General features: G+C 33.3%; 3 protein-coding genes across 5 annotated transcripts; all 3 read right to left on the bottom strand.

Moving 5' to 3' along the window:
* Positions 1–1803: 1803 nt before the first annotated feature.
* On the bottom strand, positions 1804–19783 carry LOC129880226 (probable AMP deaminase). 3 transcript variants are annotated; one of them, XM_055954169.1, is made up of 21 exons: positions 19207–19783; positions 18762–18934; positions 17935–18130; positions 15233–15411; positions 15047–15098; positions 14799–14926; positions 14508–14687; positions 14332–14399; positions 14036–14208; positions 13144–13205; positions 11617–11730; positions 8854–8994; positions 5909–6061; positions 4657–4710; positions 4470–4580; positions 3460–3633; positions 3314–3394; positions 2767–2865; positions 2471–2589; positions 2274–2309; positions 1804–2072 (listed from the first exon to the last, which is right to left on the bottom strand). In XM_055954169.1, the coding sequence occupies exons 1-19, from the start codon at positions 19685–19687 to the stop codon at positions 2521–2523; spliced, it is 2688 nt and encodes an 895-aa protein (XP_055810144.1). In that variant the 5' UTR covers positions 19688–19783; the 3' UTR covers positions 1804–2072; positions 2274–2309; positions 2471–2520. The 3 variants fall into 3 exon arrangements, with proteins under 3 accessions (XP_055810144.1, XP_055810146.1, XP_055810143.1); XM_055954171.1 differs by having other exon boundaries at positions 14066–14208; XM_055954168.1 differs by lacking the exon at positions 2274–2309.
* Positions 19784–20776: 993 nt separating this feature from the next.
* On the bottom strand, positions 20777–21289 carry LOC129879843 (uncharacterized mitochondrial protein AtMg00810-like). The gene has a single exon (XM_055953563.1). The coding sequence runs from the start codon at positions 21287–21289 to the stop codon at positions 20777–20779; it is 513 nt and encodes a 170-aa protein (XP_055809538.1).
* Positions 21290–24137, bottom strand: LOC129879842 (uncharacterized). Its single transcript, XM_055953561.1, has 7 exons — positions 23892–24137; positions 23578–23817; positions 23067–23393; positions 22458–22910; positions 22213–22353; positions 21628–21699; positions 21290–21529 (listed from the first exon to the last, which is right to left on the bottom strand). The coding sequence occupies exons 1-7, from the start codon at positions 24135–24137 to the stop codon at positions 21290–21292; spliced, it is 1719 nt and encodes a 572-aa protein (XP_055809536.1).
* Between the last annotated feature and the right edge of the window lie 36811 nt (positions 24138–60948).

Here is a 60948-nt window from a genome sequence, read left to right as displayed (position 1 = left end):
ACTGGAATGGAATTAAACATATATTCAGATATCTCCGAGGGACCATTGATATGGGATTGTTTTACTCGAACGAATCCCTATCACAATTAATTGGTTACGCAGATGCGGGATATTTGTCTGATCCCCATAAAAGTCAATTGCAGACAAGCTATTTATTTTCTTGTAGTGGTACAACTATATCATGGCGTTCAACAAAGCAAACTATGGTTGCCACTTCTTCAAATCATGCAGAGATAATAGTCATTCATGAAGCAAGTCGGGAATGTGTTTGGTTAAGATCAATAACTCAACACATTCAAGAAACATGTGGTCTTTCTTTAAAAAGAGACGTTCCAACGATATTGTATGAAGATAATGGTGCATGTATAGCTTAATTAAAGGGATGATACATCAAAAGAGACAGAACCAAACATATTTCACCAAAATTCTTCTTTACCCATGATCTTCAAAAGAAAGGTGACATAGATGTTCAACAAATCCGCTCAAGTGATAATTTAGCAGATATGTTTACCAAGGCATTGCCCACTTCAACCTTTGAGAAATTGAGATATAAGATTGGAATGCGTCATCTTTGAGATATTAAATGATGTCTTTATCAGGGGGAATATAATACGCGTTGCACTCTTTTTTCCTTAGTCTAGGTTTTGTCCCACTGGATTTTCCTAACAAGATTTTTAATGAGGCAGCAATCAAGGTGTATTATCAGATGTGTGTACTGTTTTTCCTTTATTAGGTTTTTTTTACTGGGTTTTTCCTAGTAAAGTTTTAACGACACACAAAATCAGAATACCTGTGTATATTATTTCTTGTAAAAAAAAAAATTGCGACACATTACACGTGGACATCCAAGGGGAAGTGTTACGAAACAAGTGGATTGTCCACTTGATTAGCGGGTGTCAATTTGATTTTATTTTATGGATGTGGGGCCCACTAGTAAGTGGGCAACTTACCCACTTGGTAATGTCTTCTTTCTGTGCCTATAAATATAGGCAATGTGTTATGAATGAAAACATAGAGAAATATACATACGTGAGTTTTACTCTGCTCTGTATCTCCTTTATTTCCTCCATTTTATTTAGAGAAATTTAGTTTATTTCACAATAATTATTAATTAATTAGGATAAATTAATTTAAGAAGTGTTAAAGAATAAATAAAAATAAATAAATAAAATTAATGGCGTGGTGCTGATATGGTAGTGATGTGGTGCTTATATGTCGATGATGTGGTAGATGAGAGTGATTTTATGATCTCAGGATGATATTTAATTTATTTTAAAATTGTTAAGAGGGGCATTTAAACACTCATATAGTTAAAGTACTTAAATAAGATATGCTGCCAAGTTTGAAATTTTTTTGATGTATTATCCCTTATTATTATTATTTTATCAACCAGCAGGCCATATGAGCAGTAAATCACAAATTACCCATTCTTTTTTAATCACCCGTTTTTAGCCACTTGGCAATGATTCTTTCAATTTTTAACCAGTTAATCACAGTATAATTTCCTTTTGGAAACATACTTTTATTTTGGAGCTTGGTACAGAGACATTAATTTCTTGGTAGATGTTAATGAAAGGAAAAAAGATAGATATTATACAGATGTATCCTACTGTCATGGTATTGTCCTTTTTTAATTATTTATTGTCTTTCCAAATTTCTCCGACTTAGTTTTCTTTTTTCATAATTTCTTTAATTAGTGATCCCAACTTCTAACAATACTTGCACTGACATTGTAACTCAAATTAACGCGATGTGGATGCTAAATACTACAATGACAGATAACAAAAGCATAATGGTTGAGCATTATTGGGTAAATGTTGCTTCAGCTAGTATAAACCTGGTGTTACTACAAGAGTATTGCAGCATTGAGTCAGTTACATTCTTTTGATTTTGCCTAAATCTCCAAGTGAAGATTTCATAGAATTAGAAATGAAGGCACTAAATTGATGGTAAGCAGACCCGTAAAAGCAAACATGCTTCCACCGAGGCATAAATTAACCAGCAGTATTTAATGGAACCACGTCTTCCCTGTTCTTAAACCTCGCCAATTCAGGAGCCTCATTTCTGGATATCTGTGAAAGCAAATGAAAACAGGGATCAACGCCTCACTCACACACACACTACTCAGAGGCATATCCAGGATTTCAAGAACATGGGGTACCATTATTAAAAGGAGCACTTATTAGTTATATTAATTAAAAATATTAATGTGGACAAAGGGATTCGAACCTCCAAACTACAGGTCGTGCACCACATTATTTGTACATACTTACCAATACACTAAAGTGCTCACTTGTTCATGGGTTCACCTATACAAATTTAAGAACTCAATTAGAAAAATAGCAGTGTTATATATGGGTTAAGGCGGAGAGGATGGGTGCATGTGAACCCACTCCCCTCCATGTGCATACGCCCCTGACACTACTCGTCATTCTATTTCGGAACAGTCTGTGAAGAACAAGGATGATACCTGAATCATGATGTGCCCGAGTGAGATACAGATTGTTGATACCATTTTGATCAATGTTCTACATCTTCAGGAAGGATTGTTTTTCCTCTGTAAACATACTGCATCTCTTCCTTCCATGTCTGTAGTACATCAGGCATCATTTTAGACATTATATTATTGCTATAGTACAGAATATGGAGCTATTAGTTACTCTGATTTTCTATAGGAGCAACTGTTAGAGTTCCAAGAACACAATCATCTTGGAAGTTATCATCTTAGCAGGAGAAAACACAAAAGGGATCAAAAGCAAAACTTACCTCATGTCTGAAGGAAATCCTTGTATTGGGTACATTTGTTTTGTGAATATCGTTTCCTTGAGGGCTTCTCTTATAGTATTTATTGCCTAGCCAATGCATCTGCAACATTTACCATAGGAAGTAATTAGCATTGGGGTTACAAAGTGCTCTCTAGAATACTCCTTGACCATGAATAACCTAAACCTCTTTTCATCATATGTTAGGATGCAGTAAGTTGCATCTCAAGCGCTTCCATTAACCTCTTAAGTCTATGTTACTTTAATTTCAATCATCCTCAACTTCTGGTTCTGGGCTAGGTAAATAATAAACATATTTCTCAGAGATGTGAGATTTGACACAAGTGGAAACAAAATGAAGTTATCAATACCACTGTAGAAGTTCACAAACAAAAAAGTCCCAAGTACCAGAATTATGAGAAACCATGGCTACAAAGTTATAATTACCAGTAAATTTGTGATTTTCCAGCTAAAGAAACATTACCTAGGCCACACACAAGATTTCTAAGAGAGTTGCATATAAATCAGGCCTAAATGCTGTAATCGCTCACCTTGTCTGCATGATTGAATCCTGACTGATAGACTGAATTCCTAGCTATCTCACAAAGGTCACAAGAACTCAGCTTCCATACCTGAAATATATAAGTTGGTTAAGGACATGTTGATATTTTACTGAAGTTAAAATAAATGGACTGACCTTAGCTGCAACACTGTATTCTTCCACGAGGGGCTCTTTTGTCAAGTGGATTTGCAAGGGATCATCGGTAGAGAGTGAGACGTTCATGCCACGGTGGAAGAACATAAGGAATGGGTTCCGATTGTAGTCAAGGAAAAGTGAATTATTGCTCAGGGGAGACATTGCCAGTCCAACCTGAATAGTTTTACAGAGACAGCGACAATAAAGTGAATAGACAGGGAAAAAGAAGAAGAAAAAAAAGGGGGGGGGGGGGGGGGGGCGGCATTATATATAAATAGAAGGACGACTTCAAAAGGCACATTCTGTAGTAAAATATGATTGCATCTCTGCATAGCTCAACATTACAAATATAACATGATAATAAATCAAATCATCAGATGGACCAAATTTATGGGAAGTTAATTGTACATATAAAACACGCTGCGTACTGAATAAATAAAATGTAGTTGAATTGCACACCTACTGCCATCTTTAGTGTATATCAATAAAAAAATTATTAGATTTGTTCAAAAAAGTAGAGAAATAAGATGAAGATAGGTTCCAGTCCAAAGCTAGATGCAGAACTTCTGAGGAATGTGTAACAAGGTGAACATGCAATACAACAAGAACAGTTAGGAGCCATTCTAGAGAAACATTTTCTATTTCAATGTCTATGGATAAACTTGCTTACTCTTATATAATTTGACACATTGATTGACAGCTTGTATACATTACTAGTAGTTAATTGCCCATACGTTTTTCTTATCCTTTTTCCTCGTGAGGTTTCTCAATCCAGTGTGTGAATTCCTCTTTTACACCCTCTAAATTTTATAATTTAATCATATTAGAGCTTCAACAAGCATCCAATAGGTCATTACAGCCCTTCCACTGTATGCAGTTGTAATACAATCTTCCTTAGACCACCCTAAATGATTTAGAAATGTCATATAATTGCAGGAATTCAAAAATAGATCTAAACAAAGCTCACTGCATATATCAGTTAATGAGGTAAAGGTAATAAGGAGAAGTACCTGAGCAAGATAGTAAAGATAATGCAGTACAGGGGTCTTCCGCAAGTTGATTCCATGAGAAATGTTATGACATAAAAGAAATCCGGCAGCTAAATGATCAACATCACCCGCCTGCATGAACTTGAGAACATAAATTTGGGGCACTTGTATGTAGCTAATTAAAAGAACAGCTGAAGCGAACACCAACCTCCCCACAGTGTGGTCTTAATCTGATTGTTGGCAACCCTTTTGATTCGCGAAGCTAAGGACATAAGATATAATAAGTACATAAGATATAATCTTGCTCTGGAAAGAAAGACAACAGTCCACACAATCTTTTAGAAAAGATGTCCTCTACATTACACGGAAAAAAAAAGGGCGACGGTAGACAGGAAGAAGCTCAATGTATGCTAGCAAAAATAAATTCTATAAAGGTTGATAAACATCACATGAGAAAGTTGTAAGCATTTCCTTCAAAAGTGGAGTCATTTATTTTTGAGCTTCTAGATAAGATTGTTAAGGGAATTGTTGCACACAAACGGATTCCGTGGGTGTGGGCAGTAAAATTCTTGTAGAACTCATGTGGGGGACACTTCAATGCATGTAATATTGAAGCATAGAAAGCCTCAAGGCTCTCGGCCACTGGTATTTTCATTAGGTAGCCCATTATGAGCTTGACATAAACTCCTAGTCTTTGTTAAGTTACTGAACAACCAACTTTAATTTCAAAGAACGTGATTGAAATTCTTTACCATGACACTGTCCAGAAAATAAAATTATATAAACACTTCTTGCACTATCAATTTAATGACAACATTATTCTTTTTTTTTTTTTTGATAACCAAGAAATCCCTGAGGGTGACTGGCCACGGTTAAAAACCCGGTGGATAATTGATCGCCTCTCTACTACCCTTCTCCACTTAAATATCAAGCTTTGGTCAGCGGCAGGATTCTAACCCGTGACATCTTGAACATTTATTTTTTTTTAATTGGGAAGGAACGAATAACATAGAATAGTTTGCTCATGGACAAATTTGAAACAGAGAAAAAGAAGAATGAGAAAAGAGATGAAAAGAAAAAGAGGATAATAAAAAAGGACAAAGTATGCAGGTAACATAGAGTGACCATCTGGGTATAGAAATGTTCTGTACATGCATTCACTAAATGTAACCAAGTTGGATTCGAATTTCTCACTTATTTCTTGAGTTTTCAACAAGAAGAGGTTTTGGTATTGACAAAATTTATTCAATAGATTGAATCTGCATATGCTCTATCGTCATCACTAGGACAGTCACTTTCTTCAGTTCCGACTTTTGATTATATGGTACTTCAATTAAACCACGCACTGCTATAGATAAATTTTTTTGGAACAAAATTAGGCAGCAAAAGAGGACAAAATTTGATGAGGTCATTGCAGATGTAAGTACTGCTAATATTTGGGATCGTGAAGCACCACTGACCTTGTTGAGTGTATACAAGTTTGCATAACAGTAATAAGCATAATAAGAAAATGCTGGATTGAACTGATTTGTCCATTCATCGGGCTTCGGCATGTGCTTGGTAGGACGTCTCTCTGGTTTACTTTCATCATCTACCATGTCAAAACCTACTACCTATCACCAAAATAATAGAACTTTAGGTTACTTCAATTGGCTAAAAATTTCTAATGCTATGCATGCACAGAATGTATTGAATAAATTGGTTCATGTATGATGGCATTCTAGCAGTGAATAACAAGAAACATAGAAAAGGATGGCCTTCATTAGACAGAATAATCTACACAAAAGAAGATATAGACATTTAAAATTCAAGTAGATTCAACTTGCTTCCTAAAATTAGAAAACTACTGAAACTCAAAGAAATGGTACCTATAATAATAATTATTGTCGAAAAGAGGACTGATTAATAATTTAAGATGACTAGGGATAATGCTTTCAGAATAGCCAGGCCTCAAAGTTTCAGGGGCCCCACTCAGAGTTGGCAAATACTGGCACTTAATAGCTACTACCTCCGTCCCATATTAGATGGGCATCTTACTAAAAATGTTTGTCCCATATTACTTGATCACTTACTAAATCAAGATACAATTAATTATTTTTTTTCTATTTTACCCCTACAATTAATATGGCCTTTTGAATGTAAACAATTTCCAATACTAGCTATTTCTATACTCTATGTATATTGCATTGATATAAACAAAGAGCAAAATGGTAAAGTCTTCCAATGTATTAATGATTTCTTAATCACCGTGTAAAGTTAGAAGTGCCCATCTAATATGGGACGGAGGTAGTAGCCAGCATTTAGCCTCACATCTGATAGGTTCATAAGTAAACTAAAAACCCAAATAACAACATGATATTGGTCTATCTCCGATAAAACTTGACGAATTTGTCCATCAGTAGAACTTTCGGTTATCTGAGAATATCAATCTATTTATCATAACACATAGCGAATACCCTGTGTCTATAGAGGCATAGAGGCAAATATTGATAGGCATTGTACAACCATAAGCACATAGCAGGCTGCACCTCGCTGACATTGGATAATTGCCCTCAGAAAAGTGAAAGTAGACTCCAAAGGGATCTAAGCTTATTCCAAACGAATTGCAACTTTAGTTACAGCGGAATGATGAATGAAAAACAGTATCAGGAGAAGAAATCCAATAAGATGCATCAATGGGGATGATGTTATCTTCTTTCATATCCCTTGAAGGAAGACTCAGCAACAAGAACTGCCAGGACGTAATGAAATGTATGACAAACACTATCGCTGAGGGAACTGTGCGACCTGAGATATCAGCCAATTATCAACATCTAATATTACTTGTCATACATTCTGTGCTCCAAAGAATTTCTAAACTCAAAGGATGAACCTTTTGCCTAAAGCAGCTAAGGAGGAAAAGGATCAATATAATATCTAGCTCTTCTACTCACACCTTGCGTATGATTTGTATCAGAATTAGGGGAGAACTTCTTGGTTACAAAGTGTCAATCTAAGTGAGGTTGGATGGATGTTTTAAAGTATCTCATTTAATTATATTGTCAATGAAAGAGGTAAAAGAAATTACAAAATAATGGCATTGAAGTGAGCTTTGACGCAAAAACGTTCCGTCCAATTGAAAACAGTGTAGGGAAATGGTAATAGATCCTTTATTTCACACATTTAGTTTGGACACTATATAAAACCTTTGCCCAATTGCGAGGCATGAGAGACTATCCAAACATTAAAATCAAAATACACAAAAAGATTTATTCAATGTTTCTGTTAGCATTAGTTGGCAGTGGGAGTGTTCACAGTTCTATTTTTATTTTTAAAAAGAAAACCAATTAAGTCGTTTAGTCAATCGTTAAACCAAATCAATTAAATCAACTTTTTAGCGCTTCGGTTTTTTAAAATACATTGCAGCCTCATCAAATTTCTCAGTCATACAGAGCCCACGAATCATGGCATTGTAAGTAAACACATTGGGCAACTGCCCATTGACGATCATGTCAGTAAATAGTTCCTGAGCTTTATCAAGTTCCCCAGCCACAACATATCACTAAATCACAAGAACTAATAGTAAACCGGAATACATCCAGAATGCTCAAAACAAAATATGGTCTTAAAGTACGTCACAGACTCCAGACAGCAATTACAAGCTTATTTTACTTAAGGGTGGATGTCCTAGAAGACAACACAGGCAATTAGATGTAGAAGTTTCTGAAAAGTTTGTTAGACAGGAACAACATGTAATCTTTGTTAGACAGGAACAACATGTAATCTAAGTTTGAATTACTTGATCGACCAACAATGCATCCTATTTATAGGACTGTTAAACATTGTCGACCTCCGTAAAAGAAAGTGTCAAGTGAAAGTCGGGAGTAGTTTTTAGACCATCTCTAAAGGACTCAATAGTAATTATACTAATTGATGCATCATGGATGATGACATGGCTATCTTAAACTAAGCATTTTACCAATGCATTTTCACTGTTAAACAAGCAATTGCCATACATTTGGGCACATGAGATGCATGTAGTTATCCCAAGACATAGAAATCACAGAGAACCACATAATTCATATAGGACAACCAAAAATACATATATGTACTTCCATAGCTGCACTCGTTAAAAATTCTCTTTCCCAAGATTCATATTGTAAGGTTGCATTAAACCCTTATGGGTTTCTTGCAGGTTCATATCAGATGTTATCTTGGACAAACTTCATGGAAAACAATTTGTAGCAGATAAGAACCAAAAAATTATAGATAAAAGTAAAAAATGAGGGGCAAAGGAAATGCTGTTTATTGGCCACACAAAATTTGAATTGACAGAATATAAAAGAGAAATCAGAAAATCTCAAAATATAGCTTTGGTGTTTAGGGTAAACAACATAACTATAAAAGATCAGAAAGGAAACGTAACCTGCATTAAGAACAGATGCAAATGAGGATGAGACTTTGGATCAACTGTGACCTCAAATAGTGGAATGAACACATTATCTAGAATATTCTGGAAGGACGTGACAGTTCCCATACTCCTGTACACATTGTATAACCGAGGGAGCTGCAAAGTGTAAAAGTGAGAAATGCATCATATATCCATAAGTAAATATACTGACATAATCACTGAAAGGATCTAAATTAACTAGGAGAACTGACTTTGTGATTAACTATTACATTCAAGTAAAACTTAGAAATTGCTGCACTAAGACGTAAACTTGAAGTACAGGGGCCATGTCCGGTGCATAAAAACACAGAGTGGAGTATTTTGGACAGGCTACTTCAAGGATTGGATTTGAAAACATTAGTAGTTGACAAGTACATAGGAGTCAGCTGGACAAATGCGTGGAATCAACATACTCTTCACCCGCAGTCTCCAAATATAAGAGAGTTTCAAAAGGAATTGAAATAAACACGAGGGAACAGTTCCAGATGAAATTATCTATCAACACCATCTTCCTTGGTTATGGAATAAGTTCACGTGCAACTTGATACTCGGAGAGGATCGAAAATTCTACCTGTCACTTCTCCATAGACAACTGATCACATATTCTCAGTCACAACTGCAAATAAATTTACAGACCATATAAACCCTGTAGCCAAAGGCGGATCTAGGATTTAAATTTTATGGGTTCAAATTTGTAATTTTACCACCTTTGTCATATTTATTGGGTTCAGAATCTATTATTTGTACATATTTAACAATTTTTTCAACATATATATACATAGAAATCAAAAGACCCAAGGAAAGATAACAGAGCAGCAGCCCCATCATTTCTCCTCCAAACATCTGCTTACTTTCCTCCTTATCTCTTCCTCTTTCCCTCACCCACATTCCCGTGTGAGGGAAGGGAAAGTTTGTCTCATTCAGCATTTCACGTCTATTTTGGTGCTCACTTTATCAAGCAAATTCCTAAATATTCCAACATCATATCTGAACCATTCAAACCGACACCAAATACTAAGCAAACCATGCTCTCAATTAGACTGTCACCATTACCATGCTACCAGCATCAACCATTGGGTCCTCCACTTAAGCACTTCAAAAATAGCTTATACTTTAAGAAAATATCAATTCCTTAAAACTTCTAGAACATGCCCCACCCACCTAACACATTTCTATATTTGAAACTGAGAATAGAAATGTGTAACAAATAGGAGTGTCTTCAAAGCAAGGGATGGGTCTGGCAGTGATATGGAGAACAATGTGTCGGCAAGGCAAAATAGGAAAGAAAAAGTGATGGGAGGTCCTATACATGTTTATGCAAGTATTTGTAGCTAAGGGTTGTCTAATTTTTTAGAAATGTGTAAACCTCATGTAATTTTTATATTTGTGTCAGTGTAGTCAAAGGCACGCTTTAAGCGCGCTTAAGCCCCGAAGCGAGGCTCAAAACGTGTTGAGCGCTTCGCCTCGTTTTATGTGCACTTCAGTGTCATCATCAAGGTTCTAAGGCAAACTTTTTCTAGCCAATGAGCCTCTTCTGAAGAAGTGACACTAAACAATTGATATTTCACTTTATCATAGTCGTTTTTTCAACTTCTTTGGTCATATATTTGTCATTCATGTTTATAATTATTAGTCTTGGACTAAACATATATATTGGTAATATTTTTGTCCCTTTGCGCCTTTTTTCATTAAAGCCCACACTTGATTTGCGCTTTGCGCTTAAAGCCCCAACAGACCTTAGAGCTTTTTTGTGCTTTTGGCCTTTGATAACACTGATTTGTGTAGGTGATAAAGGTGGTAAGGGCAGTAGCCCAAAAGAAAAGCAAACCAAGTTAACAGAGTAGCAATAGGGTGCTATCACGCTTACAATATATTCTCCAGCCATCAATCTCTTTTTCATGTGGTAGCAGTAGGCCAGAAACGGAAGAGAATCACCAAATACTCCTGTGATAACGATAAACATGCACCACAATAACAGAGAACACAAGCCTATTCCGACCACAATACTCAGCCAGCTACACTTGGTAATGGAAGTGGAGAAGAATGGCCAATAGTGGAAAGTGATGTATCCTAAAAGAAGAAGCTTCTGAAATTAAATTGTCATGGTAATGAGGGGCAAGTCAAGAAAGTTTGAATTTACGGTTAAAGACATCATATTCGATAAAGTAGATAGTGACCTAACTTCAAAGGTGTCGAACTCATAATTTATGGTCAATAATATTGTTCTAACAACAACAACAACAACGAGCAGTAATATTTATCTGTGTGTTTTCGTAATAATAATAATAATAATAATAATATATAGATAGCAAAGAAAAGAAAGTATAATAAAGGAAGAGGAAGGGAGAGAGAGAAATCATATGACAGAACAAGAAAGTAGAGTAGTAATATTTATCTGTGTGTTCTCGTATTGCAGATGCGATGCCTTTTTATAGGCAAAAGTTGTTGAAAAAACGATCGATCTACAGTAACAAAACGCGTGAGCTGCAGTGAAAATACTATTTATCTACAGTAACAATGGGTCCTATGAACATCCACTTGTTTACAACAGAACTAATATTTTCACTATAAAATAAGTATTCAATATTCACCCATTACTTCAATATTTTCTTCCACTACTGCTAGTAGAATAAAAAGTCAACATCTTAAGCTCCACATCCAATCAAATACTAGAATATAAAATGAAAAGAAGGGCTTACGTAATTTACATGAATATTACATGATCAGCATAATACCCACCTGAATCAACCATACTGCATTTTGGCTATAAAGTTCATTGTTCACAAACCAGCTAGCGAGTGTATCCCATTCACTTTGCTTCCTTCCATAGATGGAGATTCTGTATTCAGCCAACTGAAAAGAAAGGATTATGTCATACATTATTACGGCAAATTATCCCCATACTGAACTATGAAAGAAGTAATCCGCAAATAAGGTGTATATTAACAATCAGACCCTAGAATAAAAAACCTGGAGACAAATGCTAATGTGATAACTACATGTTATATCTTAAAGTATTATTAAGTACCCATAGGTCCTATTAATAGCAATTTTCACTCTTGAGGTCTATAAACTGCCTAAGCCAATCAAACGGCATTCTCACAAGTTGCAAGAACTACAGTCACATGCAGCAAGCAATTATAAGATATAAACAAGTATCTAAGCGTGTTCCTAGTGGTCAATGAAACTGGGATGGACCATGAGAGGCCGCAACTCATACCCCAGTAGATGAGGAAAAAAAAGTAGTACTTACGTGGTTTTTCTATTCATATTTCTAAACCTTGGTGGATAGAGTTATTTGGTACTTGTGCGAGGTAGAAGGTACCCTGAACACCCCATTATCAAAAGATCTTAAATACAAACAAAACCTAAAGATTTTTATAATCACAAAAAGCAAACAATAATTTCCAATCAGCATGAAGCTCCAGGAAAATTCCCGGATAAACAAGAACTTGCACATCAACAGATTGACAATTATGAATCTGGTGCTTCTGAGTACAGCAACAAAATTAGACTTTGATAACAGAACCAATTTCTCATGAACCGCTTGTTATGGCAAAGAGATAAAGATTGGAGCAAATAGTTAGTCAGCAGAAGTCATATATTTGCAAACAACAGTTGAATCATAGGCATTCCAGAAAAGAAGCCATTTGTGTCAAATTCTCCCTGTCCCTAGTTAATTATCCTAATTTAACTTTGACAGCCAACTTGTTTTCAAGTTTGGTCATCCAATCCGTTCAACAAGTTGTTGTTAGATGTGGGAATCACACTTCAAAGAGGCATAATTGCGACAGTTTGGGCTCTTGCAAATGGCATGCTCTTAGTCAAGTTCAAATCAAGATAATCAGAGCAATGATATTGACAATTGGCAGTATCCTTTCAAAATCAATGACAGTAAGCTCTTCCATATACAAGGTCAAGCAAAGAAAAGACTTTTAGTAGTCTCACAGCATTCAATGTATCATTATTCTATTTATCAAGAAGTAAGTAGAGTTATCATTGTTCAGTAATTTCAGGAAAACTGGGGCAACAACTGAATGAGTAAAATGGTATTATGTTCAGTTTGGCTTTGAACTAAAGGTTTTGGCTATTTGTTTCAGTTCCTAATTGATATAATATGTACCGAACTGACTGAAGGTAAAGTCAAAAATTGCTTTTAAGAAAATACACATATTTTTCATATATGAATAGACATATTTCATGTTAGGAAAAATGAGTTGCACATGCTCAAGTCGTCACATTACTGATTAAGGTATGTTGTTGCACCTGGTATTTGCTTGCTTCAAGATCTTGCAAGACTTCCTTAGTGACTTCAGCCAAGAAGCGTCCTGAATAAGACAATATTTTGAAAACGCAGAAATATATTTTATAGTAACCAAAACCACATCTAAGAAGCATATGCAACAGCAACAGATTTATAAGTGACAAACTGTCAGCAACGGTATACAGCACTAACATGGAGCAAACCAAGTACACTTGACATTGGTCAGGATATCCCCACAGATATATAAGAAGGTGAGACTCCACAAGGACATACAAACATGACAAGGTGCCATATACATCATTATCCGCTCAACCCAAGTACCCCCACTTCAAGCAAAGCTAGCAAGAAATGAATTGGTTCTCCTAGTGAGTTTATTATCCCTACTGTTCTGAACCTATTATGTTGGTCCTTACACACTATCCATCAATTTTATATATCATATGTGTTTGTGACATCGGGAGTAGAAAATATGTTCACATACAAAAGGGAAGCAGATACAACATATGCATATTTTCATGCAATTAAGTATATTTTCATATTTAGCTGCTTCTGTTTTCTGTTTTCTGTTTTTTTTTTCCTTTTTGGTGAATATCCGAAAGAATTATTAGAAGGTGACATCAAGCAACTGTCCACAAAAAAGAAAGTGCAGTGTTAACAGTATGGTAACAGTTGCCTTGATGGAGGTTCCAAATAAAATTCCTCACTGCAGAGATTTTTAATTGAACCAAAACTAAAGTTAACCACTGCAGGATATGTTCAATGGAAACCAAATAAAATTCATAACATACGCTTTATGACAGTTGTGTTACAGGAGTTTTAAGATAAAATTGAAGAAAATAAGTTAGAAATTTTGCTATGATGTCAAATGAAAAATCTGTAGGATAGGTAATTCACTATTAAAAGTTGTGTTTTCAAGGAACACACCTTGGATAAGGTTGTCTTGCTTTAGAAATATTTCTCTGAGTCTGCTTTGTCCGCAAGGATTATATTTGAGATTGAATTTGTCAAACCGGTGAAATGTACTCTTATCAGCATGTACGTCCAATAGATCAACATTCATGTCATACCTGCAAATAAAGTGCTTAGAAGAGAGAGAATAAATAGCAGACCTCACACCCTGGGCGCAGATAGCAGAATATTAGAACTTATGCAGAAGAACGAAAGAGAGAAGGGGAAAGGTTGATGCAAACCCTGTCAAGTCCAAACTCTCAAAGACTTCCTTCAGTGTAAGATACTGCCCATCCCGAAATATCACTACCTGTTTTGCGAAGACTCCTGTGATTAAGACCAAAAGAATAGGCATGCCTATATACACACAGAAATCTGCAAGTGAAAGCATATTCCCTGGAAGCAATAATTTTCCTACCTCGTCAGGTTCTTTTCTCAGTTTTGACTTGATGAACCGCAGAAGATGCTTCTGATTCATGCAAGCAGAATGATGCACATGGGTATCAACCTTTCTGATATTGTAGAAATCCCGATGAGGTGCACTTTTTTGAGCCAGAAATTCACGGTCAGCATTTACTAGCAAATGGAGGCGAAATTTCTGTACAATATCAAGTAAATGCTATGAAAAAATTAGAGAATTAACAAGTGGTACAATATCAAGAAAATTGGACAAAGGGGGGAAATTAAAGAGAATTGCCAAACCCGTCACCTCTTCGAGAAATCGCAAACGATGATGACAGTAAGAACGAACATTTCCTACAGCCATTACTTTGAGGACATGGTGCATATCAGTGAAAAATGTTGTTGCGCTAGCAACAGGGAACAGCTCTTCCGTATCTACAATATGCAAGGTAGGACATGAAGATCCCATGAGGACAGCAGACGAAAGTTAATGATGAAACAATGTCAGACTACTACATCCAATCAAATGTGCTTCACTTTTGAAACCAAACTTACCGTTTTCACTAGCATAAACACGTACAACTCCGTCTTCCATCTTAAAATGGTGCTGTGTGCAATCCAAGAAGCATAATTATTAGAAATTGAGCTTGAGACAACATCCATACTTTGAGATACTGAGAATACGGCAATCTAAAAATCAAACTCTTTATGGTCATAAATGAGTTGAGGATCACAACTCACAGAAGTTGCTTCAAATTGGCCAAAGCTAAATGGATCATGTTTCCTATCTGACCCTTTTGATTCATTTTTAGTCTCTTTCATCCATGGAGCAATTTCTTCCCTGTAAACATACTTCTCTCGTAAATCTAAACATTCACGGATAAACTTCAGTACTTCTTCCTCCTCAACATTTAAAGGATCTGCAGGAAAAATGACAGTGATTGAAAGAATTATATTAAGTATGAATAAGATCACGATAACACAGACTCTCTTAACTTTGAGAGATCTCACTAATTGTTGTGGACACGTCCCTCATTAATTTACCACATAATATTGCATGAGAATACATCGTAACTACCCCACCATTCCCTCTGTTTATGTTTCTGTGTTCCAACCATGTAACAAAATGTGTTTGTATGTTGCCTAAATGTTCATGACTTGTTGGTATGAGTCCCGAGGGAGTTCGGGCTTGTTCGGAACAGCTTAGGATTAGACCTGGTGCAACCGCGATCACAGAGAACAAGGCTGCAAACACGGAAAAGAGGAGTCTGAGGAATCACGGATGTAGGATTGACAACTTCGTGTTCGCAATGTAAGACCTTGGCTTAGAGAGCCTCATCCACAATCGTAAAGCAGGAACTGTGATGGCGACAAGAGCCCTGCTCATCTGGATTCAGAATAGCAGCAGGGGTTCCGCGATCACAGAAACCCTGGTATGTTATTAAGAATGACGGGACAGACAACTTTTCTTCACAAATTGGAGTCCTGAGCTACGAGTTTGAGTTATTCTAAAAGAGGGAATCACTAATTAGCCAAAGGTAGCAATTCTAATTCATTTTTAGAGTTCATTACATGATTATGTGTGGATTTTTACATCCAAATCAAGAGGATTAATGGGTGGTGGTATTGAGCTCTAAGGGGTCATTCGTAATGCAGGAATTAGTTATGCAAGGTCAGTTATTCCATCTTCTACCTTGCATAAATCATATATAAATTTCCTCATACATGTATAAATTATGTGTATAAGTTATGCGGAAAAGAAAAACATGAACCAAATATTCTAACACCAATGTTATGTTTTATGTGGGGAAAAAACCAGACACACATTGTATAACTTATGCTAGATTCTATGTGGGGATCAATTATCTTTTGTGATGAAGTAATAAATTTCATTAGAAAAGGGTAAAAGTTTGCCTGTGTACAATAAGTATACCAAAAATAGAAAACCTTACATGAAGACATGGTTTTCTTCTACAAATAACACCCGCTCATACATACATGTAGGAATCCTATGGGTATACCAAAAAGAAATATGGAAAAATAGGTTATTCCTCAAGTGTACAAAGTCTTTCTCTACTCCCACAAAAGCTCTTTTATTCCTCTCTCTCCATATGATCCACATAAGTGCTAGAGGAGCAACATCTCATTCCCTACATCTCTTCCTTCTTCTAAATGCCCAATTTCCTTGACAATGTATAAAGTTATGTTAGTTTTATTACATGAACAACTCCTCTCTAACCAGAAACTAACCGACTCCTAAATTCCTAAACTCGAAAATTAAGGCTTTGAACCACTTACTCCGAATTGAAATATAATCATATATTTGGACTCAATGGATTACTCGCAATCCATAAACATATTGGGTCTAGGTATTTGACAGAGTTAAGTTAAGATTTGACTTCTAAAGGGGTTTTGTCCTTAAAGTATAAGCATATGAGTGATTATTTGAATTATATGTTATGACTATGGGGGGTCACATGCCACAGTTCAGTTATTCATTCACATTGTATATGCCTATATGACCATTGAGCATCTCTAATACATGGTTCCAATTTCTAACATAGTCATTGGGCATGTTTATTACTTGGCTTGAGATCAGTATTTTAGTATGATAGATAAATGGCTCCATTGTGTGCGGGCAGGATCCTCCCTCATGCGTCACTAACCATGGAGGATCCTTTGGGAGTGGCACGCCTTTGATGCATTTTTTATATGTACCCCTGCAGTGCTCATTTCAGTTCATGATGTTAATTGTTATATTAGCGTTTGATGTTACCTGACATGACTAGAATGATTTGTGACTTTCAATGTATAATGTTATTATACTATATGATGCAAATTAGCTATGCATTGTATAATTCACTATTTTGTAAAGTCTTGCCACGGCCCTTTTGGTGGTGGGACATAGGTCTCACCGCTCATCCCTTCTTTTGTTTCAAAGACATAATCAAGTACCAGTGGGCTACGTGGTTGACATAATCAAGACTTGATAGTTGTTCCAGTGGTGAACCAACCATTATCGTTCTATGATACCTAGGATATCTTCAGGTTGTCCTTTCTATTTCAGGTTGTCGGGTTATGACCCACTTGTACTTTTAGATACTCCTAAGCCAGTTGATGGGCTTTGACCTTAGTTGTTTAGATATGTATTTGAGACCAGATTATGGTGTTGGCCATTACACTACTGTTGTTGGATAATATAATAGCGTTGGCTTCTATGTTTATGAATGCGTGTATGATGTTAAAGGACTGTTCGCTCGACAAGGAGTTGCAGCGTGTAGGTGTGGTCATGGATTATTGGGTTGCGACAATGATGTTGTGCATTGAATAATCACGCTTGTTACATTATCAAGGAAAATAATTTATTATGAGAAATTCAAAAGCAACACTTGCTAGAGGACATAGTCAACCAAAACCCATAGAGAACAAGAAGATGAGAATACCGTGTGTTGTAGCTGGCAAAATGTTGTTGAAGAAACTGGGATCATTTTCCACAACATGCATAGATGGTTTGTCTACCTCTCTAACATCATGATCTATGTTAGATCTTGCCTCAGGTGCGGCTGTTTTATGCTGAAGATGAATATGACTTTCAGTCAAGGCAGAGATGGAAAATTCTTCTTCAGTTGGACCGATATCCTACAAAGTAATGGGAGCAAAAGAAGTAACTTAATGAGCAATTTCAGTTTATATATATCTAATTGTACTATTCTCAAAACCATAGTGGCTGGTGGAGGATATCAATCAGATGCAGCTGAACTATCTTAAGTCAATAAGCTGAATAAAACAATCACCAATGTTGGTGAAACTAATGACATACATTTTAACATTTGATCAATCGAGATGAGTGAATCAAAATATCCACGGCAGGAAGATATAATAAGTAAAATGTTCAGAAGCTTTGAGAAATTTGAGAGAATGCTAGGTTGATTGTAAGCAGATAGGAATTTGGTCAGGATGACATATATCATATGCAGTCTTTTCTTTCTCTTCCTCTAGTATTCTTTTAGCAAATATATAAAACAATTCTCATCCAGTGAAGTGTACTCCTATAAATCCAGTAAAGTGTAACTTCACATTCATATACCTAGAACTTCAGGCTTTATTAATCAACATTAAATGTCAGTAATTAAATATGTAAACGTCAAAAAAGCATTGGGCGTAAGGACGAGAATGTTAGATGAGATTATATTTAGATATGCATATATGTACATAAAAATGGTAAAGTCTGGTCAGAATTTACATTTGAGCATCCAGTTCAAAATTTTACATTTTCGTAGGAGAAAACGACATCCTCTGCAGCAACAGCAAACTCGCCTTTGTCCTCATTAGAGTTGCCAGCACTTTCAAATGCAGAATCACCTGAAAGTTTCGGAGTCATTGGCTTCCCAACAGACTCCACTCGCATCGTCGGATTCAAGCTACTCACAACTCTTTCTTCTCCTGAAATATGACAAATTGGAATATAGAATGAATATCTCACAAATCTATCTTCACCTGAAATATGACCTGTCTCAATCCATCTCATTCCAAGCATATCCTCAAAAAATTATGTACTGTGATGATTGTAAAAAGTTCCATCAAAAAATAACTAGTCTTATGCTGACTATCAACCTTATCCTGGCTTAGGAAATGCAATTCAAGGCAAACTCACACAAGCTCAAGTATATAAGAGTAAAAAGTAAATAAATTCAAAAACTCGAAAAAGCACGTACCACTCTTGCTTTTGTTTGGAGGAGACGATGAACTTGAAGGAATCGAATTGAGCTTCTCCACGGAATTCGACAATAGTTTCTTAACAGTCCGATCAAAACTCGAATCCTCATTCATCCACTCATTTGAAACACGAACATTAGGCATTGACGACGAAACTCTGTAACTTCCCAACACATTATTATCATTATCATCATAATCATCATCAATATTATCAATCGAAGTCGATAAGTTACAGCTGTAAACATTCCTAGTGTTAACGTTCTCAATCTCATCTTCATTGAAATCAAAATCTTCGGGTTCGGAATCGGAAGTAGGGAAACTGTGTCGACGTTTCCGACGGAGCTTGATGAGGCGTTCGAGAACTTCGTCGACGCTTCGTTTGTGAAGGTAGAAGGCGGAGATAGCCATTACGGAAGCTCCAAAGAGTGCTGCTACGGCGAGTTGCATTTGAGAAGTTGATGGAGATAACCATGGCTCCATTTTTGTTGTTCAGCAAGGAAATGAGAATTTGTGGGAGTGATAAGCGTTTTGGGGTTTTATAGGGTTTCAGTTCATGAGGTTTAAGTCAAGTTAACCCTGGCTTTATTGTAAGTCCTAATTTTGTGTAAACCCCCGATTGGCCGCAAACAAAATGTTCTTTCTAGAAAAAATTTGAAAAAAGGTCCTTTTCTCGTATCATTCGAATTTTGAGATTTAAATAAAAAAAATTATAATAATTTTTTTTATTTTTTAAATATTTTAAATGGTTATTTATTATAATTTATAGAACTTTTTTACATGAATTTCAAATATATAAATTTTATTTTTAAAAATTTTATGTCATGAATTGGCAATTAAAAATTAAATTATTTGACTCTTGAAATTTAAATATGTCATATCAATTAAAAAAGAAGAAGTAATTTTTTATTTATTTTTGGGTGTTTAATACGTTATATATAAAAATATTATTCTAAAAAAAGTATATACAATCTAGCAAATTGAAGAAAACAGAGTCTAATAGCGATAAACAAAAGACAGAAGAAGAAGAGAAGAAGATGAATTAGCTATGGGAGACATTATGCCATTAGAGAGAAAATTGAATAACTGCAATTGTGAAGATGGATCTAGAATGTTTCCATTCTTCACTATATATACATGAGTTAATTTGTGCCTATTTTGACAGTTGTACACTAGATATTTAACTAATTGACTAACCACTAATTAGTTACAACAAACAAATAATAACCTTCTAACTAACTAGTCAAGTCACAGCTCCTACTTCATCACTCCTCCTCAAGTTGGTAGGTACAAAAATATCTAATACTCCCAGCTTGAAAACAAGATACTCATGTTGTGACCTATATAACCCTTTGTCATTATATATGCTTGTTGTTCATGTGTACTTAAAAATAATGGCTTGATCAGTCCCTTTTAAATCTTTTCTCTAATGCAATGGCAATCTATTTCTATGTGTTTTGTTCTCTCATGATATATTAGATTTGCTGTTATCTGTAGTGCAGCTTTACTGTCACAAAAAAGCCCCACTGGCATTTCCAACTCTTCACCTAATTTTTTATATAGTCCAACAATTCATATTATTTCAGAAACAGTGAAAGCCATGCTCCTGTACTCTAATTCTGCTAAGCTTCTTGAGATGGTTGTTTGCTTCTTTGACTTCCAAGAAATCAAGGATTCACCATGTTTGATCAAGAATCCTGTAATTGATCTTTTAATATTTGGGCATGATGCCCAATCAGCATCACAGTATCCTGTCAACTTATTCTTATTTCTGCTACTCATCAAATTTCCCATAACAAGCTTCCTCTTTATGTATCTTACTATCTTCAATGTTGCTTCCATATGAGATCTTTTTGGCTTCTGTAAAAATTGACTCAAGGTTTGAACTGTAAAAAAAATATCTGGCCCAGTTAGTGTTAGGTATAGTAATCTTCTAATTAACCTCTGATATGGTCTTATGTCCTCCAATATTGGATCATTTGTTGTTCCTGTTGCTTTATCCAGTTCTGTGGTTGTCAACTTAATATCGGTATCCAGTGGTGTCCATGATGGTTTAGCTCCAGTTAGACCCACTTCTTCAATCATTTACAAAGCATACTTTCTTTGGTTCATCAATATTCCCTTTTCTGATCTACTGAACTCAATTCCTAGGAAGTACTTCAGAGTTCCAAGATCTTTGATCTTGAACTTAGCATGCAGTTCTTTCTTGGTTTGTTCAATCAGTACCAAATCATTGCCAACTATCAGCATATCATCAACATATACCAGAATCACCACAATTTTTCCATGCTTTCTCTTGATGAATAATGAATGATCTAGGCCACTCTAGACAAAACCAAAAGTAAGCAAAGCATCAGTAAGCTTCACATTCCACTATCTGCTGTTTGTTTAAGGCCATATAGGAATTTGACTATCCTATACACTAAGCCTTGTGACTCCCCCTGGCTAGAAAATCCCTCAGGCAGGGACATGTACACCTCATCATATAAATCACCCTGTAAAAAGGCATTATACACATCCATTTATTGAATGTGCCAAGCAGAAGCAGTTGTTATGGATAACACACTTCGCACTATGTCAATCTTCACAACAGGAGAAAAAGTATCCAAGTAGTCAAGGCCTTCCCTTTGGTTATAGCCTTTTGCAATCAGTCTTGCCTTATATTTTTCAATTTAACCATCAGCTTTGAATTTCACTTTGTAAACCCATCTACAACCAATAGGATGTTTACCTGGAGGCAGAGGGACTAACTTCCAAGTATGATTGTCTTCAAGGGCCTAAATCTCTTCCTTCATAGCTTGGATCCAATGTGGATCTGAACAAGCTTCATGATAGGATTTTGGTTCAGTAATACAAGAGAAAGCAGTTAAGTACTGCTGATATGAAGGAGATAGATTAGCATGACTCAACACATGAGAAAGGGGATATGGAGCTGTTGTTGCAACACTGTTAAAAACATAATATGTCATCCAAGTAGGCTGCTTTCTTTATCTGAAAGAAGTTCTAACAGTTGGTACTTCAATGGTAGGTACAACAGGATCAGCAGGAACTGCACTAATAGTAGTTCCTTCATCAGGAGGAGAATTAAAGAAGGCTGGATCAGTAGGTGGCCTCATCAGGGAAATGAGCATGCTCAGACATAAAAGGATCTGTAGAGGTAGTTAGAAAGATAGGACCAGTGTGTCTGCGTCCTAAAGGGAAAAATATCTTTTTTGAAAAGCACATCTCTGGATAAGAAAAAAGAGTGAGTAACCAAGCTGTATAGGACATAACCCTTAGTCACTAAAGAATACCCCATATGAACTGTAGACACAGCTCTTGCTTCAAATTTATCACCTGAAGGCAACCTCTTGGCATAGCACAAGCATCCTAAAGTTCTTAGATGATTAATAGAGCCTCTGTAACCATGAAATACCTCAAATGGTGTTTTGCCTTTTAAGGCAACTGAAGGTAATTTATTCATCATGTAAACAATCCCTAAAACACAATGTCTCCAAAACTTCAAAGGAAGAGCTCCTTGAAATCTGATTGCCCTGGCCAACTCCAAAATGTATCTATGCTTTCTCTCAATGACTCCATTTTGTTGAGGAGTGTAAACACAGCTTCTTTGATGCACTATACCATTGTCCAGAAATAATTGTACACATTCAAAATTAACAAACTCAGATCCATTGTCTGTCCTGAATATCTTAATGGTCTTATTGAACTGAGTTTGAATCAGTTGTATAAAGTTTCAAAGCACTACTATAACATCACTTTTAAGTTTGAGCAAATATATCCAAGTCATGCGTGAATGATCATCAACAATAATAAAAAACAATCTATATCCAACAATAGTTTGAACATGAAAAAGATCTCATACATCCAAATGCATCAAATCAAAAATAGTAGAAGACTTGATGTTACTAACAAGAAAAGGCATTCGAGTGTGTTTAGCAAGAGGAAATAGTTCACACTTATCTAAAACTTGTTTGCAATCACTATGATCAATATCTAGTAGCTTTTGCATTGCACCAACAGAGGCATGACCCATTCTTCTGTGCCACAGCATAATGTCTACTGGATTCTTTGTAGCAATCAATCCTCTGACCAGCTGCTGCTTGTCTTGTGTTCCTTTTATTTTGTGCTTCAACAAATAAAGACCTTCCTTTTCTCTATCAATCTCCAATCCCTTCCCACTTGAGAGGTCCTGGAATATGCAAAATTCAGGGAAAAATTGACTGAACAACATAATTCCCTGTTATCTTGGTGATTGACAATAGGTTATATCTAAAGTCAAGTATATATAACACATTACTTATAGTTTGGCCATCCATTATTTCACAACTACCAGTATGAGTTACATTTACTACTTCACCATTAGGTAGATGAACCTGTTTATCACTAATAATAGTATGTTCTTCTTGCAACAACTCTTTATTAGACATCATATGATTTGTAGCTCCACTGTCTACTATCCATTCCTCCTTTTTATCTTTTACACAAGATACCGAAACAATACCTAATTCCTCATTTACAATTACATTGGATGCAAGGATGTTACCTTCCATATTAGGAGGTTCTGCAACTGGCAATTTTCCCATGCTTGTTGAGAAGGTTTCCCCTTGTTGTTCCTTGTCCAAAAATTGCATTAATCGATTACAGTAATAAAGATCTTCTATCAACTTCATCAACTGATTATAATTACCCTAAGAATTATGAGGCAGAGTTGCTCCTCTTTAACCTCATAGTCAGGTGTTCTGCCTTTGGTTCCTTCTGGCAGTTTAGAAACATCTTCCTTCACATTATATGCTTTTCCTCTAGGTTCTTCTCTTCTTATTTGGTATCTATTATTTCTAGGTACTCCATCACGTGTATGAGGAGTGTTGGTATTGCCTGATTTCCTTTTAAATTTGTAATCTGGAGGATAACCATGCAACCTATAGCAATCCATCTTTAAATGACCTTCAACTTGCAATAATCACATTGCACATTCATATTTTTCTTGAATCTATTGAAATTTTCTTCTCGGCTTGTCATGAGAGCTGTTATTTTCCCATTCATAGATGATCCAGTTACATTAACTATAACTCTTTGACTTTCCCGTTCAATCATCATAGAATAGGCTTGGTTAATAGATGGAAGTGGAACTAACATCAAAATTTGACTCCGAGATTGTTCATATGATTCATTCATTCCCATTAAAAATTACAACAACTTTTGTCTCTTCATAAACTCCTCAAAATCGCGTGATTTCTCGCAATTGCATCCAGGAAAAGGAGCTAAGCTATCAAACTCAGCCCTCAGTAAACGTAACTTTATAAAATACTCAGAAATGTTACTTGTACCTTGAGTTGTGGTTGCAATTTCTCTGTGCAGCTGGAAGATCCTGGAGCCATCAACCTTATCAAAATGCTTTTTCAGATCATTTCATACAGAGCTTGCATCAGAAGAATACACAATTTCACTTAGCAACTAGAACTATCGCATTGCATCATTCCCATAGATCTATCAAGTTTGTACCAAAATTAGCCTTCTTACATGTTCCATTGATGAATCCCAGCTTGTTGCGTCCAAGTATGGCGATTCACATCGAACGACTCCAGATTGAGTAATTCTCAGATCTTGTTAATTGAATAGAAATCAATACCACTCCGGAAGTATCTTTCGCATTCAGATGCAATTGATGATTATGACTCAGCTTCTTTGGCAGCTTATTATCTAGAACATCCGTCATTGTTCCTCTCATTGATTTCGATAATTTCGATCTTTAAGCAGCTCGATCTAGACCATATCAATGGCCACAAGCTCTAATAGCATGAAGAAAACAGAGTCTAATAGCGATAAACAAAAGACAGAAAAAAAGAGGAGAAGATGAATTAGCTATGGAAGACATTCTGCCATTAGAGAGAAAATTAAATAACTGCAATTGTGAAGATGGATCTAGAATGTTCCCATTCTTCACTATATATACAGGAGCTAATTTGTGCCTATCTTGACAGCTATACACTAGATATTTAACTAATTGACTAACCACATATTAGTTACAACTAACCATTAGTTACAACAAATAAATAACAACCTTCTAACTAACTAGTCAAGTCAGAGCTCCTACTTCATCACAAATTACTATAAAGATAAGATGGAAAAATGAGTTCGAGTGTGGCGGGGAATGAGACGATTGGTGGATGTGGAATGAGGTTTAGAGGTGGCGTGGATGAGATGATCAAGGAGTGGGGGATGAGGAATGAGGTTCAGGGGTGGTGGGATGAGATGGACAAAGGGTGGAGGATTGGGTAGGTGAAAGTGGATAGTAAACTTAAAAGTTATTTATAAAATTTGTTTTTAAAAATTATTTTAAAAGTTGTTTTTTTCGATTTTAAGGAATTTAATGGTAAGACAAAGCTAAAAGTATAATGTTTCTCTATTTTGGAATCCACTAATATTAAAAGGAATAGATAAAGTAGTAAAGTACCAATTGACCACGTCTTAGCCAAATATCGAAATCAAATGATGCCACTACACTTCACCAAACTTTCCCATTAACAACTAAAGAGTGATTAAAAAAAAAAACTTATCACATTACCAAAAATATATTAATTTATTATCATTGAGTGATTTAATGGAGCTAAAATACGTAATAATTAATGAAAAACCATTTTGACAAATATATATTATATATTTATTAATTTGACAAAAACAATCGGAATATATATGATATATGTGGATTTGTTTTAGTAGTAATTTTTCTTTCACTTACAAGGAACAAATCAAATCTTGTAGAGTTGTTATTGGTAGGATTTGTTTTAAAGGACGCCAAGATTTGTCATAGGATTTTGCAAACTTAGGTGTTGACTACTATATGGAAAGACCAATCAGCTTTGCACAAATACTATGTCAACATTGTTCTCGTTGGACGTGTTCGTAGTTGGTTTTGGATCGATTAGGATAAAACCAAGGGGAAAAACTAGGAAAAATTACACATACTTTTTAATATTTATCCTTAAATGTCTCGTTACTTTTATACTTTTGTTTATTTTAAAATGACATAAATTTATTTTAAAATTTGCATATTGACGTCAGCACTTGCCCTATATGATATTGATAGGGCATCAATATACCAATAGAGTATCACAAATGATTGAGCTCGGTCGTATATGATATCGATATGGTATCAATATACCAATGGAGTATCACAAAGAATATATTTACTAATTTAGAGTTTAATAAATGAGATTGTGATTTTAATAATTTTCTCTTAATTGTTTTATTTTTATTTCTTTAAAAAAAGTTCAATCTTATATGATACCGATAGAGCATCATTATACCAACGGAGTATCACAGATAATTAAGCTCAATCCTATATGATACCGATATGGTATCAATATATCGATGGAGTATCACAAAGATTTTATTTCATAGCAGTGATGCTGATGTCAGCATGACATCATGTGCGAAATTAAAATGGAAAAAATGGGGTAACAAGATAAATAGTTTGGGCCATTAGTCTATTAAGGGTAAATAGTTGAAAAAATTATGCAACTAAGCAAAAATCTCAACTTATTTATAGAAAATAACCACAGTTTTAAAAAATTATTAAATACCAGTATTATTGATTTTATAGCAAATTTTATGTTTTTAATTATCTCCTAAAATTGATCCTACTTTGACTCCCCCTCATTCTCACTCTCTCTTTCTAAGCAATTCCATTTCTCTCTCTTCTCAATATTCCCTTTCTTTTTCTTGCATATCTCTTAGTCACATTCTTTCTCTTCTTCTTTTTTCGCAAAATGAAAAAAGCCATAAAAAGAGTTTCTTAGAATCCCACTAAATCAGGCATCTACATTTATGGGTATGTATTTTTTGAGATTTTTTGGGTATTTTATAGGTTTGATTTGTATCTTTTTGGATGTTTTAACTATTTTAATATCTAGGTATTTGTATATTTCCGTTAATTATGATTTTTGTTTAGTGTTTAATTTGTATTTCGATATTTTTTTGTATTTTTGTAATTCAATTTATATTAAAAAAAAATGGGTTGTATGAGAATTCTATTTTATATGTATCCCTCACAGTTTGTATTCAAGCTTATAAAATATATACAATTTGTATCCGTCACAAAAATGATTACATTATATTCATAACATATTTGCTACCTAATACACAAAATTTGTATTTATAGAAAATTTATTTTCTAGTCATTAGATTTGTATTCATAAGACAATTGTATTCTAGCCATCATAAATACAAACAGATTGGTATTCTACTTCTTATCATGTATATATTTTTCAAACAAATTTGTAGTCTAAATGGTCATACATAGAGATTACCAAATTATTTCTACAATACGAGAAAACATTCGATTCCAAAAATTTTTGTTTCTGAAGTAGAAATTGTATCCTCGGAATTTGTACACACAAACTATCAACTATATATTTTAAAAAGCTAATTTGTATCAACTAATTTGTATTCAGTATTCAAGTATCAACTAATTTGTATTCAATATACAATTATACTCTATATCCAATATCATGTATACAGTTAATGACTATAAGCAATATATATACAAATTACCAACATTGTGTATACTATCCAAAATATATTACAGATCATACCAACTAGCATACAATATACATTAGAGATCACACCAATTTGAAATTCCAAGCTAATTTGTATTCATACAAATTATCAAGTATTTATTCCAATCAATTATCTGATGCAATTAGCCAACCAACACTATCATATTATCAAACGGTATCAAAATACAAATTTCTAAATTTAATCCAACAATTAATTCTTTATAAATTCAATAAGTTTTGAGAAAATACTTGTTCGAATTCGGATGGTGAACAATTGAGTCTTTTTTATTCCAATAGTCATTACAGATGCACCGTCTTTATATTATTCTTGAATGACAAGGATGAACTGCTCCAAATCAATTAGCGATTTTGAATTTTAGCTAAAAACAATGTGATCCGAACGGTTTTTCAAATTCAAGGAGTTTGAATGAAGGTAGATTGAATTTCAGAGTCCTACGTGTAACTGCAATGATATGAGAGTGATTTCAGCAATTTTTACCAAGTTGGATTAGTTTTATTCCATGATTTACTCAAATTAGTTATTTGTATTTGTATTTTTTTGTATTTAACTGACGAAAGAATACACAAATTTAATGGGTAGCAAATTAAAATATAGCTATTTCGCATAAATAGTGAAAGTATAGCTAAGGGGTACTATTTAAGGCTTAATGTTTGCTATTCGTAAAAATTTCCCTAAATTGTTTAGGTTGGTCTAATTTGGGTAAGTAGTTTCACAATTTGGTGGTATCTATATATATACTCTGATAGTATCTATATACTCCGATGGTATATATATAATTTGATGGTATCAAGCAGTAATTGAAGAGTCTTTTCACGAAAGCACTGCATGTTATATATATACTCTAATGGTATCAAGAAGTAACTGAGTAGTGTTCTCTACTTTTATATATATATATATATATATATATATATATATATATATATATATAACATCTCGGGTTTTTAAAGATTGAAATATGATATACTAAGGTTAAGCATTCCAAAATGGTCTCGGTGAATTTTTAGAATTGGTATTTCAAAAGATAAATTTTTCAAGAAATTGCACAAAACAATAGGGTGCACGACAAGTTTGCATCGCCGACTTGCTCCCCCACAATGCAATTTTTTCCCAAGTCAAAATCTCGCCAAAAACCTCTTTCACTCAAATTGGCTATAAATCGCATCCCTCAAATGCGATTTACCTTTTGTTCATAAATCGCAGTCCACAAGTGCGATTTACATGTTCACAAAAAATTAAACTGATTTAGTTTTTAAGTGGAGGCACTTTGGACTCTTTACAAAAACTCTCAAAGACTCCATTGAAGATCCTCAAGGAATTTTCTCAAGTTCACCATTAAAGGTCCCTAATTCTTCAAGTTTCTTTGGTCTTCTTACTCAAGGTATATGAGTATTTCATCTTAGAGTGCTTTCACCCATGGAGCCCAATCAATTTCTCATCTTTTTTTCAAAATTCAAGTATATATTTCTTATAGGTTTATGATCTCTATTTCAATTGCATGAATTATTATTTTCATTTATGATTATGATCCTATTTCAATATATATAAATTGATGATTATTGCATGAAATTGAAGAGTTTTTTTATGAATTTTCCTACATTGATCTTTAGAGTTCATGATATGAATTATGTGTATTTTCAAATATAGTTCCCCTTGATATTATTTTTATGAGTTATATATAGGTTGATATAAAATATATGATCATGCATGTTTTCAATCCAATTTCATAATTTTCACGTCAATTGATCATGTATTCATGTTTATACCCTAATTTCAAGTATAAACTATGACCATGAATTTCAAGTATGTAAGCAAGTTCTATGAATGAGGGTGACTTAAGACCTTAATGATGTTTCTATGAAAAAAATTTGTAATGATGGAAGGCTTACACCCATATTACATGAATTACATGATAATGAGCTACTCTTATGAACAAGTTTTATGAATAATTGTCAAGGTCTATGGATGACTCATGAAAAGTAATGAATGATGACGAATGAGCTACACTTATGATATATTTATATTATGATATGATATGTATTCCGTTGAGAGTTGTACTTAGCACCGAGCGAATTAGTGGCAATTACCCATGTCCCATAACTACGTGCCACCGTAGGTAAAGAGATTAGAGGCGAGTACCCAATCTCAAGAGATTAGAGGCGAGTACCCGGTCTAATGATGATAATGCCTTTATATCCTGGCAAGATATATTGGCCCCTTTTTCGATGGGGCAATACATTGGGATTCTATGTTGTAGCTCGCATGGTCTTAATGTCGGTTACGGTTATCTCCCACATATGTATGGACCTTAAGATGTTTAAATGATTAATCCTCTCATGACTTTTATATGACACTCTTATGGGTTATCGAGCATTAGTATTTTTTATGACTACTTATGATTTACTTATGCGTTTTGTATTGACCATGTCTTATGATGCTTTTAAAGGATTTTTACTATGTTTTAAAGCTTGGTCATTTCTCTACCATGTTTTATGTCATGCATTGCATTGCCTACATACTTAGTACATTCAAACGTACTAACGCATACGTTTTTCCTACATTGTATCATAATGTAGGATCGGACGATCACGCGCATTCTACTCATGCCTTGAGATTTAGTACTACTTCTATTGTTGGTGAGTCCTTGTGTTTCGAGGACAAGACACTTGGCTTTTCATTGTTCCTTATGATTTTTACTTTTCTTGAGGGAGGGCTAGGAATATGTCCTAGTCCCCGCCTATGTAGTCATATAGAGGCATGTTGGATATATGTGTAAGGAGTTTATGTTGTCTTGATTTTCTCTAGTTATGCTATGTCTTTTTGGATTTTTATGAGTTTCCGCTTATTTGTTACCTTATGTATGCTTATGATATGCTAAGAGGCTTGGTTGAGGTTTTTTCGAAAATTCTAATTGTCGTATCACACTTAGGCCCTAGTTTGGGTCGTGACAATATATTCCGATAGTATCAAACAGTAAACGCAAATTAGCAGTTAAAAACATGAAGTATGAAAGTTAGAGGGTAGCTGCTCATAAATAATTTTCCTTTTTGGGTAAAAGTGTTGTTTTCCCAAAAATGTCAAGTGTTTACACATAATTATTAAGGACTATTTCCGTTAAGTGGTTTATATCAAGGACTAAAAAGTCTGATCGATATAGATTAAGGAATTATTGTGATAATTTTTCTCCCCAATACCAGTTCTTATATCCATGCACAAATTCACAACTCTCTTTTTATTTCTCAAAATTTGTGAGGAAATTCTCTGCAGTCTAAGGTCCATTTCTTATCCTTTTTTTGTTTACTTCCATATCATTGGATTAATTTGTTTAACCTGATTGAAAATGAAAATTGGCACCATTCGCATAGGCGGATTCATGATTTGAAGTTTATGGATTGCTACAACTATTATCAAGTTAATTTATCTATCTATACTATATTAAAAGCACGAAGACACTTAAAATATTGATTGAACTTTTTTTTCTTTATTAAAAGACTCTGTTTTATACAAAATTGTCTTTTCACCATTTTTTTTCAATTATTATACCATTATTTAATGATATTAAATATTATCTATAATAAACATAATAAAATCAAATAGAGAAGATTTTCTTATTATGATTAAATTCCTACACAATTCTTTTTCCAACTAAAATAGAACTGAACAAAAAAAAAATCAAAAAACTTTCAAAATAATAGACAATTTTTTTTAAAAAAAAGACAGTTCAAAAGAGGTCCAAGAAAATAGGCAAAAATAGTTTTAAAAAAACGCCAAATATATAGGCAAAACAGGTCCATCAAAACGTTCAAAAAAAATCATATCTAATATTTAGAATTATTGATTGAATTTTTTGTCCTTCATAAATAGACTCTTTAATAGATAAAATTATCATATACTATTTTTTATATCCTTTAAAATTAAAATTCTTACATAATAAAAATAAATAAAATTATAATATTTACGTCTCAACTTTTAAACTTTAGATCAATGATATTAATGAATAAAAAGTAAAAGGCAAAGAACATGCAAATACGAAACTTATAGAATGCTTGAAGATCTTGGAAGGTAACTGTTGGTAAATTTTTTCTTTTCGAAAAGGTGTTTTGCTTCTCTATTCCATTGTTTATTTAGGCAAATTCTGTACTCTATACCAGTCTCTTCTTGATTCTTTTATCATTTATTAATTGTTATAGGTAAAATATTTTTTTTAACATAATTATCTCTTAGGTTGTATCTAACAAGAATAATGATAATTTTGTAGGACACATATGTTAACCAATGTGTTTTGTCGAGGTGGAGTTCTTATCCTAAGCAAGAGTGTCACAATTTTCTCCGTTGAAATTGTGGATATTTTAAAAATTAAGGAGTTCTAAAATATGATAAAAAAATATATTTAAAAAATTAAGGAGTCCTAAAATATATTAAAGAGTCCTAAAATATATGATAAGAGAAAAATATATGATAAAAATTAAGGAGTCCTATAACATATAGTAAGAAGAAAATATATGGAAAGAGTTCTAAGGTTTTAATTTCTCATCAACGTATTTTTTGAAAAAATTCGTAAGCTATTTGTTACTAGACAAGATTCGAAAAAGGTGGCGAAATAATAATTTTTGTTATATTTCAATTGTTTTTAAAAATGTTATTCTTTATTAATATATTTTATGTGACACTATTTTTACGAAAGTCAAACCGGATGAAAGAGTTATATCGAAGGTAAGTAAATCAAATTATATACTATGTATAATATAAATCCTCTTGGTAGATGACTTTCTTCGCAAGTTCAGGTTTTCGTCTTCTACTTTATCATAATCTTTTATGTTATTATTAAGTAATTTGTTACATGTAGTTGTGTCATATTATTATGCTCATACATAATGTAGTTTTTTTTACCTTATTATTTAGAGTGTGTTTTTGTGTACAATACCAATATATTTTTGACTTTTTATTTCAATGACGAAATTTTGTTCACCACAATTAATTTTGCTTCTTAATTGTTAGTGTGATAATTATGAGTTATCATGTTCCTAAGTTCCTTTAAAGTACACTTTTATCCTAAAAAATTTACGTTATTTTTAAAATTTGTACTTAATGATATAACTATCCCCAATAAAAAATTTATATATATATTTATAATTAATTAACGTGATATACATGTGCAAAGCACGTACTTTTGACTAGTACTATATTAAAAGCACGAAGGTCCTTAATAATGTTGTTTGAATTTTTTGTCCTTCATTAAAAGACCATCCTTTAGACAAAATTGTCTTTTTCTATTTTCCTTCAATTATTATTTCAATATCTTTATAATATGTAAAATTACGGAGTCCTAAAATATATGATAAAAGATATAAAGAGAATTAATAATTAAGGAGTCCTACATATATGGTAAGAGGAAAATATTAAAAATAAAAGAATCCTAAAATATTTGATAAGAGTTCGATCCTAAAAACTATTTACTATTTTCTCAAATTATTTAAAAATTAAAAATCAATTAAAGTTGTGTACTAAATTATATAAAGTCGTTCTTTTGTGAAGGTAATAATGTCAAAATTTTCCATGTATCTTTTCCCCCCTAAAAATACGAAGTTCCCTTTTCCCACTGAAGATATATTTTAATTCTTTTCCCCTAAAAATACTTAGAAGTTTCCCTTTTCCACAGATATATTTAACATTTAATTCTTTTTTGAAATAGGACTCTTTCTTAATTTTATAGTTATTGTTGTGGTATAGATAACATATTGTATTACCTTATTAAGTTTTCTAAGATTATTATTTAATTATACAACAACGGAAAAAAATTCATTGGGAGGATAAGTAGGAAAATTTATTAGTACAATTATTCATATGAATTTAATTTATTTAAAATCGATATTATTTTAATACTGATAAATAATTTATATATAAAAAATTCAATATTAATAACTAAATTTTGTATATTAAAAACTCAATTAACCTTTCTGTTATTGTTAATTACAAGTAGTTGTTTTATATTATTATGTCCATACATAATATATATTTTAATTTGTGACAAGTAGTTTTGTATAATATTATGCTCATATATAATGTAGTTAGTTTTTACTTTATCTTATTATTTAGATTGTGCTAATTTTGTGTACCAACATAATTTTTGTTGATATCAATAGTCAAAATTATATTGGTATTGATATATGAAACACACTATAAATAATAAAGTAGAGAAAAAATAAACTACATTATATATGAACATAATAATATACATTTAATGTTGTTCCTTGCTCCTTTTCAAGTACACTTTTTATCTTAAAAATCTCACTTTACATTTTTTTTATCTTTTGTACTTAATAATATAATGTATACACAATAATTTATTCTTTAGATATATATTTATTATTAATTAGCGCAATACACACGTACACTGAACTAGTATACATAATAATTGAATTCACAGTTAAATATTTATAGATATTTAATAATTATTTAAATATATATAGAGAAAGAGAGAGGGGTTGAGCAAAATCTATTGTGTTCCCGTGAATCCACACGCAACATGTTGGATCCGCCCCTGATTATTTGGTGTTATTTGACCAAATTGATTTTGTGTTAAGGTTATGGGGGAATGTGTTTTAGATTGCGTTGTGTTCTATTTAAGTAATGAATGATTCTAGGCTGTTGAATTTGTAACATGGCCTGAAGATTTTATTTTATTTTTTAGGTATAGTGATTTTAGTGTAGTCCAATTTTAATTATGGAATTTAGGTCAATTTTGTTTGTCATTGTCTCCAGATTCGACGAAATCATAGGAGTTTTATTTACTTTGTTGGGATACTTTATCGTCTATCGGATATAGCCTCTCTACAGGTATAAGTAAGCTCTGCGTACACACTATCTTCCACATACCTCACTATGAGAAAGTACACTGATATATTGTTGCTCGGATACTTTATGATAGCTCATAGTATTATTTTTTAAGGACCCCCAATCCATATAAATAGAAGGATCTTAGGATCTTTTTAGTTTAAGTGTCTAATGGGCTATATCATGTTTTGAACTGTTGATCATCATTTATTGATGCTTTATATTTGGGTTTGATTTTTAACCTGAGTATTGGATAATTGAATTGTTTGTTGCTGAATTTTGAAATGGAAAAACAAAGATTGTTAAGTTGTTTAATAAAACGGATGTTTTGAGAACTTTCATTGATGATCATGGGCCGTGGATTGATGTTTTGAGTTCCTCGTCGTTTTTTTCTTTTGGCTTCATAACAACAAAAAGATGGAAAGAATTCTCAAAAAATTGAGCGAATTTGCAATTACTATCACAAAAAAATCAATGAAAAGTATTCAGAAAAGACGTGTGGTCAACGACAAAGGAAGAAACATGGGAATGGGGAAGTACTTGGTACTACGATCATTGAGAAAACAATACCTAATCTCGATTTCAGGATTCAAGTTGGGTTCATGTTGGAGATGACAAAGTGAAAAAGACTCATGGTTTAAAGAGTTCCCGTTGGAGATGACATAGTATTCGAGATACTAACGTGGCTCCCTTACAAGTGTGTCATGCGATTCAAGTGTATTTCTAAAGCTTGAAATACTTTGGTACGACATGATCCCAACTTTGTCAAGTTCCACATTGCTCGTTCTCATGCTCGTGGTTTCTCAGCCACCCACCTCTTGTTTGACCTGGGTATTCTTCACCAAGGAATGTCATCTACTTCTATGGGGCCGTCCATTGGCTTTCCAAGTACACAACACCTAGAAAGATTTTCTCTACAACTCGCGCCTCATCATTATTTAGACAGAAGATCAATGATTTATACCTGCTCAAATCATTGCAATGACCTTGTTTGTATTTTTAAACTTACTCACGTGTTTACTTATATAATGTCACCACATAGGAGATGAAACCTTTGATGTTCTCTCTAAATTGTCGTCAGGGAGTTCCTACATTGTTTCTGGGATTTGATACGGTTACAAAAAAACACAAATGACTGTGTTTTTTTTATGATGAAGGTCTACCAAAGATCGAGATTCTAACTTTAAGAGCCAACTCATGGAAAGAAATAGCTGAAGAAACTTATCCCAGTTCATTTTCTAGGGAGGGCTGTATTTTCTGTGGAAATCAAATGTTAGTGGGATTGGTAGCCACATTTGTTGAAATTAATAGTCAAATTTTGGTGAAAGTTGATAATCAAACTTTGTAGAAATTGACTTTCACATTTGTTCAAATTGTTAGTCAAATATTGATGAAAGTTGGCAACCTAACTTTGTAGAAATTGATTGTCACATTTATGTCAATCAAGAGGTTCAAAAACATTATAAATAGAGTAACAATTGAAAATTTTGAAAACACACCAAATTAGAGAGAGCAATAGAGAGAATAGAGAGTAATCCATAAACTATTTCTTAGTTTGTGAGAAAATATTGTGGGAGTAATATTTTAGTGAGTTGTGTGAAATAAAAGAGTATTGTTCTTATAAAAGAGTAGTTATATTTTGATACTATCAAATTGTCATTACTATTATTGTATCATATTTACCCCTTTATAATATTTGGTGTCGTTGTTACTCTCTTGTTATTGCTATTTAGCGTGAATATTATCCTGAGTGAGATTATTATTTTTCGAACATCGTGGTATCAAAACCATAAAAAATAATAGTCCACTGTCTTTTCAGTACCCCCTTCTTACAAAAGAAAATTATGAAAAATGGTGTCTACGAATGAAAGCCATTCTTGGCTCTCAAGATGGTTGGGACATTGTTGACAAAGGGTATACAAAACCCGCTAATGAGAAAACTTTGTCCCAAAGTGAAAAGAAGATCTTGTTAAATACAAGAAAGAAAGATCAACATGCCCTCACTCTCATCCACCAGTGTTTGGATGATGGCATGTTTGAGAAGGTGGTTGATGCAACCACCTCAAAAGAAGCTTGGGAGATTTTACAAAATTCTCTCCAAGGAGTTGATAAAGTAAAGAAGATAAAACTTCAAACTCTAAGGGCTGATTTTGAAGTTTTAAAAATGAAAGAATCCGAATCCACTTCGGATTTTTGTTCAATATTGATGGCCGTTGTGAATCAACTAAGAAGGTACGGGGAGGAAGTAGATGATGTGCATGTGGTAGGAAAGATCCATCGCCTTTTAACACCTAAATTTGATTATGTGGTGTGTGCTATCGAAGAGTCTAAAAATTTAGACTCTATAATAGAAGAGCGATTGGAAGGTTCTTTGCAAGCCCACGAAGAAAAGATGAAAAGGAGAAAAGTAGAGCCACTAGAGCAACTTCTTAAAACTCAGACATCCTTCAAAGATCTATAAGGTGTAAAAAGTTATATAGGAAATGGACAATGGCGAGGCTATGGCGGTCGCGGTGGTCGTGGTAGCCGTGGAAGAGGAAGAAGCTATATTGACAAATTCAACAATGAAGATAAAAGTCACCAATCATTCAGAGGTCATGGTCGTGGATAACAAGGAGGTAGAGGACGTAGATCTTATCAATGTACCTATGAAATGAGGTATGACAAATCTAAAATTGAGTGCTATAACTATCATAAAATTGGACATTACTCTTGGGAATGTCATAGCAATATTGAAGAGAAAGCTAACCTTGTTGACAACAATAAAGACGAAGATGAGTCAACACTGTTAATGACACTTAAAGAAGATACAAATAATTGCAGTTCATGGTATCTTGACAATGGAGCAAGTAATCACACGTGTGGACACAAATACTAATTTGTGGAGATAAAGAAAATGGTGAAAGGTAATGTGTCTTTTAGAGATACCTCAAAGGTCCAAATTAGAGGGGTAGGTGCAATTTTGATATCTTGTAAAGATGGTGGCCATAAATTGATTAATGAGGTTTAATATGTACCAAAATTGAAAAGTAAGATATGATATTCACATGAAAAATATGCATCTCTGGCTTAGAGATTCAAGTAACAATTTAATTGCTAAAGTGAATATGACAAAGAATAGGTTATTTCCTTTGAATATTAAGACCAATGATGCAAAGTGTTTGAAGCCTAATGTGCAAGATGACTCATGGTGTTGGCACATGCGATTTGGGCACTTGAATTTTGAAGCACTCATATCAATGGGCGATAAGAAAATGGTTGATAGGATTTCATCAATCAACCATTCCAATCAGTTGTGTGAAGCTTGTGTTCTTGGAAAATACGCAAGGAGGAGTTTTCCTAAAGAGTCCATGTCAAGAGCAACCAAGCCACTCCAGCTTGTACACACTGATGTGTGTGGTCCAATTGATCCACCTTCTTTTGGTAAAAGTAAATACTTTTTGCTCTTTATTGATGATTTCAGTAGAAAGACTTGGGTATATTTTTTGAAGAAAAAATTGAAAACTTTTGTTGCTTTTAAAAATTTCAAAGCACTTGTAGAAAAAGAAACAACAACAACAACAACCCAGTGAAATACCACAATGTGGGTTTGGGGAGGGTAAAGTGAATGTAGACCTTACTCCTACCAAGGTAGGACGACTGTTTCCAAGAGACCCTCGGCTCAAAAGAAGCATAAAAAGAGGTCAGTTAAGGCTAAGAAGTTCAAAGCAATATGGGAAAACAAATAATGAATAACACAAATCATGAAAGAAACACAGATAAAGTAGAGTGGAGTATAGTAGAGTAGAGTAATCAAAGTACAGAAAGTAATAGAGAGATAATAAAAGTTGTTAGAGCACAAAAAATTATAGTGCACTAATGCGCCTACTAATACGGAAGAATAACGAGACTATGTACTAGCCTTCTACCCTAATATGGGTCCTCCACACCCTCCTATCTAAGGTCATGTCCTCGTTAAGCCGTAACTACGCCATGTCCTATCTAATCACCTCTCCCAATATTTCTTCGGTCTACCCCTACATCTTCTAAAACCATCCATGGACAACCTCTCACACCTCCGTACTGGGGCATCTGTGTCTCTCCTCTTCACATGCCCAAACCATCTCAGTCGCATTTCCCGCATCTTGTCTTCCATCAAGTCCACTCCTACCTTATCCCGAATAGCCTCATTTCTAATCCTGTCACTCCTAGTATTCCCACACATCCATCTCATCATTCTCATCTCGGCTACTTTTATCTTTTGAATATGGGAGGCCTTAACTGGTCAACACTATGCCCCATATAACATAGTCGGTCTAACCACCATTTTGTAGAACTTGCCCTTAAGTTGTGATGGCACCTTCTTGTCACATAGCACACCGGAAGCGAACATCTATTTCATCCGCCCTGCCCCAATATGATGTGTGACATCCTCGTCAATCTCTCCGCTGCCTTGCATGATAGACCCAAGGTACTTGAAACTACTTTTCTTTTGGATGGCCTAGTCACCAAGCCTAATTTCCGTGCCAACCTCCTGAGGTGTCTCACTGAACTTGCACTCTAAGTACTCTGTCTTGGTCCTACTCAGCTTAACCCCTCTAGACTCCAAGGTATGTCGTCAATCCTCCAGCTTAGAGTTAACTCCGCTATGAGTCTCATCGATCAGGACTATGTCTTCTGCGAAAAACATACACCATGGTACCTCATCTTGAATTTGTCGCGTTAATCCATCCATCACCAAGGCAAATTAAAATGGACTAAGGGTTGATCCTTGATGCAACCCCATCGCAATTGGGAAGTACTCTGAGTCCCCTCCTACTCTCCTTACCCTAGTTTTGACACCTTCATACATGTCCTTGATCACCCTAATGTACATCATAGGTACACCTTTAGCCTCCAAACATCTCCATAGTATCTCTCGTGGAACTTTATCGTAAGCCTTTTCTATAAAATCACTAAGGTTCGATAGAGAAGGCGAATTCACTTCAAAAGAATATAATGACTTTTTTCAATCTCATGGAATTCGTCGCCCTCTAACAGTACCTTACTCGCTCCAGCAAAATAGAGTTGCAGAAAGAAAGAATAGAACAATTCTTAATATGACTAGATGTATGTTGAAAGCTAAAAGTATGCCAAAATAATTTTGAGCCAAGCCTATTTCTTATGCAGTTTATTTGAGTAACAGGTCTCCAACAAGAAATATGCGAGATCAAATGCCTTAAGAGGCATGGAGCAGAAGAAAGCCAAGTGTCAAGCACTAGAGAATCTTTGGAAGCATAGTCTATGCTCATGTTGCATATCAAGGGAGAGCTAAACTTGACTATCAAAGTGTCAAGTATGTGTTTATTGGATATGACGCGAGTTCAAAAGCCTACAAGTTATACAACCCAAACAATAATAAGGTGGTGGTGAGTCGTGATGTTGAATTTGATGAAGAAGCAGCGTGAAATTAGGAGACTCAGGAAGAAAGAACATATAATTTTCTTCTATACTTTGGAGATGAAGAAGAACAGGAGATCATGGCACCTACACAGGATGTTACCCCACCTGCTTCACCAACAAATATTGCATCTCCGTCTGCTCAAGATAATTCAAGTGAAATGCCGCATAAAATGCGGAGCATCCAAGAACTCTATGATAACACAGAAAAAATTACTAATTTTGATTTTTTGTGTTGTGTCTTTGCTGATAGTGAACCAATGAATTTTGATGAAGCTGTTACAGACAAAATATGGAGACAAGCAATGGAGAAGGAAATCCATTCAATCGAGAAGAACAACACTTGGGAATTAACAACTCATGAAGAAGTAGAAAGATACAAGGCAAGAATTGTGGCTAAAGGCTACAAACAAAGACATGACATTGACTATGAGGAAGTCTATGCACCCATTGCCCGCATGGAGATGATTCATCTACTGATTTTTTTGGTAGAGCAAATGGAGTGGAAAATCCATCAACTAGATGTCAAATCGGCATTCTTGAATAGAGTTCTTGAAGAAGAGGTCTATGCTAAGCAACCATTGGGCTTTGTGATAAAAATCATGAAGATAAGGTGTTGAGGTTGAACAAAGCCTTATATGAGTTGAAGAAAGCTCCAAGAGCGTGGGATAGTCGCATTGACAAGTACTTTCAAGACAATGGATTTACTCATTGTCTTCATGAATATGCTCTTTACATTAAAGTTCATACTAATGGAGATATTCTGCTTGTTTGTCTTTATGTTGATGATCTTATTATGACGGGTAATAACCCAGTTTTGGTTTGAAGCTTTCAAGAAAGCTATGTCCCTTGAGTTCGAGATGACGGACATAAGGCTCATGTCATATTACTTGGGCCTAAAACTGAAAAGAATGGAGGAAGGCATCTTTCTATCTCAAGAAAGCTATACAAAGGAGATTTTGAAGAAGTTCAACATGTTTGATTGCAATCCTATGAACACCTCAATGGAAAGTGAAATAAAATTGTCAAAATTTAATGATGGTGAAAAGGTAGACTTTACTTTTTTCAAAAGTCTCATGAGGAGTCTAGGTAATTGGCATGTACGAGACCAGATATACTCTATGCAGTTGGAGTAGTAAGTCGCTTCATGGAAGCTCCTACCTCCACTCACTTGAAGGCCACTAAAAGAATTCTTTGTTACCTAAAAGATATGATCGACCTTGGGCTATTTTATTCTTCTTCTAATGATTTTAACCTTGTGGGATATTGTGATAGTGATTATGCGGGAGATGTTAATTACAGAAAAAACATATCTGATTTTGTGTTTTTCTTGGGTGATTGTGTTATTTCTTGGAGTTCAAAGAAACAATCCATGGTTACTCTCTCGACTTGTGAAGCTGAATATGTGGCAGCAACATCATGTACATGCCATGCTATTTGGTTAAGAAGATTACTGAAGGAACTTAATCTGCCACAAATTGAAGCCACAATGATTTGTGTTGATAACAAATCTGCGCAGGCACTTGCCAAGAATCCAGTGTATCATGATTGGAGCAAGCACATAGACACAAGATATCATTTTATCCGAGAATGCATTTCCAAAAAAGAGGTAGAACTCAATTATGTGAAATCTCATGATCAAGTTGCGGATATTTTTACAAAGCCTCTCAAAATTGAAGATTTTCAGAGATTGAGATCAAGCCTTGGAATAAAGAAGAAAAATTAAAATTAAGGGAGAGATTTGTGGAAATCAAATGTTGGTGGCATTGGTAGCCACATTTGTTGAACTTTTGGTGAAAGTTGGTAGCCAAACTTTGTAGAAATTGACTTTCACATTGTTATGTCGAAAAATGGGCGTGGTTTAAAATTAATTTCATCTTTATAAGAAAAAATCAATTTTAGTAAAAAAAAAGAGTCGCCACTTAATTTTTTAAAGAAATTAAGAAAACTTAATTTAAAAGACCCTAACAGATTTAAGTCTTAAAAATTCAGAGAAAAAGGTACGAGGTTCATATTACTATTTTAAGAAGGTTTTAGCACTTAAAATAGCCACTAACATGCGGTTGTCCAACGATTTGAAAATTATTTGACTAACTTTGAGAAAATGTGTTTTAACAATAATTAACGTTTTAAACAATTTTGAGAAAAATATAAATTTAAAAATATTTAAGATAGTTAATAAGAATGTTTGACTTAGTAAAAATGATGAGAACAAAAATGGTATCTCTTTAGGGGATTTAATTAAGTTAAACTAAACAATTAATATTAGAACTAACACAGGATAAATAAATATCATCGATTAATTAAATAATAGCAAAAGGCAAAATAAACTACCCCAAATAATATACAAACAAAAGTATTTAAAAATAGTGTAGAAATATTTATGTACTCATGTTCTTCGGATCAGCGCCGGCTTATTAATCGGAAGACAAAAATATAGTATTTTGTCATTTTCTGCTCGGGTCAATCTCCATCATTTCCGAAGGGCCTATCTACCCCTACCCCTCCTAAATTTGTTTGTTAATTCAATCCTAAAGCGATCTAAAAGAAACATTAAAAACTAGCGTCTTAGAAGGTGTCTAGCGTACCAACTTAATATCCAAGAGGCATTGGACGTACTATTAGGACATGTGTTAGACTAAAGAAAATATAAGTTTCTTAATTAGACACATCGTCAAACGAAAAACAAATAAGACGTCACTTAGCACATAAAATCTCAAATAAGCCTCTATATTAATTAGCTAGCATGCTTTGAAAACACAGATAAATAATGAGGGTCAAAGCAAGTATTAAGCGTGTGTGTGAACGCCAAGCCAAAAAGTCGTAGAAACAAAGTTTAATTAATTAAACATATAAGAGCAATCTTAATTATAGCCTAGTTGTGATGAGAGAAAGACATTGTTGACCATTTTAATTTATTAATTAAAGATCTTAATGAAATTATAGAAGCAAGATTTATACTTTATTACATGCTGAAAATTTATAAAATATACTGTAGGCATGATTCATAAATAAAATGATATGCTGAAAATTTATTAAGGTATTTATACATACGAATTTAATATAAAATAATATGACAAGATAATTACTAAAATCCTACGGATATGATTTCCACTCATGAACTTAAAAAGTTGGACGTTATTAAATAAATACTATATTCATGATTTCTATGTAACATAATATGCATAAAATTAATTAAAATTGCAGGTATCAAAAATATAATAATGTAATAAATATATATTAGAATCCTATAGACATGATTTTTAAATATAACATTATGGAAAGAGATACTCATAAAGGCTCATAGACATGATATCAACTTAATTTGCATACTAAAAATAAATTGACAAGGATCTATAATATTTAAACATTTGACATAATGAGAAATATTTATAGAATTCTATAGGCACGATTTCTAAATAGAATAATTGGATAAAGACTTGTTAGATTTTGTAGGCATGATTTTCTACATTAAAATAACATCATAAAAGCATTCATTATTATCGAATAACATGCTAAAATATTAATAGGGTCTTTGAATATGATATCAAATATTTGACTTGCTGGGGTTTATATAGTTTCTATAGGCATGATAAAAGTAATATTTTATCGTTAAAATGAGCATAGTAGCTATGCAAGTTTACATGCTGAAAATTAATCAATAGACACCTACGGATATGATATCTAAAAGACAAGTTATAATACAAATTTAATTCTTGAATAAGCATTTTATAACATTATGACAATTTAAAATCACTAAGACAAATACAACTTATTAAATCTACAATACGAAGATGTTCCAAGAAGTCAAAATTAGATACATACAAACATATTGAAATGACTACGGATATTTAAAAAAAACCCAAATTTAAATACTTTGACACGCATGTTAATGGATAATTAATTAGCCTAACATGCTTAAGGTGAGATAGATAAACAACTATTTTATCAACAAATCTAACAAGTAGATACGGATAGTAAAACATGTAGCACATAAACCCTCCCCCTCTTAAATAGTTCCCCAAGTAATTTCATTATGTACTATTTACAAACTATTACATTTTTAGACAAAAGTAAATAAATAAATAAAAATAATATGAATAGACAAAGATGTAAAATGTAGTAGCTTCTCCGACCCAAGCGAATTCTTCTCGTCTCAAACTTTGAAGTTCCAATCCTGCTAAACTATGAAGAAGATACAAAGTAGTATACGAATAACAAAGGACACATTGTAATAATAATTATATCTCAACAAGACAAACAAACAAGGTAAAATATTAAACCAAACATATAAAGAAAGTTGTAACTAACCTGGGTACTTTGGTTAAAGGAACAAGTAAATAGGAATCTGAAAATCCAATGCTAAATACTAGCAGTGGTGTTAAAGTATGCAAGAAACCCCTCTCTTTTTTATCGTCTGAGATTTTTCTATCAAGTAAAAATATTTTCTTTCTTTCTTAGCTTTCTCCTTACTCTCCTCCGTTCCTTTGTGTTTTATCTCTGTCTTTATAGGCATTGTTAGAAGACAATCCCACCCACAAAGACAACTGGCCAAAATCTCTTTAATTTAAAAATTTTCAAAAGATGGATAAAAACAAACAACTTTTCAAGATTCCCCTAAAACTACTCAAAAGATGTTTTCTTCCAAGGTAGTGGAGCATTAACTTTAAAGTGGTGGGACAAAATTATTTAAAGTAATAGATACTAACTTTATTTCAAACTTTAATAAAAAGACAAAATTAACTATGATAAATACAAAAAAAAGATTATAACATATTAGCAAATATTAATTACTATAATTATTTCAATCAATAAATTATGTCACCATTAGTAAAACATTAAATCTTCTTCCGAAATTCAGAAAGCAAATCATCAAGCTATTAAATTGACCTCCAAATTAATGAATATGCATTTAAACAATGGCAAATGATAACAAACCTTATTTCAAAAATCATCAACTATACTTGTCCATAATTAAATACAATAATATAAGTATGTACAGAAAACAACAACACAAATACCTATAATAATCTTCATTTCTAAGAAACAAATAAACATCTAAAAAAAACGATCTACATTTGATGTATAATTATGAATATGAACAAGAACAAAAACAAGAACAAGAATAAGAGCAACATGAGTATGCTTTGTAATCTTAATTGATTAGGAACTAACAAACAACTTTGAATCTTAAGTTTAACAAATCATTTGAAGTAGACATTCAAACCCACTATTTGTTTTGAAAAATAAAAATCTGTAAACGGAGTCTAACATGAGAAAGATCTAAATCTTCCAATAATTAATTGTATTATTGCACACATAAAGACAACAAAACTAACATTTCCAATGGCATGATAAACATATTCAGCATATATTTTAAACGAATCATAAAATGAATATAAACTTTTAGATCTACAATATACATATTTATATATAATGTAAATAAAAATTAAATGAAAATATACCAAGATGTTCATCGTTGCTGCCGCTCGTCGTCACTGCGCGTCGTCGCCGGAGTTGCTGTTGCGTGTTGTTGCTGCTGGTCGCGGCGCTGGAGGCTACTGGTGGCGTCGGAGCTGCCGGCTGCGACGTGGAGGAGCTGCTGCCGTCGCTGCTTCGTGGAGCTGGAGGAGGCTGCCAGTGGTTGCCGTTGGAGAGGCTGCTGCTCGTTGCAGCTCAGAGGAGAAAGAGCTGCGTCGTGGCTGCTGCGTCGTGGCTGCTGCATTGCAGCTGGCGGCGTTCATGGTGAGGTGTGATGGTGGCGCAGTGATGAAGAGGAGAGGGAGAGATCGGCGGTTGGTGGTGTTTTCGCGTGGGAGGGGTTGTGGCGGCTTCTCTTCTCTTCTTCTCCTTGGAGAAGATGGCCAAAAGAGATCCCCCAGAAAAAGTTTAGGTTAGGGTTTTGGGTCTTCTTGTAATTAGAAATAGGAAGTGCGATCTCAGCCGTTCATCAATTTTGATGAACGGTTGAGATTAGATCTTGATATTTTATAAAAAAGGAATGGATGGATATGATTAAAAGGTGGGTTTAAGATTTTAAAAATAGTTATATAGTATAGATTAAAATTAAAATGGATTGAATAAAATGACTATGCTTTAAATTAAATGGAGAAAAATTGAATAGATTGCTAATTGACTAATAATCATAATATATATATTGAATAAGTAAAACATAAATTTATTCAAGTAGCCGTATTTATATATAAAGCAACTATTTGTGTATACGCCACGCAGATATGTGTATATATGTATATATATGACGCACATATGCATACAACATATACTAAAATAGATGTATAATTAATATAGTTAACTAAAATATATAATAAATTTAATTAAATAATAAATTTATGTGCACATGTATACAAGACGTATTAAAATAGATATATAATCTACGCATGTTAATATGAATAAGTAAATTATAAAATAAACTTAGTTAATAAATATTCTTTATGTAAACAAAATACACACATATATACTAAATAGATACGTAAGAATATTTAAACGTATTAAGCTTATTATAAAAATAATAAAAATAATGGTAGTAATATTAATAAATAGTATAATATTATAAATTATGAATATCAAAATATGCGATTTATTTATTAAACTAAATGTAAACTTATTTAATTAATAAAGAAATAATTTTGAAAAAATGCCTATTTGTTTTAGATAGCAATTCGAAAAATAGTTATGGATGGTCAAAATTGGGTGTCAACACACATTTGTTCAAATTGTTAGTCAAATATTGGTGAAAGTTGACCTAACTTTCTAGAAATTGATTGCCACATTTATGTCAATTCAAGAGATTCAAAAACTCTATAAATAGAGTAACAATTGAAAATTTTGAAAACACACCAAAATAGAGTGAGCAATTGAGATAATAGAGAGTAATCCACAAAATATTTCTTAGTTTGTGAGAAAATATTGTGGAGTAATATTTTAGTGAGTTGTGTGAAATAAAAGAGTGTTGTTCTTATAAAAGAGTAGTCATATTTTGATATTACCAAATTTTCATCACTATTATTGTATCATATTTACCCCTTTATAATATTTGGTGTCGTTGTTACTCTCTTGTTATTGCTATTTAACATGAATATTATCCTGAGTGAGATTATCATTTTTTTAATATTTTCCTCAATGGGATATTTTATTGGATTAATCATTCATCCAATAATCATGTTGTGTTCTTCGACTTCAGAGATGAGAAGTTTGGGATTCTTTCACCCCTAAACAACAGGAATGTAATGCCAATTACATTGTGGGAAAAACTGATTAGGTATTGGGTTTCGTCCCACCAAAACACATTGATAGCTCCATGAACAAGAATAATATTATAAAAGATCTAAAAAGACAATCATCAAGGTATCAAGATAAGGAGTTGCAATCCAAGATTGTTGGGTTTCAATGGAAACTCAAGAAGATGCTTATCATAGAAGAAAAGCCCAAAAATGAGTCCAAAAATTATAGTGAAGAATAGACTAAGTGCTACACATATTTTATAATTCAAGTCCAAGTCCAAATGGAAGAAGATTAGGCCCACATGGAGCTGAATTTCTGCCCGAAAAAGGAGCTTAAAATTCTCACCCAAAAAGGAGGAAAAGTCACGTACAAGTTTTGGTCCAAGTTAAAAACTTTTCCTTATTGGAAACTTTTTCTTATTTGGAACTTTTCCTTATTTCCTTAGGGAAGAAATTTTGGTATTATTTTTACATGCTTTCCTAGTTTAAAAGTTTCTTAGTTTAAGAGTTTTCCGGTTTGAAAAGTTTCTTAGTTTAAAGTTTGCTAGTTATTATTTCCATAAAAGTAGGATTTAAATCCCATTTTATTTGGGATAGGTTTTCTCTCTCTATATATATAGAGGTGAATTTTGTTATTTTAAAGAGAGACATGATGATTAATATTATTTGAGAGGTTTCTCTTCTTTACACATTTGTGTGTGGTGACTAAGAATTTATCTTACAACCATATAAGAATGATGCTTTAAGAGGATAGATTAATTCTTAACTTGATATCTTTGTTTGTTATTCGTAAATTAAAGAAGGTGATTAGTCTTATACTAATTGTTATCTCTAATTTCTTCGAACTCGGGATCTAAATCCTTTTGATCTAAGTTATTGAATTAACTTGATTAGTATCATAATTAGTTTTAATCCGCTAATTTTAAATATTAAGATCAATTAGGGTTCATAGCACTTCTCTTGAAATTTGAGAATTTTATTCTCGAATTTCACATATCTTTCAATTTCTGTCTTTAATCTATATAAATTCACTAGCGCATTATTTTCTTATTTATTTAGGCAACCCGATTCTTATCACACATATGTAAGTTGGTCTTTGATATCAGATGGTGAGGTTTCTATTAACTCTTATAATTGCAATCTGAAGAATTTGAAGCAAAATGGAGTAAGAGGACCCAGTTTTTTTAGCAACAATGATCTTTATTGGAGCCCCAGCTTCTTTGGTGTTCCCCAGAAGTTTTTGCTTAAGAGAAGCTAGTTGTTTTGTCGAGAACATTATCCCATTATCATTTATTGGGGTCTAGTTTGAAAATAAAACAATAGAATTCATGGAGATCTTGTTGGTTTTAATTTATTTGAAGTAAACATGAATTGCTAGGTAATATATGTCTACCAAATTTATGGATCATACATTGTTGTCTTTTGACCATGTTTAATGTATTCAACGAAATCAATTGGTATATGAAGTTTTAGATATCCATATAGTGAAATCAGTAATATAATCCTCCTTTCCTCTTGCATATTACTTCACTATAAATATTAGCAAGATTATGTGTTTTGAAGTTTATTTATAGCTTTGGTTCCACCATAGTCATATGCTTTTATAGTTAAATTTCATGACATAATATTAAATGTCAGGTTCTACTGATATTAGCTTTATAGTTTAAAAGTGATCATTTCTCATTAGCACTATACTTTTAATGTTAATTATGTGCATTTTTTTCTTGGCAAATCTCAAAGTACATATTCTAATGATCTTCTATTTAGGAACAAGAGCCAGTTGCAAAAAAAAGTTAGATGAAATATAAAGGCAAACATATATAAATCAGATGTAGTTAATTGTGTTAATGTTGGGCAACCATAACATGCAAGGCAAACATATATAAATCAGATGTAGTTAATTGTGTTAATGTTGGGCAACCATAACATGCAAGTAATGACAAACCGATAGAAGTTGATGCTATATTCAACATATCCATTACACTCACAAACTCTACTGGATAGTTATAATTTTTAAGTTGACTCGGAAAATAGCTTGTTCGGAAGCTTGTAATGTATATGCCCTTGAACGAGATAAGTAAGTTATTAGTTTATAAAAAATATACCAAAAAAATAATAAGATAAAATATAGCCAAATTCGCTATTTAGCCACGATTTATTTCTATTTAGCCACGCATATACCGTGGCTAAATAATGTTATATTATACTTTTTATTAGCCACGATTTACTTTTGTTTTTTGTTAGCTACGATTTGACCGTGGCTAAATAACTAACTTTTTTATTATTTTAATAACTAACAGTTAAGTAATATATATGTTATGTATCAATGTGGTAGATAGTGTATAAACATGTATGGATATTGTATAAATGGTGTATGAATATGTATATATGATGTATAAATAATTATGTAGTGTATATGTAATGTATCGATATTTGTATAAATAGTTATGTAGCGTATATGTAATGTATCGATATTTGTATAAATAGTTATGTAGGGTATATGTAATGTATCTATATTGTATAAATCATGTATAAATATGTATCAATATCATATAAATGGTATATAAACATGTATATATAATGTACAAATAATTATATAGTGTATATGTAATATATCGATATTGTATAAATGTATATAACCGTGTATCAAATTAGATAAATAATTATGTAATGTATCAATATTTAATTGACTATCATCCATTCTCACCTTAATAAATAAAAAGTAATTGAAAATTAATAAAACAATATAAATATTCTTGTTCCACCAAAAAGTGTAACAATTATAAAAGGAAAAAAGAGGCTAGAAAAGTGGTAAACAAATATGGCCCTTTTCCCCGGGTAATTTTGTAAAGTTGTTTTTAAAAAAGTGATAAACAAATGTTATGAACTGTCACTTAAAAAAAATAAAAAAAAATTCAATTGAAAACAATAGTGTTATTTTCCTGAAATTGTTCAGGGGACATCTAGAGCAAATTCTTGCTTGGACTGAGGCAAATACATCTCATTTTGGGCCTATATTTTCTACGTGGGCTTTCTGCTTGTTAAATTTCTCTTGGCCTTCGGCCTCTCTGGCTTACCAGAAATGATAATATCTCCAATCAACCCAAACATCATATTAGCAATTACTAACCTTAATAATTCTCCTTCATTATAGAGTTAAAAGGGTCATTTGGTAGCTGATTAGAGTTAAGTATGTATTAATAATGTAGGGATTAGTTATGAAAAAATCTGTGTAAATATTAGTTATTCCACTTTCTATCTTGCATAAAATAATATATAGATTTCCTCAACTTATACATGTATTAGTTAGTTAGGTTTCTAAATTGCAAATCAAACACCGTATTATGTTTATACATAAATAATTTATCTACTAACTATCTACCAAACATGATATTACTTATACAAAATTTAATACTTGTATAACTCACCTTGAAATCAGCTACCAAACGATCCCCAACTCACCTTCAAACTAGGTAACTGTCCACTTGAATGTTTCACTCAACTTGATTTATCTTCATGCAAGTAAATAATTGTGTCAATCAGCTATCTAAAAGAGATCTAGATAAATAACACAATTTGTAAGAACCAGTAATTATAGTAAAGTGGAAAGTATCCATGCCTTTCTTAATCAGATTCGAATTTTGATTTTCAAATCACGGAAATAAACTTGACAGTCAATCACTATTCTGTGATATTTACTAAAAAAAATCATGAAAAAATAGAAAAAAAATGCCGGTAACTTGAGTTTAGACTCTTCATCATTAATATATGTGTCCATTAAGTACTCATAATTTAATGCTAATTAAAAATTAGATTTGTTTTTAAAAAAATGAAAAATTGATATATACACTCCCCTATACCCCGGGAGGTGGGGAAAAGAACAATAACCTGTGACAAATAATCAAATTTAATTGGTATTTTGCAACCTAAATTATGGTCGATGTTACTATCAAATTGTAGGGGGCCATTTTTATAGGGTTTGTCTCTTTCAAATAAATGACCCTTTCCCTTTAATTTCACAAACAAAAAAACGAACAAGATATTTTTCTATTACGCTATGAGTTTAATTCTATTGTTAGTGAAAAATAGTTTCACACCTATAAAAAGTTATGTTACAAGTCAATTTTGGACAATTAAAAGTGTGTAGCGGAACGAATGAGATTCCTCTATTATTAATCAGAAATTTCAGATTCAAATTATCCTAATGAAAAAACCTTAATAAGGAGCATTTTTCCCTTTAATAAATTTTGCGCAATGTGAATCAAGCTTAATCTGTAAAAGAAAAAAAAGTGAGTAATTGATAAACTCCATTAATGGAGCTTTGTAAAGTAGGAAATGAGCAGAGAAGGATCGGAGAGAAGAGAAGAGAAACTAATGAGAGAAAGTGGCTATTGAGTTAGATCATCTTAAATCATACAATATATGTGAGTAGCATGTGTGTTTATAGATTACATGTGAAAGCTACTATCGAACTAACCATAACTAACTTCTAACAAACTTAGTTAGCTTAACTAACCATGATAGCTTGCCTAACTAACTTCACTAGTTAACACTCCCCCTCAAGCTCATGGTTTAAACAAATCCATGACACTCAAGCCACTTAGGAGTAGTTGATGTTGTGCTTTGCCATGAGTGAACTCAGTTTTCAGAATTTCTTGACAGATCCTTTCTCTTACAAAGTGACAATTTATGTTTATGTATTTAGTCCTTTCATGAAAGATAGAATTTACATCAATTTGTATTGCTAACTTGCTATCACACACCATTCTAACTGGTAACTCAGCCTGAACTCCAAGCTCTTTGAATAGGCCTATTAACAAAGTGATCTCAGCTTCACAGTTTACCATGCTCCTGAATTCAGCTTCTGCTGAGCTCCTGGAGTCCGTCTCTTGTTTCTTCGACTTCCAAGAGATCAGAGCTCCATCAAATTTGATTAAGTATCTAGTGACAGACCTTCTAGTCTCTAGACATGCTCCCTAGTCTGAGTCACAGTAGGTCAGGAGCTGATTTGTATCGTCAAATGGTATAAAAAGTCCAAGACCTGGAGCTTCCTTAATGTACCTTACCACCTGGAGTGTTGCTTCCATGTGTGATTCCTTAGGACAATGCATCTATTGACTCAAAACCTGAACTGAGAATGCAAGATCAGGTCTGGTCATTGTGACTTCCTACTAATCTTTGATAAATGCCAGGATCCTTCAACATGGGATCTTCAGGTTCCCTTTTAGGAGAGATACATTCATCATACTTTAGAAATGTTAGTTTCTGATTCTGTTCAAGTGGTGTACCTGCAGGCTTAGCTCCCCTAGGATAGAATCAGCTATTAACTGTAATAAATATTTCCTTTGAGACAAATGTATACCTTGACTAGATTTATTAATTCCTAGAAAGAATTTAAGTTCTCTTAGATCCTTCATTTTAAATTATTTTTGCAGGTCCTATCTTGTGCAGTCTATAAGTGTTTGATTGCTGCCGGTGATTAAGAGATCATCTATATAAACCAGTACAATAACCATGTCACCTTCAACCTATCTAGTGAACAATGAATAATCATAGTGACTATGAATGAATCCCAGTTGTACCAAGACTTCTATTAATTTCAAATTCCATTGTCTAGGAGCTTGTTTAAGTCCATAGAGTGACTTATGGAGTTTGCAGACCTTACCATGTTCTCCCATTCTTGGAAAACCAGCAGGAATAAACATGTATACCTCTTCCAAAAGATCACCATTAAGGAAGGCATTGTGAAAATCCATTTGGTGAATGCACAAACCTTTAGAAGCAACAAGAGAAACAATAGATCTAACAGTAACCATCTTGGCAATAGGGCTAAATGTCTCACTATATTCCAGGCCTTCTTGTTAGCTGTATCCTTTGGATAGTAGCCTTGCCTTAAATCTTTCTACCTCTCCTGAAGCCCTGTACTTCATTTCATATACCCACTTACAACCAATAGACTTCTTGCCAGGAGGCAAGTCCACCATACTCCAAGTATTATTATCCTACAAGATAGCAATCTCTAGTTCCATAGCCTGAACCCACTGAGGATCAAGTGATGCTTCAGAGTATGCAGTAGTTTCAGATATAACTGAGTAGACAGCTAGAGCATGAACATAAGAGGGGGACAAATGAGCATAGGATAGATGATCGAAAATAGGAAAGGAAGAGGAAGGTGTTGTGATGTGTAGTTACAAAGTCTTGGAGCCAAAAAAGGGGTTTAGTTAGTCTAGAAGTCTTCCTAGGAGGAAGAGGAAGCACATCTGGCTGAGAGATAGCAGGAAGGTCTGAGGAGAGAGAAGGAGATTCTGGAAAAAGGACAGAAGGAGAAACAGTGGTAGGAGATGATTGAGATACTACAGGAGAAGGAGAATGTAGCACAAGAGAAGAATCAGGAACTTGTGTAGAAATGGTAAGAACAGGAAAAATAGGATTAGAAGAGATTTGCAAATCTTTGAATGAAAAAACATCCTACTTGAACACTACATTTTTGTTGACAAACAGAGATTTTGAATGTAAGTCATATAAAAGATAGACCTTTTGTGATAGAGAGTACCCCATCATGACTACAGGAATGGTTCTAGGAGAAAACTTGTCTAGTACCTTTGGACAGGTAGCATAATATAGACATCTAAAGGTTTTTATATGTGTGAGAGAAAGGAGGGCTGAATATAACATTTCAAAAGGAGATTTATAATAAATAACTTTGGAAGGAAGTCTATTAATAAGATAGACAGCAGTGGTGACACATTCAATCTAAAATTTTAAGGGAATACTAGCCTGAAATCTGATAGCTTTAGCCATATCTAAGATAGTTCTAGGCATTAATTGAACTGTATCAAGCACATCAAGTCTAGATGTCATATGATCTGTGAATCCAGTGTCAACTATTCAATCCTTAGGCACATAGTTGGAGACTAAAACAGACAAGATACTACCTACAGTAGCTGCTTTGGCTGAGTGCTCTCCTGCATTTCACTTTCTTTTGCCAATATTTGCATGATCTAATGATACTGATCTTGTGTGAAGAAGGCTGTTAGAGCTGGAGGATTCAGACTGGTAGTAGTATTACCACTTTATAATAAATTAGAAGTTGAGAAGGTTCAAGTTGATTGGCATAGGAGCTGATGGTTCCACCTTTCTTCTTTGATCTCCAGCCAACATGATAACATTTGACTTTGAAGCATTGATCCTTAATGTGTCTTCTGTATCCACATACTTCACACACAACAACAACCTTCTGTGTCTTCTGTGTCTTGTATTGAGAGTCATATTTTCCTCTATTTGGATAACCATCACCTCCTGGTTAATGTCCAAAATTACCATTCCCATGAGCATGAACTTTCTGACTAACCAAAGTTGTACCCTCAACAGCTCTAGGAAGAGAAGCATTTTAACTTGTATGAATCAAGTTTCTCTGACTTTCATGATCCATGATGAGTGAGAATGATTTGTTTAGGTTAGGAGTAGGAGCCTGTAGAAGAATTTTACCTCTAGCAGTTGAATATGATTCATTCAATCCCATTAGAAACTGAAGTAGTCTTTGATACTCACAATGTTCTTTGAATTTCATCCTGGACAAGGCATGATAGAGTCGAACTCATTCCATAGACTCTTAAGTGTAGTATAGTAATCTGTTACTGACAAAGTTCTCTGGTTGAGAGTGTGAATCTCCTTGTGGAGATGAAACACATGTGCACCATTGATCTTGTAGAATCTCTCCTTTAGATCACACCATACTTTGTGAGCATCACCACCATACACTACACTACGAAGCAAACCTAGCCCCACAATATTCATTATCCAGGAAAAAACAACAGCATTGCACTTCTCCCAAATATCAAAATACTCAGGCTCAAACTTAGATTTTGGAAATCTACCATCAACAAAGCCTAGTTTACTCTTTCCTAAAAGTCCAATGTGCATGGATCTACTCCAGATTGCATAGTTTTCTTAGCCAGTGAGTTGCACAGAAATTAAAAAGCTACCTGGAGTGTCATTAGGTTGAAGATATAGCGGATGATTGTGATCTATAATTGGAGCACTGAAATTAGTTGCTCCAATAGTTGTATTTGCTGTGTTTGAGTTTAGCTTGCCAGTTTCCAATGATCCAGCTTCAACTTTTGCTGTAATTTCCATTGGTTCACAGCTTCAAAACTTGATCTTCTACTTGGATGCTTACTCGTGATTTAGCTACTACTTAGCTTCAAATCTTAGCACTCTAGCACACTAAATTACAGTACACAGTGATGCTTTTAGTCTAAGAACCAGCAAGACTCTGATACCATGATAAACTTCATTAATGGAGCTTTGTAAAGTAGGAAATGAGCAGAGAAGGATAAGAGAGAAGAGAAGAGAAACTAATGAGAGAAATTAGTTATTGAGTTAAATCATCTTAGATCATACAATACACGTGAATAGCATGTGTATTTATATATTACATGTGGAAGCTACTCTCTAACTAACCATAACTAACTTCTAACAAACTTAGTTAGCTTAACTAACCATGATAGCTTGCCTAACTAACTTCACTAGTGAACAGTAATATGTTACAATTTGTCAAAGAAATTACTATTTAATTAACTTGATTTCATACCCACAATAAGAACAAGAAATTACATCTTTTATGGTGTAGTTTTAATTAAGAAAAAGAAAGGATACAAAAGCAATCATTGACTCATTGTCATTAATATTGGAACACAACGTAGTAATTATCAGCTCATCATCGGATGGATGGTAGCTCTTCCACGTCTTTAATCACACTTTCGAGTTTGAGTTCAACTAATAAAAACAAATTCTAATAAAAAGTATTTTTATACTAAATTTTATACGATATAAATTTAAATTAATTCAACTAGTAAAGTTTGAAACAACAGTCTATGAGTTTTTTTTGTTAAGTTCTATTATGTTATAAATTAACTAACTTGACAATTTTATAAAGAAAAAAGAACAAGAGAATATATATATATATATATATATATATATATATATATATATATATATAAGTATTAATATAGAGAGAGTAGTAATATAGAGAGAGTAATAGTAATTCTCTTCTTGTATGTGATTTTGTGTGTATTTACATTGAAGTTTAAGGCTATATTTATAGCCATATTTACAAGTGGAGGAAAATATTAGTGGGCAATTTACCCACTTAAAAAGTAAATGGATTATCAACCATTTTAAAGTGGACAACCATTTTACTTGGTTGATAATACTCCTCCTTGGATGTCCACGAGAAATGTGTCTCGTTAAAATTTTATAAAATAAAATAAAATAATATACACTGTTATTTTGAACATCCATAGATGTTGTGCCTCGTTAAAACCTTATTAGAAAAAATCCAGTGGGAAAAAAGCCTAATGAAGGAAAAAGAGTACACACATCTAATAATACGCCTTGAGTGCTGCCTCATCAAAAACCTTATCAGAAAACCCAGTGGGACAAAACCTTGACTAAGGGAAAAAGAGTACAACGCGTATTTTGCTCCCCCTGATAAAAATATCACTTAATATCTCGAAGACGACGCATTCCAATTTTGTATCTTATTTTCTCAAAGGTTGAAGTTGGCAATGCTTTGGTGAACATATCTGCCAAATTGTCACTTGAACGAATTTGTTGGACATCTATTTCACCCTTCTTTTGAAGATCATGAGTGAAAAAGAATTTTGGTGAAATATGTTTTGTTCTGTCTCCTTTGATGTATCCTCCCTTCAGTTGAGCTATACATGCAGCATTGTCTTCATACAATATTGTTGGAGCGTCTTTTGTCAAACAAAGGCCACATGTTTCTTGAATGTGTTGAGTTATTGATCTTAACCAAACACATTCTCGACTTGCTTCATGAATGGCTATTATCTCTGCATGATTTGAGGAAGTGGCAACCATAGTTTGCTTTGTTGAACGCCATGATATAGTTGTACCACCACATGTAAATAAATAGCCTGTTTGCGACCGACCTTTATGGGGATCAGATAAATATCCCGCATCTGCATAACCGATCAATTGTGACGTGGAATCATTTGAGTAAAACAATCCCATATCAATGGTACCTCGAAGGTATCTGAATATATGCTTAATTCCATTCCAGTGTCTTCGTGTTGGGGAAGAACTAAATCTTGCTAACAAGTTTACTGAGAAAGTTATATCTGGTCTTGAATTATTGGCAAGATACATTAATGCACCAATTGCACTAAGGTATGATATTTCAGCACCAATAAGTTCTTCATCATTTTCATAAGGTCAAAATGGATCTGTATTAATATCAAGAGATCTCACAACCATTAGGGTACTCAATGGGTGTGCTTTATCCATATAAAATCTCTTTAAAATATTTTCAGTATATGTTGACTGATGGACAAATATCTCATTTGCAAAATGTTTAATTTGTAGACCAAGATAAAATTTTGTCTTTCCAAGGTCTTTCATTTCAAACTCCTTTTTCAGACATTTTACTGCCTTTGAAAGTTCTTCCGGAGTTCCAATAATATTCAAATCATCAACATATACTGCTATTATGACAAATTCAGATCTAGACCTTCTCATAAAGACACAAGGGCAAATTGGATCATTTTTATATCTTTCTTTTACCAAATATTCGCTAAGACGATTGTACCACATTCGCCCTGATTGTTTCAACTCGTATAAAGATTTCTGAAGCTTTATTGAGCAATTTTCTTGAGAATCCTTGTATGCTTCAGGCACTTTGAACCCTTTGGGAATTTTCATAAAAATGTCGTGGTCCAATGACCTATATAAATAAGCAGTGACCACGTCCATTAAGTGCATTTCAAGCTTTTCATGAACTGCCAAATTCATTAGATACCTGAAAGTAATTGCATCCACCACAGGAGAATATCTTTCCATATAGTCAATGCCAGGTCTTTGAGAAAAACCTTGGGCTATAAGTCGTGCTTTATATCTTACGACTTCACCCTTTTCATTTCGTTTACGCACAAAAACCCATTTGTGCCCTACTGGCTTGACACCTTCAGGTGTTCGAACTATTGATCCAAAAACTTCACGTTTTTCAAGTGAAGTTAACTCTGCTTGAATTGCATTCTTCCATCTTGGCCAATCATTTCTCTGTCTGCATTCATCGACAGATTTTGGTTCAAGATCCTTATCTTGTTGCATTATTTCAATGGCAACATTATAAGCAAAAATATTATCGACCACAATATCATTTCGGTTCCACCGTTTTCCTGTCGAGACATAAATTATTGAGATTTCTTCATTCTCATTATTTTCAGGTACTTGGACCTCCTTGGTGGTATCACCATTTGTTGTGTCTCTGGGCTCTTCTTGAGCACTCGCCTCCAAATTATGATCATCTTGATCATTTATTTCTTTCCTTTTTCGAGGATTTTTATCTTTGGAACCAAATGGTCTTCCACGTTTTAAGCGTGGCCTAGACTCATTTGCCTGAACAAGTTGTCCTACCGGGACATCAACTCGAACTTGAGCATTAGCAGCTGGAATATGTGATTTAGTAACCCGTGGAAGGTTAGTAAATGCATCCGGTAGTTGATTTACAATATTCTATAAATAAATCATCTTTTGAACTTCTTGCTCACATTGATTTGTTCGAGGATCTAAATGAGATAGTGACAATGAATTCCAATCTATCTCACTTTTCAACTGCTTATGTTCTCCCCCTAATGTTGGGTATACTGATTCATCAAAATGACAATCAGCGAATCTTGCCGTAAATAAATCTCCAGTCATAGGTTCCAGATATTTTATAATAGAAGGAGATTCATACTCAACATATATTCCCAACCTTCTTTGGGGACCCATCTTTGTGCGGTGCAGTGGAGCAATTAGAACATATATCGCACACCCAAATATTCTAATATGGGATATATTTGGCTCCCTTCCAAACGCCAATTGTAATGGGGAAAATTCATGATAATTTGTTGGCCTTATGCGCACAAGTGCTGCTGCATGCAAAATAGCATGCCCCCATACTGAAATAGGAAGTTTTGTCCTCATTAGCAATGGTCTAGCTATCAATTGGAGGCGTTTAATCAATGATTCTGCTAGACCATTTTGAGTATGTACATGAGCGATTGGATGCTCAACTTTTATTCCAACCGACATACAATAATCATTAAATGATTGAGATATAAATTCACCAACATTATCAAGACGAATTGTCTTTATTGCATAATCTAGAAATTGTGCTCTTAACCTTATAATTTGAGCTAACAATCTCGCAAAAGCCATGTTGCGAGTTGATAATAAGCACACATGTGACCATCTTGTAGATGCATCTATCAAGACCATATAATATTTAAATGGTCCACATGAAGGGTGAATTGGCCCACATATATCACCCTGTATACGTTTCAAAAATGTAGGGGATTCAATCTTAATCTTAGTTGCTGATGGTTTGATAATCAGTTTTCCTTGGGAACAAGCAACACAAGAGAATTCCTTAGATTGAAGAATTTTCTGATTCTTCAAAGTGTGTCCATGTGAATTCTCAATAATTCTGCGCATCATATTATAATCGGGATGGCCCAACCGGTATGCCAAATGATAAAATAATTAGAATCAGTAAACTTTTTGTTTACAATGGCATGTGATTCAACAGTACCAATATTTGTATGGTACAACCTAGAAGAAAGTGCAGGTAATTTTTCGTGCACAATTTTTTTCTCCATATTTATTGTAGTAATATAAAGGTATTCAATATTTCCTCCATTTGCAGTCTCAATATGATAGTCATTTTGGCGAATAACCTTGAAACTTAACAAGTTTCTTTGAGACTTACTACAATATAATGTATTATCAATTACCAATATCGTTCCTCTAGGTAGTAATAAGGCTGCTTTTCCAGAGCCTTCAATCAATTTTGTACTACCAGATATTGTATTGACATAGGCCTTTTTCATAATCAAATGACAGAAATATTTTTTTTCTTTTAATATCGTATGAGTTGTGGCACTATCCAAAAGACACATATCTCCATTATTCATCTTGAATCCAATTGAACACTGATAAATTTATTTATCTTCATAAAATAAAAATGCATTGTAAGAAATAAAATAAGTAACAATTTTGCTAGAAAAACATAAGTCCCCCCCTTTTTTTTAGTTAAATTATGGTAATTTAGAATTTAAAAAATTATATGATTCAATTATGATGAATGTTACAATAATTTAGTTTATCGAATTATATACTTATTAACCTTAAATAAATATTATACGTAAGTATTAAAAACAAATATAAAATATTATAAAATATTAATATAATATTATTCTTCATGTATAGATAGTTTGTTTATTGACAAAAATAATACAATCATTATAAATTATTAATGTCTAAAACATCAACAAGAATAAACAATTAGTATAATGACATTAAATAAGGCGAATATTATTTTTAGTAACAATATGATATTAAGATTAAATAATAGCATACTAATAGTAATTAATTACAACATTGTAAAATAACATAATGTAATAAACAATATACAATTATCATAAAAATGTGGCCCTGATTTCTTTTCTTCAAATACATAAACGTAAAAACACAATAATTCGAAGTACATGACAACATATTAAAAAAACATGAAATTAAACATCAATTAAGATCCTTAAAAAAATCTTCAACCTCCAAATGAGTAATATCATTGAGGTCATTAAAATCATCATCCCTTAAAGCCAGATT

This window comes from Solanum dulcamara, chromosome 2 (assembly GCF_947179165.1).
Source record: "Solanum dulcamara chromosome 2, daSolDulc1.2, whole genome shotgun sequence".
Classification (NCBI taxonomy): Eukaryota; Viridiplantae; Streptophyta; class Magnoliopsida; order Solanales; family Solanaceae; genus Solanum; species Solanum dulcamara.
This window is presented reverse-complemented; position numbering and strand designations above follow the sequence as displayed.

Bases quoted from the DNA above. Each gene is read 5' to 3' on its own strand.
- LOC129880226 (XM_055954169.1), bottom strand. From the start codon at position 19,687: ATGGAGCCATGGTTATCTCCATCAACTTCTCAAATGCAACTCGCCGTA. The intron at 18,131-18,761 runs GTAAAATTTTGA...ATTACTTTGTAG, and splicing joins TCGTTTTCTCCTACGAAAAT to GATATCGGTCCAACTGAAGA. The intron at 3,634-4,469 runs GTACTTCTCCTT...AAAACTATTCAG, and splicing joins ATCTTTACTATCTTGCTCAG to GTTGGACTGGCAATGTCTCC.
- LOC129879842 (XM_055953561.1), bottom strand. From the start codon at position 24,137: ATGGATTGCTATAGGTTGCATGGTTATCCTCCAGATTACAAATTTAAA. The intron at 22,911-23,066 runs GTATGAGATCTT...ATTCAAACTCAG, and splicing joins TTGATTTGATGCATTTGGAT to TTCAATAAGACCATTAAGAT. The intron at 21,530-21,627 runs GTGTATAGGATA...GGTTTTGTCTAG, and splicing joins AGGGGGAGTCACAAGGCTTA to AGTGGCCTAGATCATTCATT.
- LOC129879843 (XM_055953563.1), bottom strand. From the start codon at position 21,289: ATGATTGAAGAAGTGGGTCTAACTGGAGCTAAACCATCATGGACACCA.